The 60948-nt window shown below is 33.6% G+C and overlaps 1 protein-coding gene across 2 annotated transcripts; it reads left to right on the forward strand.

Annotated features, from left to right (window-relative positions):
• Nucleotides 1-28310: 28310 nt before the first annotated feature.
• On the forward strand, nucleotides 28311-56046 carry LOC143230925 (Na(+)/H(+) exchanger protein 2-like). 2 transcript variants are annotated; one of them, XM_076465249.1, is made up of 11 exons: nucleotides 28311-28765; nucleotides 29230-29486; nucleotides 32369-32586; nucleotides 36038-36240; nucleotides 38318-38407; nucleotides 45565-45638; nucleotides 45810-46025; nucleotides 46231-46387; nucleotides 47464-47656; nucleotides 51579-51728; nucleotides 53164-56046. In XM_076465249.1, exons 1-11 carry the CDS (start codon nucleotides 28448-28450, stop codon nucleotides 53709-53711), a joined length of 2424 nt encoding a protein of 807 aa, XP_076321364.1. In that variant the 5' UTR covers nucleotides 28311-28447; the 3' UTR covers nucleotides 53712-56046. The 2 variants fall into 2 exon arrangements, with proteins under 2 accessions (XP_076321364.1, XP_076321365.1); XM_076465250.1 differs by having other exon boundaries at nucleotides 53167-56046.
• Nucleotides 56047-60948: the final 4902 nt, after the last annotated feature.

Raw genomic sequence — 60948 nt, forward strand, 5'->3', positions numbered from 1 at the left:
ACTTGTGTTCAACTTTTTCGTAGAAACTCCAGAATATTTGAATAATATATTTAAAAAAACATTTCGTTAGCCTGAAATTACAATTATGTTTAAGTACATGTATTTCTGTTTGTGTGCGTTTGTGTTTTTGTTAGAGCAAAACCACATCACGCTATCTGCTGAGCTCACCCAGGGTAATCGAACCCCCGATTTTAGCGTTGTAAATCCGGAGACATACCGCTGTACAGGCGGGGAGCCTCATGTATTTCTCATTAGGTATGTAGAAAAGGTAAGGAGTGGTTTGGTTGAAAGATTAAATATTTTGTAATGTATTCGTTTCCCCATGATATTAATACTTCTGAATAAAGTTCTTTCTAGATGACCACATTTGTATAACTAATTGTTACGTCAAACTAAAATTATTCATAGCGACAATAGAACAGCAGTGCTCGAGCGAAACGTTATAACAACAGGCAAGACTTGTTTACAACTAATTTTACAATTCAGTTTCAGATCAGTACTTGACGGAAATCCTGGCCTGTATTTCAGCTATGACGTTATTACTTCAATATAAAATATATTCCAAGGTACAAATTGTGACATTTTACTCAACATGTTTTGTTGTTTATAAACGCAAAGCTACACAACTATCATGGATATCGAACCCGGAATTTTAGCGTTTTAAAACCTCATGTTCATTGCTTAGCTATCGAAGGAAGGAGATCATTTACTTAGCATAACACAAAAATATAAGTGCCATTTTGATAGAAATTTCTGACCGTTGAACAAGTACAGAACTTTTAACCTACTAGCAGACTCTTAATTGTATGTGAGGCCCGGCATTGCCACGTGGATAGGGCGCTCGACTCTTAATCCGACGGTCGCGGGTTCGAATTCCCGTCACACCAAACATGTTAGCCCTTTCAGTCATAGGGGCATTATAATGCGACGGTTAATCCCACTATTCGTTGGTAAAAGAGTAGACTAAGAGTTGGCGGTGGGTGGTGATGACTAGCTGCCTTCCCTCTAGTCTTACACTGCTAAATTAGGGACGGCTAGCACAGATAGCCCTCTAGTAGCTTTGTGCGAAATTCCAAACAAACAAACAAACACATAGCGATTTGTTGATAATACGATGTCTAAATGTTTGTGAGACTATATTGATAATACGATGTCTACAGGTTTGTGAGACTATATTGATAATACGATGTCTACAGGTTTGTGAGACTATATTGATAATACGATGTCTAAAGGTTTGTGAGACTATATTGATAATACGATGTCTAAAGGTTTGTGAGACTATATTGATAATACGATGTCTAAAGGTTTGTGAGACTATATTGATAATACGATGTCTAAAGGTTTGTGAGACTATATTGATAATACGATGTCTAAAGGTTTGTGAGACTATATTGATAATACGATGTCTAAAGGTTTGTGAGACTATATTGATAATACGATGTCTAAAGGTTTGTGAGACTATATTGATAATACGATGTCTACAGGTTTGTGAGACTATATTGATAATACGATGTCTAAAGGTTTGTGAGGTTATGTTGACAATATGATGTCTACAGGTTTGTGAGTTGATGTTTGCAATACGATGTCTGAAGGTTTGAGAGTTGACGTTTGCAATATGATGTCAAAACCGGTAGTGGGTTAGACTTCTTCAGGTGTAGCGACGTAGAACTATTTACTGAATCACACAACGTTTCCTTCATACAAGTTTCATTTGAAGAACAATATTCTGATTTCGAAAAGAGGTCAGAGATAGTTCGGTTATAAGTATGACTAGATTTTTATCTATTTAGCAAACTGTAATTAAATATCCTTTCAGTGTCTACTTATCATTGTACTGCAACTTTTACGTCAGAAAGATATACTGGAGTATTTAAGAAGGAAGTATACTTTCACTCGTATACCTTGATGTGAACAAGTAAATGCAAATGTTGTGAGGCGAAAACTGTTATAAAATTTATTGAGATGTTCATCTTCATTCATGTTTCTTACAACTTTCTTAGCTAAATGTCTTACGGGAGGCATTATTGGTTATTTCACCACTTTCCAAGCAAGTTTATTTACTATTTCACTCTTGTGACAGACCTTTGTGGAAATAGGCAGAAATATTCGAACTTAGCCGAGAACAAACACTCCATATTTTAGTCCAACTATATAAGCTTTTTAGTTTTGTATTGTAGCTAAGCAAAAACCAAAACCAAAACAAAACACATCATATCTTAGAACTAACGTTAACTTTTAGAAAAATGATTTTAAGTTAGTTTGCTTTAATACAAAGCCTGTAGTGACGTTCAAACAAATAGCAGTTGAAAACAGCGATAAACTGACTGGTTTATGTTACTTTGAATTTGTTGATGAAGTTAATCAAACGAAATTTAGTTCATGTTAGTCCAAGTTCTATGCTGACATTACCATTATAGAAGCAAGTTAGTTTATATTAATTCAGACCTGGTGGCATTTAAATAAAAATAACTAATATTAGTCTGAACAAAGAAACTAGTTCTAGTTAAATCACATTGTAACAAAACTGCTAGTGTTTCTTTTGTTATTAAGCATAAAACTACACAAAGGGCTATCTGTGCTCTGCACACCAGGATATCGAAACTCGGTTTTTAGTAGTAGAATTTTGCAGGCATACATCTGTACCATTTGGGGAAGAACTGCTAGTGAGCTAAGACAAGAAAATGTGTCAGGGTTATTCACAATGTAACAGACAGAAATATCCTTCCACTAAAAAATAACTCAGTTTGATATGTTTTTGTTTGTTTTTTTCCCACTGGGCTCACTCAGTCTTTGGAGATATTTCATAAGAGGTAATGCATTTGTTCTAACGTCATTTATTTTATACAAATTGTTGTTTCTATTTTATTTGTCCCACTTTTAATTTGTTTCCATTACAGATCGCTAACGCGCGATTTATAAATTCCAAAACATCCATTTAAGGAACTGTTTGTTACTCTAGTCTTGGTGGTTTTGTTTATTATTAAACCATGGACTCGCTAGATGAATCTTAGCGTCTTTCTAGTTCAGTATATATATGAGTTATGATTGTTTGTTTGTTCTGAAATTTTGGTAAAAGTATAGCTCGAGTTGACGGTGTGTGGTGAGGACTAGCTGCCTCCCGTTCCTTCAAGGTTTACACTACAAAATTAGGAGCGGCTAGCGTTCATATCCCTCGTGCAGCTTTACTGGAAAATTCAGAACAAACAATCAACAACCACACCCTAACATAATTTTTTTAAATTAATTAGCTTACATATATACACGTACACACAAAAAAAAACAACAAGAACTTCTGTTGTTTTATAAAATTCTCGTTTTTGCTTAAACACCGCTATGAGCTCGAATATCCCTGTCACACCAAACATGCTTGCCTTTTCAACCTTGAGGTTGTTGAAAAAGGTGGCTGGTGTGCAATGCAATTTATAAACATACAAAATGTTTATCTGATTATTTCGACAAACATAAATGTATTAACGAGTTTCGAAAATAAATAATACAGGCCTGCATATCTGAACTTAATAAAAGTTATTTCTAATTTTGATAAGATTATTCATAAGTCAGCTTCTCAGGTTTCGAAATATTTTTATTTTCTATCACGTAAGGTTTTTACAATTCGAGAAGAAAAAACTTACTTAGATCAAATTATTATTTCACTTATCACAAGGAAAAATATGTTTAATAACAAAAATACAATCCCTTCACCAATAGCACAGAGGTATGTCTGTGGATTTGAAATGCTAGAAATCGGGTTTCGATACCCGTGTTGGGTAGAGCTGTTCCATTCACACAAAAATGTGAAAAATGTGTAACCGAACTGCTAACCCAACAACATATAAAGGACTTTTAAGTCTTCACAAAGTAGCTAACTATGTTCTTTGCATATTGCCTTATTAAAAAGTTCGAGTTTTTCACACGTTTCCTTCATGTGAACAGAATGAGCAATAGAAACAGATACATATACGTCACTATTGTGAAGTATAACACCTTACAGACTTTTTTTAGAGGAAACAAAACAATACTACTCACTTGTTCACAGACTGTAGTTTCTAGCGTTGGTATTAATTTAACAGTGTTGTTGCAATAAACCAATAAACATTCCTGTGGAAAGTGTGGTATAAACTGTTTCTCACGATTTCTGTATTAATAAAATGATGCCTTTGTAAAAATCAGTTCTTAGCCAGAATTCTAAACCCAAAACTCTCTGAAGAATCCTTTGCAAGGACCTCTCACCAAATCATTAAATTCAACTTGTTTATGTAAAAAAGTGTGATTCGAGAGTTTGTTTGTTTGTTTTTGAATTTCGTACAAAGCTACTCGAGGGCTATTTGTGCTAGCCATCCCTAATTTAGCAGTGTAAGACTAGAGGGAAGGCGCCTAGTCATCACCACCCACCGCCAACTCTTGGGCTACTCTTTTACCAACGAATAATGGGATTGACCGTCACATTATAAAGCCCCCACGGCTGAATGGACGAGCATATTTGGCGCAACGGGGATGCGAACCCGCGACCCTCAGATTACGAGTCGCACGCCTTAACACGCTTGGCCATGCCGGGCCCGTGATTCGAGAGAGAGACGTTACAGGTTAAAAACAATCCCTATAAAAATTTCAATTGACATCAGATTCAGAATCAGATGAAACTATCAAGATTTTTACGGTTTGTAGGTAGTGGTACCTCACGTCCACGAGCAACAGATCTTATAATGAAAAGAAAGTTTGGTTAACAAATTTTCTTTTTACTTCAGTTCTTATATCTTTGCACGTTACATGGACAAAAATAACAGTCATATGTATGGTTTCTAGGTTTATGCCAGACCATTGGAATTCCGAAAGGTAAAACATTTTTTTTGTTTTGTTTGAATTTCGCGCAAAGCTGCTCGAGGGCTATCTGCGCTAGCCGCCCGTAATTTAGCAGTGTAAGACTAGAAGGAAGGCAACTAGTCATCACCACCCACCGCCAACTCTTGGGCTACTCTTTTACCAACGAATAGTGGGATTGATCGTCACATTATAACGCCCCCACGGCTGAAAGGGCGAGCATGTTTGGTACAGCCGGGATTCGAACTCGCGATCCTCGGATTACGAGTCGAATACCTTAACACACTTGGCCATGCCGGGTCAAGATGTTTCTTACTTTTAGACTTCTCAAATCTTTGACACAAACGGTGCAAACTTAATACAGAGCCCATGATTTGTCTTGGTCCCTAAATTTTATTCCAAAATATGCATGATTTTTTGACGAATTCTGCAATGTTTTGCCTTTATTTATTTATAACAAATGTATCACAAATATCACATAATATGTTAGGATTATTTACACAACCTCTTGTTACAATAACAACGAACAGATAATATATCGAAAGAAAAAATAATGGCCAAGTGCACGCACAAACAAATCCTATCCAGAAATGACGCGTCATCTCTATACTAGTGGTGTGTTTCTCGTGGGTTTCAGAACGATCGATAAGACACTCACATCGCGATTGTTTAAGAGAAATCTATAGCCAGTAACTGTCAACACTATGAGAATAAAGAAATGTGATTCGATTTTAAAGAAAATAATTCAAATATGTGAAAGTGCATGTAGTGTTTTGAGAAAAATCTGTAAGTGATGGAAAAAAATGATCTTTTCTCGGGTTTAGCGTGCAGGAATAAGTGTAGAACATGCACAAATTTCACGACAATAAACCTATTGAAGACCTGTGCTATTTGTTAAGGAATCAAATCATATAAAGACATACAGATTTCATATAAATGAGTATCTCTTGGTTAGTTAAGTATCATTTCCTGTAAGATAAACTTGTTCTAGTTACGTCACGATCTTCACTCTTAAAATATTCTTCAAGCTGCCAAACATTTATCGGCGTTCATGGTTGGCCCCCCAGTGGTTCAGAAGCATGTCTTCGGACTTGCAACGCTAAAAACCGGGTTTCGATACCCGTGGTGGGCAGAGCACAGATAGCCCATTGTGTAGCTTTGTGCTTAATTCAAAACAACAACAACAACAATAGCGTTCATGGTCGACTCAACCAAATGGAAGAATGAACGTACTTTGTCATTTATTGAAATGTTGGTTCATCGTACATGTTTTCTCTGCTCTTTACTTCTCTCAGATTAATCCCTTTGAGTTAAACTTACTTTTTAATGCTTTCAAAATTCAAACACAAATATCTGTAGTGTATCCCCCTGTGGGAAAGTGGTAAATTTACGGACTTACAACGCTAAAATCCGGAGAGAGATTTCTCACGGTGAATACAGCAGATAGCCCAATATGATTTTGTTCTAGAACCAACCAACGAGTCAAAGGTGAGGACGTCACACAGAAATTACAAATTTCATAAACGCGGTATACGACATTACATGGCACAAGCAAACAGTAGCTATAGTTTTAACCAAACAAAAATGGAAATAAAACACCGACTTCGATCTATTAAGAGGTTTGTGTTTGAATATTACGCAAAGCTGCATGAGAGCTATCTGCGCTAGCCGTCCCCAATTTAACATTATAAGGACAAAGAAAAGGCAATTAGTCATCACCAGTCAACGCCAGCTCTTGGGCTACTCTTTCACCAAAGAAGAGTGGGATTCACCGTTTCGTTAAAACGCCTTGACGAATGAAGGGCGAGCATTTTTGGTGTGACGGTGATTCGAAACCGTCATCCTCAGTTTACGAGTCGAGCTCCCTAGTGGCCCGACATGGCCAAGCGTGTTAAGGCGTGCGACTCCTAATCTGAGAGTCGCGGGTTCGCATCCCCGTCGCGCCAAACATGCTCGCCCTTTCAGCCGTGGGGGTGTTATAATGTGACGGTCAATCCCACTATTCGTTGGTAAAAGAGTAGCCAAAGAGTTGGCGGTGGGTCGTGATGACTAGCTGTCTTCCCTCTAGTCTTACACTACTAAATTAGGGACGGCTAGCACAGATAGCCCTTGAGTAGCTTTGTGCGAAATTCAAACAACAACAAACAACAAACGAGCACCCTAACCACCTAGTCATGCCGGCCTTTACTGAGAGGGAAGAATACAAAACTATATGCTATTCACCTCAAGTTTGAAGTAGTAATTTATTAACAGCATTTTTTAAATCTGAGTTCGCACCGTCAGTTGAAAGTTAATGACGTTTTAAGCTTTAGTAAAATGTACAAGTTCATTTAGTCTGACATCAATATCAGTATTGTATCTCTTTCATTTCATAGACAATTTTAAAATCCATAGTTCAAAGGTATGCTCTTCATCAGAAGTATTTACAATTCCATCAGATTTTAAAGACAAATGAAAACAAATGTCGTTGTGTTAGTTTCCAATGCTACAACGTTAAAAACCACCAAGTAAAACATGCCGCTTTAAGAAAAAGTCACGAAGCATGTCTTAAATGTTTTAACATCTTACTAAAAAAATTGACCAAAGAGCGTAAAATTATAGTAATTTTCTACCAGTTTTCTATGACATCATGGTGAACCGGACGTATCTTGCATTTACAATTCGTAAGCGAGGGCTTCAAGTTTTGTTTATATTTAAGCGCAAAGCTACAAAATTGGCTGTCTATGTTCTGCCCACCATGGGTATTTACAGGCGTGGTATGAAAATATATATTTATTACTTTCTGAATTTTTTTACGTTAGATGTTGAGCGTTTTAAATTTTTTCGTACATACATCTTTCTGACGATGTGTGTATTTTGATCAATGGAACTTTGACCAAGAAATTTGGCTATCTTGCTTTATTTCTGTGTACTTGTCACTACCCTATGGTGTTACATGTAAGTTCTCTTGGGATATATTGCTTAAAGTGTAATTTACTAGTAAAGGTGAACACTGAATTTTTTTTTTCACTAATAAGTCAGCTGAAACCTTGAAGATATCCTCTCTTATTTGCTATTGGATAATATTCAGTGACTTGGGTAATGCATGCGCACCGAGAGGGAAAGTTGTAGTATAGAACATTATGTATTGTGTTTTGCTATCATAGTATAGAACATTACGTATCGTGTTATGCTGTTATAGTCTGAAAGAGGTGAAGTTCAAAAACTTATTAGTCAAGTGAATTATGACATCCAGTCAAATTGGTGTTTTTATGGCACAAAGCAGTTAGGCTATCTGTACCAACATCCAATAAAAGTTCACACTTTACTGTCCAGTGATTTATGTTTTAAAATAACAAGTATTAATTTTTACTTTGTTTTTACATTATGTTCAGATTTTTCTTGAATTTGGTGTTAAATAATTCAGATTCAAACTCCATTGATACACTCCCTAATTACTCCTCCTGCCTTTTGCTGTTAAAACCCAAAAATTAAATTAGTTCACCTAAAAATATCGTAAGGTAGTGTGGAGAAATTGTATTTATTAGTTCTTACTTTGGAGTTTTATGTTTCCTATGCCAGTTTTTCTCAACCATCTTGACGACTCGTCGGGTTTGACAGAAAAACTAACGAAAACTGATATAATATCCGTATTTAAGTCGAAACAAGTTATCACTGTACTTATATATTAATGGTCCGTAAAAGTAATTTTAAAGAGGCAGTAGGCCAGTCCCTGCTATTGAAAAGGTTGAGAAATGCCATCCTAGATTAATGCATTTCAATATCCTTTTCTTTGCTCTTGCGCACTTTAAGTTTAGATATTTTTTCTTGTACAGGAAATGGCATTCTTTATAAATTGACGAATGGTTTATAACCCAGAATCTTCCAACACTAAAGACAGATGTTCATCTGGGAGAGTGATATTGTCTTGAAAAAGTCTGCTCTTGGATGCTGAATCTATCCATCTATGAAGCTATCCATTCAGCCCAATAACTCAGTTAGTGTCGGAGGGTTACCAGCAGGTTATGGCATTGGTTCAGTCCTGGAAAACTAATAGAAACTATGTACAGCCTGGCTACTAAAGTTTGTAATGTTATCATTGTGCAGCAGCGTCTAACAGTACTAGATTTTGTTTTATATATGTGAATAAAGATATAAGGCCGAGAGATGAAGTTTATGGTTGATACAAAGGCTGCCACAACATAGAATGGCCTTGCCATGTACCAGGCTAGGCGAAATCACCAGCATGGTACTAAAGTTATTCTGGTAAAGGATAATTAATTGTCTCTGATTATGATTATGATATAGGAGTCCTAGGAATGACAATACTGCAAAAAGTAGTAGCCATTTTGTCTATGCAAAATATATCTCGTGTTTCTATAGCAGAGGTAGCCAATGCCGGTTACACAGGGCTCAAGAACAGTGTGTTATTTGCATATAGGTTGAGAAGGAAGTTATAGTACTGTCAAATGCACAAGAGCTGCTTCTTGGTGTACAACAGAGAAAATCTTGTCCATTGTTACCATATAACACAGTAAAGCACTGTTTCTTGTCCAGAAATGAAGAAGTGTTGACTTGAAGGTTATCTGTCCAAGAAGAGACGTAATTCTGTTTTGCTTTTTTGTAATTATGAGCATTTAGCTTTTCAGCTTCTTGCTGAAATGGCCACAAGAAAAGCAAATTAACTGGAGTTAGAATTAGTTATACTGTTAGAGTTATTTCTGTTGTGCTAGGTCTGAGGGCGAAAGCACAACTAGTAGCTGAGGGTAAGTTGTTGATTTCAAACAGTGATGTAGTCATGGGATCAGTTGGCTGATTGTGTCAAACAGTGGTAACTTACCATAGAAATATAAATGTCATAAACATATAAGTGATGAATATCCAATAGAAAATCCTGCCGTGCAAACGCTCCCTCTATCTTCAGGTGTTATTGTTAGGCTTAAGCCCTCTATAGAAAGAAAGGGCAGTCAGAGGTCGAAAGCGGTGGTGCAAAATCTCAAGTTCAATCCCACCTAAATCTGAAAGAACTTGGCAAAGGCCAAAAGTATTCTCCAGTAGAGTGGCGCTGCTAGCATCACCACCTTATTGAAAGACCTGTTGTCGAGAAGCTAATGAAACAAAAATTAGTTACAAACTAGGTGTTCATTTCAATACTATATCTTTCCTGTCTTTATTTTAGTTCTAATTAGTATGTTCATCAATAAATTTCCTGTTACCTGTTTTATTTTTAAGTGTTTTGATGAAATGTATAATATGATATATGATATTAATTTTCAAGATTATTTAAAATGGAAAAATATCCTTTATTTAAATATGATCTCCTGGTAACACAGCAATAAAATAGTGGGTATATAACGCTACAAATCGGGTTTGAATACACATATAGTCCACCGAGTAACTTGTTTGTTTGTTTGTTTTGGAATTTCTCACAAAGCTACTCGAGGGCTATCTGTGCTAGCCGTCCCTAATTTAGCAGTGTAAGACTAGAAGTAAGGCAGCTAGTCATCACCACCCACCGCCAACTCTTCGGCTACTCTTTTACCAACGAATAGTGGGATTGACCATCACATTATAACGCCCCCACGGCTGGAAGGGCGAGCATGTTTGGCGCGACGCGGGCGCGAACCCGCGACCCTCGGATTACGAGTCGCACGCCTTACGCGCTAGGCCATGCCACGCCCACCGAGTAACTAAACCTAACTCTACGTTTTAAACAAATAAGTTTTTGTGTTAAATGTTATAACTGCTGCCATCTATGAACATATAAAAAGGTTACTGACGATATGTCTACAGTATTGGTTTTTTGATTTTAATAATAGTAGGGGTGAAATTCTGCCAGTACTAAGCACCAGAACGTTTACAGGTCGCTTTTTTGAAAAACAGTTCCACTTCACCCAGCTGGGTAGCTCTACTTTTTTAAGAATTTCACCCCTGGATAATAGTATTAACATATTTTTATTTTGACATTTTATAACGTTTGTTATACATGTTTTGAACTATCTTGCTCGATAACATAATAACATTAAACATTATGTCCAGAGGTGTGTATATTAATCGTTCAAATTTTCTTCTACATAATGCGTGAAAACTAATTTGTTTATGTTTCACTCATACAAACAAACATAGTTATGAATCTCCATGTTCTTATGATCAAGAATCACATTATAAGCTATTCATATAATGTGACTGAGAATATTTCTGCATTTGCTTGTCTGTGTCATTCATTTTGATGTGAAAATTCTCAAAAATGAATAATCTTTTTATGTTTCTCGTTTATTTCCACCAGGAAGCATACAAAAAACGCGGTAAAAATGAAGACACTTAATGTGATTCTATAGGTCCAGAATATTATATCGTGCGTTAGATTTACTTCATGTTGAATGATATTTTTTGTGCATTTTAGATTTAATATCGGCTCTTAATGATTATAAAGCAGCATCTCTAAGACTGACAATTAGCCAAAAACTAACACTTCATAAACGTCTCCAGTTTCATTCAGATTACAGTTTTATTTAAGAAGAAAAGTCGCAACGATATGAAGTTTTACACACCATTATGACATTATCTTTTGAGAGAGAATGTAGCATAACAATTTTAATTTCATTTTCAAATCCGTTTTTGAACCATATGGTTAAACCGTCATATAGGATATAAGATGAAGTCAAGTGCAGAGACGTGCCCGAGAAATTAAAAGAATAATCAACATGTTGTTTTCAGGTTTAATTCTGCTGTTAGAACTACCATCATTATTTTGAGTCTTTTCTATATTTTTCTCTTATCAGCTCGTCCATGAGCTACTTTTGCTGTAAACAAAACACGTATTGCAACGTTCTTCTTTCGTCGGAGGATTCTCTTAAATTGAAAGTCCATTTCACATAAACTATAAACCTATTTTATTTATTCCTTTAAAGCTTCCTTAAATTAAACACTTGCATACTGTCGCAACTTATTGTAGGCCTATGTTGAAAATGACGTTCAAACTTCTCTAACAATCTAGAACTAATGTAAAGTCAAATTAACTTACTTGCACGAAGTAAGCGTAGTAACTAGTATATTGGTTGATTAACTCTACTATCTTTGAATATAGGAGAAAATATGAGATTAGCTTAGAACTTTCTAGGGTTCCATGCCCAAGTTAAATTAATGCGCTCTTTAGTTAACTTACAAATTACAACGTTCAAAACATAGTTTAAACAGACAATTCTCAATACGTAAAGCTATTTATGTATTTCCTTTTTCGCCAGAAAATTGAAAGGTGAGTAAATAACGGAAACTAAACTTTTGAATAATTCACTAGTGTATGTGCTATTTGTATCTGATAGCGTCTGATAATTTATTTAGAAAATTACAATTATATTTTAGACTGCACTTCAGATGACAATTTTATCTAGAACGCTAGAGTAAAATAAATTTAATTTACTTGTGTAAGTAAAATTTACAAATCCTTTGATTTGACGATATTTTCAGATTTTTGTATTAATATGATATACAATCTTGAAGTGTTATTCATCTAAAGTAAGAGCGTAAACATATTACTCCGCCCGGCATGGCGAAGTGTGTTAAAGCGTGCGACTCCTACTCTGAGGGCCGCAGGTTCGCATCCCCATCGCGCCAAACATGCTCGCCCTTTCAGTCGTGGGGGCGTTATAACGTGCCGCTCAATCCCACTATTCGTTGGTAAAAGCGCAGCCCAAGAGATGACAGTGGGTGGTGATGACTAGCTGCCACTTCCCTCTAGTCTTACACTGCTAAATTAGCGACAACTAGCGTAGATAGCCCGCGAGTAATTTTGTGCGAAATTCAAAACAAACATATCACTCTAATTTTGCGAAAAGTCTTTACATTTTTACTTTATTAAAAAGTTCGTCAGAAGAAACTTGTGAAAAATGTTGAAAATTTAGCAAATTCATTTTCGTTTAATAAATTAATCGAATATTGGATATGTTTGTTAAATATATCATATATAAATATTTCATTTAGTTATATAATAGGATCTCGAATGGTAACTGAGAGTTTCATGTCTTTGCCAAATGATTAGCTTTAATATTCTACTTTGAAGTTCTCAACTCGTACCTGGCGTAGGAAATCCCCTTTGTCACCTGCTGTTATTCACCATGTTTGTATAGCAACCCACTTCTTTCTCTCTATAAAACCATGTCTTTCCTTACTGTTTTCCAAGAAAGAACATTCTCACGTGTTAAACACAGACTTTTCGCAGAAGTTAAAATCAAGTTTACTTTTTTCACGCAAAAATATTCTGTTTTAACACCTTTTATAAATATGTAAGTTGAAGAAAAACGTAATTAAAATAGCAACCACTATTATTTCAAATAAATATCTTTTGTGATTATCAGTTTTAGCTTCAATTAAAAGTGTCAGCTTCTGAAAAAAAATTTACGGACATGTTTATGAGAGTGTATGTATGTTATCTTTATATTGTCAGATTCTCCGTCTAACGATTTTGTTCTGTGATTTATGCGATGAATACAATATATGTTGCTTGGTTTTTCATCATCAGTCAACCCTAAACACTCCTGTGTGTTTTGCACGCAACAGAAAAAAATTTTCAAATATATTCTTAATAAGCTGTCATATTCCTGATAAATTGATTAGTGTTAATTTATATAGTTATAATCCTGCATTCATATTGAATTTTGGCAGAACATTAAACATTTCATTAAAGTTCAAACTAGTGGATGACATCCATATCTTAAATATTTGAAGAAAAATAATTCCTCGCTAAAATTTTATCAGCCTTGTTTAAGGTAATTTTCTCGTTTGATTTTCTTTGTAATATGTAACGTTTGTTATGTAACCTCTTCTCATCTGTTGCTCTTGCTGTGTCTACATCAGATTTATTAACAGGCCCGGCATAGCCAGGTGGTTAAGGCGCTTGAATAGTAATCTGAGGGTTGGGTGGTTCGAATCCCCGTCACACCAAACATATTCGTCCTTTAAGCCATTAGGGCGTTATAATATGACGGTCAATCCCGCTATTCGTTGGTAAAATAGTAGTCCAAGAGTTGGCGGTGGGTTCTAATGATTAGCTGCCTCCCCTCTAGTCTTGCACTGCTAAATTAGGGATGGTTCGCGCAGATAGCCTTCGTGTAACTTTGCGCGAAATTCGAAAACAAACAATATTTGTTATCAAGAATTTCGTGTCTTTCTAGTAACACAGGAACGTTTAACCAAAAGAATGCAGACATAACTGGTTTCGTGCGCTTTAAATTTCATTTAATTAGTTGTTTCATTATGTGCCCAAAGTAGTTAATATATTTAAAAAATGGAAACTTTAGATAAATCATCTCAGTTTTCCTAAAAAGAACTTTTATTTTGTACTGGAGCTCTTGTGAGTTAGTTTGTTTCAGTTATTTAGTTTAGAGACGGCAAAAAAGAAAGGCCATTCATTATTACTATAAATTTTGCTTAACTAAATTCAAAATTATAAAATAATAATGAAACTTATCAGTTGGAAATAGGCCTTTAAGTTCTCGAAAAAATCTATAAAATGAATGACAATCTCATGTGCACAGAAAGAAATTCCGTGTACTTATAAAAAGTGTTATATTTCGCCAAATTCCAGTGCACTTACTCCTTTAAGTTTTTACAGAAAACATTCTTTCTGTAATCAATAATATTCTTAAGTAATAAAGTACGTACTTCGATAATTCGTTATTGCTTACTTATAATATTCACTACTTGTCGCGAACCGCAAAAAATTTGGATTGGTTTTCGTGCCTTTCGCTTTAATTTTCCCTATTTTTATGCACGCCATTTAAATTACGCTTGTAAATGTAATGTTGCAATGAAGGCAAACTTAGACGAAGATATAGATACGTCTGAAGGCATATTCACAAACTGATAAGCGTATAATTTTGAACAAATTTTTGCGTGCATATTTTAGACCTAAATAAATTGAGAAAGTCCATAGAATTTGTATTAGTGTAATGTTAACTTTTCAAGGAAGTTACACGCGACTAAAGTGTTGTCTTTGTGAAATAGTTTGCAAATAAAAAACAGAAGTTCTAATTGCGCCAGCTGTCACGTGATAACAACATTGTATCACTGTGTACCATGCTCGTTCCATCGAAAAATATGCCTGAACAAACACAGGTAAAGTGATTCTGAACCGAAAGGTCAATATGCAATTCGTATTCTTCAAACAAAGGCTTTTATAACTATGAGATTTGTAGCTTTTGATAGAGAAATTTGTTAAACAAACGCAAGTGTGCTATTTATATTGATACACGTAGTGGATAAGTGGACTTCCTCCTATTTGACAAAAGAAACGTTATTCTCAGCGAGTTACATTGTAATGATATTTTTACAATTGAGCTCTGTCTTTTACAGCAGTTCGTTGCTTACATAAAACTTTATATTTCACAATGTCCTAAAAATTCACAATGGAAGCCCACGTCACAGTTCACAATAGTCTCATGTGTAGCGACACATTTTATTCCGATAAAACAAATCTGTCTTTAGAAATGTTGGAGACGGTTATTAGTTGTGTGGTAAACTAAGGGTTACTGGCGTTAGTCTACAAGCTATGCCACTTGATAAAACAATGAGAAATGCTGTGCGGAAGTCACTAGGGGTAACTTTATTTTCTGCAAGGTAACAACGTAAATAGGTCAAGCTTCACAGTAAGTTAATATTGTTTATTGTTCCGTCTTCACGGTGAGTTTGGAAAGAATATACGATATCAACGAAAGATTTAGTTTTACGTTTTAACAACACTGTGACTAATATCACCTTGTTCAGACGTGAGGTTAAACTTGAAGGTGTTCGGTACGGTAGTTGATGTTGACTTTAATAAGTATTCAACGTATATTTTGAAATATTGGGTTGAGGAATAATTCGTGAGCGTTTTTTCAAGTTAAAAATATATTCATAAATGAAACGCTTTCGCAAAATATTTCATGTCATTTGGTAGATAATTTTTTGCTCTAATAGATGGTGTATTTGATTTTCATATGTCTTTAATGTTTGCTTTCATTTTCAGCTCATTAAATGGAATGTCAAGTGGACAACATCGAGCATTTTCGACACCATCTGCTTTTCGCATTTAATTTCTTGCAATTTCGTTTAAAACAATGCATACTATATACCTAGGTATTACATGAAATAAAGTATCATAATAAATGTTTTGGGTGTAATGTGTTCATGCATTGAAGTATTGTATAGTCTTGCATGTAATGCTTGAATGAAATTATTTAAAAACGCTCACGAATTATTCCTCAACCTAATATAACTGAAATAAGTTAAATGAAGCGACTATACAGAAAGATAGTGTACAGAGAAGCCCTAAATATGCTAGAACCATTAACGTGCATAAATAGGCTTACATCATGCTAGACCAAATTTCTAGTAGCTGATGCAATGAGTTTTTTTCGTGGTAAATATATGTATAAGCACCAGACAGTAACATTGTTAAAGCTGAAGAAATATTACAAAATAAAATGCAACCACATTACGGAATATTAGAATATTCTTAAAACTAGTAAACACGACCCATAATTGTAGCATAATTTAGGTAACTACTAAACAATTGCTTCAACAAACTACGTTCACTGATAATTTCTAATTTACTATTCTTTCCAGTAACAACTGTACACGTACATTATTAAACCAGACTATGTTAGTTACATACTGAACATGATAGTGTTATTTTGGAATACTTCCTGTAATTAATAACTATTTAATGTATATATATATACTTCACTTGCCGAGCACAAAATTGAATATTTATATCATAAAAGAATTTTATTTTGTTAAGATACTGAAATATTTCTTGCAGATATTTCAAGTCCCAAAGTACGTGATCAACTGTTTTCTGAACTCGGTATATATGTACTTGTTTTGCAAATTGTAAGAATAAGATAAACATCTTTATTGTGAATATTTGTTCTAACGTTTCAAAGTTGAGTTTTTTAAGCAAGACCGGATACAAAGCGAGACAAATACTGTGAAAGTAGTGGATGAAGAGAAAGCCTTCTACAAAGAGCAACTGGATACGTAGCGTTGAAATAAAATAAAATTACTACGAGTAGAAAAGCAAGATTTGTAACATTTTTATTGTTTTCATAACAAGAGATCGAATGTTCCTTATCAGTGTATTAATTCTACAAATATTAGAGGAATTTTTTTCTTAAATAAAAAAGGTATGTGGGAAATAGGTGCTGAAACGTGAAAAAAGGAACCCAACAATATATGGATGGAAGTATAAATCTAATGATCACACAGTAGACTAAACCGTCTCGACTTTACATGGATAATAAAATCCCCATATTACTGGATTCCCCACTTTGTCTAACCGAAAGCTTGATTTTGAATATAATCTCACCTTTCATCTTTATACTTTAGTGAACTGTAGAATACTACTTATATAACTAGTTTACAATAAAATAACATTTATCATTTGAAATTCTGGTTCTATTTGTTTTTATCAGTGAGGAAACTTGTAATACAGGTACTAGGTTATAGAGTGTATTCTAAAGCTTTATAAATATTTCATAAAATAATAATAAAATAGGTAGTTAAAGATCGTGCAGACTGTTTTGCTCTATCCAATAATGATAAAATCATAGTTACTGCTAGAACTAGGTAGGCACTAGGCCTGTTGAAGGAAGATGAGGATGAGTTAAAATAAGTAATATCAGTTTTGGTCATTTGTCTATTTTCGACATTCGGACGCTCTGGATAGTTGAAAAGCAGCCTATACACCGGAGATAGAGCAGCTATGCTAGGTAGCTCTTCATTCTTGATGAAGAGAAACCCACTTGAAATAAAAATGTATCTCAGAACGACTGGTATAGGTATTTACACGTTTATTGATAAGGAGAGAACAACGTTTCGACCTTTCTAGGTCATCTTCAGGTTAAGAAATAGAAAGTTTGAAAGTGACCTTTGCCGGACACATGTCTTAGGGACGAGAATATAAATAGGTACTAGATTGTAGGTGCATTGCAGGTTGACGTTAGGTTATTAATTAGAATAGGTATAAAGATGTTCATTTAGATTGGTTTAATTTTGGGTTTAGTTGTTGTATAAGTAGGGCTTCTTTGATTTTGCGTTTGTTTATATTTGTTTCCCTACTTAATAACTGAGTGTTTTATATGGTTATGTTGTGTATATTGATTTGCAATGTTCAAAAACGTGTGAAGGTGTTTCTTTGTGTTCTTTGAATTTAGTTTCAATTTTTCTGCTTGTTTCTCCAATATAGAAGTCGTGACAGTTGGTACATTGTATTTTATAAAAAAAAATGTTGGTGTTGTGTTTGTCAGTGTAGTTTTTACATAGTATGGACTTTGGTTTTGTACCTGGTTTTTGAATGAATTTCGTGTTTACTGGAATGTTGTGTTTTATTATAATTTTTTTTCAAATGTTAGTTATTTTCTCGGTGATATCGGGAACAAATGACATGAAGCAGTGTAAAAATTTGTAGTTTGTTGTATCTTGGGATTTATTGTTGTTCGTTTTGTTGTTGGTCTAGGTGTATGCATATAATTTTTTTCCAAAAATCTGTTGGTGTTGATAAAGTGTTGTTTTATTTTGTTGATTCCTTCGTTAATTTTATCAGGTGAGCATAGTTTTGTGGCTGTGTTTATTTAGTTTCTTAATATGTTAAGTTTTTGTTTTTTTTCATGTGTTGAGTCCCATGGAATGTATAATCCACATGGGTGATTTTTTCATGGATTTCTGTTTTCAATTGTGTATTGATTCTAGTGATTTTTGGGGTTAAGAAATGCAATTTAGTTAGTTTTTTCTTGTTCACAGGTGAACTTAATGTTGGGGTGTAACGAGTTAACGTGATTGGAAAAAACTATGTGAGTGTTCTGTGAATGTGAATCCAGCAATTGTATAATCAACATACCTGTACCAGTATAGTGGTGGGTGTAAGGCTGAATTAATCGCTTGAGATTCAATCTGTGTCATAAAAATGTTGGCTAGAACTGGTGACACGGGATACCCCTATTTAAGCCATTTATTTGTAGGTAGTTTTGGTGGTAATGAACTCTATAAGGGTTGCTAATTGTTTACTGGGGATGTGTATCAATGGCTTGGGGTTTGGATAAAAGGATATATATGTAATATATGAGGATATATGAAAGTAATCTAATCTCATATCCATGTCTTCACATGAAGTCATTTCCCAATTCATTGTTGTCAGCTACCCACACATCATAAGGTTTGGGGAAGCTTTCTACTGTAAGAGTACCTTCCAATCTCCCTCATACTCTACCTTTATATCTATCGATGTTCACATCACTTTATCTTTTTTAATCATTGTTGTATGAATATCTTATTTTTCACAACCAGATCAGCTCAAACAATTGTAGCTGTAGAACTATTGTCAACCATCATACTACAAGGCTTCCCAATACCAAACCTTTACACTAGCCAACTGTCTTTTTTTCTCAAATGATAAACTTTTTCTTTCATTTACGTCATGCTGAGTATTCCCAGGTGACCTTTGCACTGTAAATGTAACTACTTTTTGTTTTATTAATATCTCGTTCTTGATTTGATTGTTTCTTTGATGTGGTTAGGATTTGTTACTTTGGCTTAAAACAGCTGACGATTCTAACAGTTTTGCTATAATTGTCATGCTTCCCATATTTTTAACAGTTTCTTTTTCCTAGTGGGGAAATTCCTGTTCTATACAGGCTTTAATCAATAATTTTTCGCAATTTTTTCTTTCAAGTTACATTTGAAGCAACTATTTTATTGTGGCATTTTCCTACTTTATTCATTAATATCAATCTGTTTAATTATTTCAGTATTACTAGATTATTGTTAGGACCGAGTTGATGTTTCATCCCTAGCAGGTTTCAATTTCAAAACCTTGGTAGGCAAAAGAGGGCGTTAGAAACTGTTGTTCCCTTTCTGCCTACACGAGGTTGTGGTTAGGGCACTTTAACTTATAATTTATGACTTTGCTGCTTGAAATAGTTTTACATTAGATGGCCTATTTTCTAAACTGATATATTTTTAAAACAAACTACTGATATCGGACTTGTGGTCGTTTGGAGCAGCAGAGATACATTCAGTGCCAAGTAAATTATACTTGAGAAAAAACGAAATTGCCCCGAGAAAACTTACTTTCACAGGTTAGGACTGGATAAATTAAATTTAATGTTTTTAAATGTGATCCTTTCAAATGAGGATCAAGATAAATAGGTTGTTACTCATTATTCTCTGTTCACTTAAAATCGTTTCAAACTGAGCTTGTTATGCGACGCATGGTACTGTTCCATTATATTCTGTTTATTTCTCAATCAACTAATTCTGTAACTGGATTTTGTGTTGACATGGCTGGAATAGTCCAGGAAGCTTCTACTGTAACATTAAGATAGCATAGCTTTAGGTGTAAATCAGATAAGTTTTTCCCATACTATAGTTTGTAATAGGTGATATTTATTCTCCTACTGATGTTGTTATTCAATACCCTTCATTTATATTTGGTCAATTTTGTCATTACAACCTTTTCTATACTTTTACAAACATGTTGCAATCCTTCAGTAAGTCATCAGGATCTTTGCAGATCTTCTTTTCAATTAGATCGTTTTTTTGTACTTAATTCTTTAAAACTTATATATCTTTCTCCTAGCTCCATCTCTTACATCTTGGTGTCTTTTTCAGGTTTCCACGAAATTCTTTTTGTCTTCTTTTGATATTTTATCTCATTCTTCTAATGGTTTTGCCTCTTTCGTCTTGGTTTTCTTTTAGTTTTCTTTCGTTCTTGTAATCTTATGTTTCTTTTGATAAAAATTACAATTTCGAATAACCAGAAAATGAGTTAAATTGTAATTTAGGTTTAAAAATTAAACAAATGTCGATATGTTTATGATACTTGCCAGCAAGATTGATACACACAGTTTTTATTCTTAATACAAATATATTTCAATATACAAACAATAATACAATTCACAATAGCAGTTATCACAGTTAATAATCAATGTGCAAAGGTTTTACAAATATACAAACAATACCTGAGTCTTCTATCTGGTCTGTAACTTCCTCAATATCTTAATGAGGGTTCACGATGAGTGTATTAATTTCGAGTTGATGCAAGTACAATTCATTTAACAGGAGCTAGCTAGATCTTTCTTCTTCATTATTTGCCAGCTACACGCTAAGTTTTTCACCGCCATGGTTATACAACGTTTTCGTAAAACTTTTAATATCTAATGTGAATCCGCTGAAGTTAAACAGTTCGTAATGTTCGAAATCTATAAACGTTCCTGATCGAATATCTGTAGTTTCCGATTAATAAGCGTTAATCACAGTTGCAACTTCTTGATGTTTATAGCACCTCAACTATAGCAAGCGAATAATACACTGCTGGCCATAATCTTAAGGCCAATGAACATAAAGAAAAATATGCATTTTGCGTTGTTAGACTCAACCACTTATTTGAGTAGAGCTTCGAAAGATGAATAAGAAAAGAGAATATAAAAATAAAAAAAAATTTTAGTATTTAATAGAAAAAAATTGAACACTATGAAAGTGGCCTAAATACTAGCTGGTCAAAAGTTTAAGACCATACTGAAACGAAGCGTTAATTGGTAAACACGTAACGAAATTTAGTCATTTGTGTTCAAGCATTAACGTTGTTAACATCTCCCACTGACATCTTCTGTGTTACGTTGGGTAAAAACATGGCAAAGGCTAAAAAGTTGACAGAGTTTGAACGTGGCAGAATTGTGAGCTGTAAAAGTAAGGTTTCTCTCAATGTGTCATCGCTGGTGAGAATGGGTGTAGTAAAACTGCTGTTGCAAATTTCTTAAGACCCTGATGGATACGGAACGAGAATTTCAAGTGGTCATCCCAAGAAAATTTCGCCGGTGTTGAGCAGGAGGATTCGATGGATTGTCTGGCAAGACACCAGCTGATCGTCAAACCAGGTTAAGGCTCTTACGGATGCATAATGCAGCTCAAGAACAATAAGACAGCATCTACGAGAGAAAGGCTTTAAAACCGTAAACGTCTTCAAAGGCCACGCCTCCTTCCACACCACGAAACAGCTCAGTTAAACTTTGCTAAGAAGCACCAAACATGGGACGTAAAAACGTGGACGAAGGTTTTGTTCTCTGATGAGGAAAAATTTAACCTGGATGGCCCAGATGGTTTCCAACGATACTGGCACGATAAGGATATCTCAACAGAGACATTTTCTACGCGACACAGTGGAGGAGGTTCCATCACGATCTGGAGTGATTTCTCCTTCCATGGAACAATGGAGCTTCAGGTTATACAGGGGTGTCAAACAGCAGCCGGCTACATTGGCATGTTGAAGAGAGCATCCTTATTGACTGAAGGCATTCGCTTGTGTGGAAATGACTGGATCTTTCAGCAGGACAACGCTGCAATCCACAATGCTCGCAGGACAAAGAACTTTTTCATGGCGAATAACGTGATTCTTTTGGACCATCCAGCGTGTTCGCCCGAACTGAACCCCATTGAAATGTTTGGGATGGATGGCAAGGGACGTCTATAGAAATGGACGTCAATTCCAAACAGTGCATGATCTTCGTGAAGCCATCATCACCACTTGGAATAACACTCCAGCAAATCTTCTGCAAACGCTTATATCGACCATGCCAAAGCGAATGTTTGCAGTTATTCGCAATGATGGCTGTGCAACTCACTACTGAGACTGCTTGTTGGGCATTTCCTACCCTGTTTAGGACTTCTTTTTGGTATGGTCTTAAACTTTTGACCAGCTAGTATTGAGGCTAATTTCATAGTGTTCACATTTTCCCTATTAAATGCTATTTTTTTTATTTTTCCCTTTTCTTATTTTCATATTTCGAAGCTCTACTCAAGTAAGTGGTTAAGTCTAACAACTCAAAATGCATATTTTTTCTTTTTGTTCATTGGCCTTAAGATTTTGACCAGCAGTGTATATACTGTCACGTACCGCATCACATTGGTTATATTTATAGGTGTGAGGAGAGTTTCTAGAAATTTCAGCTTGCACAAAAAGATAGACGATACACCATTGTTTACTTACACGCATATATATTGTTGATTCTTAACTCAAGAATTTCTTACAATTTCGCAATACAGAATTCACAGCATAATTAAGTTATGTACTTTTCGTCAAAGTCAACACAGACTGGTTTAATTACCTTAGAACTCAATTTGTAATACGAATTATTCTTCTCTACTCTGTTATACAAAATAATCTGCGATAATTTCACTTTAAAAATCGACACTATTACCTCTTTACGGCTAAATCATAAAGTCTAGATCTGTCTTTCGAACTGCATTTTCAACGTCTATTCATATTCTGGGCAGAGGTTTACAACGTTCCATAAACTCTTGGAAATTATGATATAATAATACTCAATTAAAACAATGAGAAAACCTAGAAGAATCTAGTAACATGACACAACAATATAAGTCACCAATTTTAAACTATTGAACTACACAACGTATGATTCGTAAACAGTTACGTAAAGAAACTTTCCATAAACTATCGCTTCTAAAAATAACTAAATTTAACACTCGCGCTATATAAACTATTTAGCTAAATCATAACTCTCGCTCATTAAACTTAAACTGAAACAACTGTGTATATCAACAGCCATGTTGATGAATTAAAAACGCCTAACGGTTACCTGGAGAAACAAAAGTTGTAAATATAGTAATCGTTAGTACTGCTGTTAGAAGAAAGTGAGATCTTTCTGATCTGACTTATTACTGTTTTATTCTTTATGACGAATTTCTTTCGTTTTGCAGGTTATCCTTCTCTCGTTCATCTGTTAATAAAACATTATTGTCGTTAACCACGGATAGTTTGTATAATAATCTATCGAAATCAACCTTAAAATATATTTAAATCTATGAAGGGGAGAGTTTTATTATTACACGTGCTACCCGCCGACAATTCTTAAACTACTCTTTACTAACAAATAGTGAGATTAATTGTGACATTATAGTGCCCCACATCTGAAAGTACGAGCATGATTGGTGAAGGGATTACTCATACAGCAAGAACCCTGCTACTTGAAACAGACTGAAATGGTATTCATGTTCAGTCTGTTATATATAAAGATATTTCAAAAATAAATACGTAAGTAAAAGAACAATAATTTAATCTGTTCCAAGAATTGATACCTTAACACAATTCCAAACTTTATTATGTGCATATTTCACGTGTTCTATTAAAGAATTCACGACAATTTCTGAGTATTTTGCATGTATTTATCCGTTCTGCAAAAATAATCTGATTTGATTTGAATTTCGCTTAAAGTTACTCTAGGGCTACCTGCATTAGTCGTCCTTAATTTAGCAGTGATGAACTAGAGGGAAGGCGGATAGTCAAGACGAAAGAAGAACTGGCTTCTCTTCAGGAATAGAGGTGATACTTTTACAAAGTTATCTACATAAAATGCTTTATCTTCAGGGATAGAAGTGGTTCTCGTACAAAGTTACTCGCATAAAGTGGCTTCTCTTCAGGGATAGAAGTGGTTCTCGTACAAAGTTACATAAAGTGGCTTCTCTTCAGGGATAGAAGTGGTTCTCGTACAAAGTTACTCGCATAAAGTGGCTTCTCTTCAGTGATAGAAGTGGTTCTCGTACAAAGTTACCTCATAAAATGTCTCAAACACATGAGAGGTGCAAAGTGAAACTCTTTATAACCTAAATCTATGTAAAAATTATAGACACTAATCTTCCTGTATAAGTCTTGGAGAAATGACACACACATCCGTAAAAAACGGGAAACTAGATCTTACAATCATTTTATAGCGTGCTGTTTGCCCACAGGCAAGTTTATACTATTACGCCCTACTTCTTGTTCTACCCAAAGTAATTCTGTGTTTTTACTTAATAAACATAAAGTCAAAAATATAATTTCTTAGCTAGTAACGAATATTCTTTGAACACATTCTTATAAGTCGAAAACACTTGAAATGCATCCTAAAGTATACCTTCCCCCATCTAAAGACTGAGTAAACGAAATACATAGCTTCACATCAGATCGTATACCGTATTAATTCAAATAGCGTATGGATTCATTTGTGAACTTGTTGGTTTGTTTGTCCGCAAGCTTTTTTCCAAATCGTTAAAATCACCAGGAACAAATTCGAAAGAAGGTCTCGGGGTGACCCAGAGGTGTATGTGTAAGCTTTTATCTGAATGGCATAGCCTCCAACTGAGGGCCCATGAAACGCATCTTTAAAGTCACCAGGCATGATCATGATCCATGAGTAGGGTTGTAGGATCGCCGATCTTGAACTTGGCTTTGAAATATCTATTTTTGGCCTCTTCAAGATCCTAGGGTCGCCATATTTGAAAGTGCATACCCATATTCACAAGGTAGCTCGACCAATCTTGTGACACGTTCTCAAGTACCACGAATTGGGTCCTAACAAGGTAGTTTTGGAGGACGATTCTCCTGGGATGCCGATAGAAGTAATTAGGCTCTATAAATTATGAGAAGCTTTTAAACCCTGCAGGAGATCACGGATATTTAATGTTAGTAATATTAAAACTCTGAGAACCCGATCTTAAAAATATAGCTCTGTTGACGTCACATTTTTCGTAAAGTAATAACTAAACGAGGAACTCGCATCTAGAAGAATAGAAACTTGCAAAAGTTATTTTTGTTATCTTTATCATTCCAGATAACTTGCTTAAAACCAGTTTGTCTACATAAGCTACGAATGAATAGCATAAACATTAACGAAACAGTAAATAGGTCAGCTAGCAACAGCCTCAATATTTAAGCGATGCAAATATATCTTCTAATTTAATTCTAGCTGTTGTTTTTATCTTATCATTCAGCCACTATTGACAATTAGATTAAATGAACTTTTTAAATATGAATTTTAACGTGTTATGATGGGGCAACTGTCTCGATATGTGACTAAATTAAGAAATTGTACTCGTTAGGTTGAGTTACACGCTCATATATGCCAGAGATGGTATTTACGAATCCTGAAATATTGCTTCACTGTAACGTCCAAAAATAAAATTACCCCCAAAAGTTTAGTTAAATGTTTGAAACTTTGTGATTTATTGCCTTTAAGTAGAGCAATAATTAGGGATGAGAAATCTAGCTTGAGGGATCAATTAAGGTTGATAATGACGTAAACAACACAAACAGCTGGTCTTACAACAGCAGTGGAAGTGAGATTAAATCAAAGTTTCCAAAACTGGGACCACGGTGATTAAATCAATGGTTCCAGAATTGGGATCATGGAACCTTGGAGAAAGTGTCGGAGGGAATTGTTAAGTTACTCAATATCTGTAGATTCATTGGGTGGTGGACCTCGCTCAAGGTGTGAAAAATGTTCTGAAGGAACCTTCTGCTGTCAGATTTTGAGAACCTATGGATTACGTTATTACTTTAATAATTAACTTGCCTCTGGTCCGACACGTTTTCCTTGTAGTATGGTTGCAACATAATGTGGGGATCGAAGAAAGTGTTCCCCATATGTTTGGTTGTTTACTAGTATATCTAAAACACAATAGTAAAACAAACACAAAACTGAACTTCTGGTGCACGCGATTCATCGTCGTGAACATGCATAACTTTCTGAACAACAGTTAGTTGACTCGGACATTATTCGAGACTTCTTTCAACTGTTACCGACGAGGAGGGATGTAAATGGAACAGTGGCGTTATTAAAATGGCAGAGGATTTGTTTGTTATTAAGCCCAAAGATACACAATGTCCACAGTAAGTATCGAACCCCGAATTTTAGCGTTACAGTGTAAAATACTTCTCCGTAATTCAGGAGTTTCATGTACAAAATTGTTTTAGAAATGTTGCAGAAGGGTTGAATAACTTTATATAAATGTGTTTGAAATGTTTTAGTTATTTTCTTATAAACAATTTGTTTAGCGTCATTATCCAACTCGTAGTCGAACAGAAACGAGTTCGACGAATCCTGATGGCTAGGGTAGCGACTCGCAATCTACGGGTCACGAGTTTGATGTTCGCTCTTTCAGTCGCGATGGCGTTTTATTATAACAGTAATTTAAGTGTTCAGTGGTCAAGAGTTGGCAGTGGAGAGTGTTAATTAGCTATCTACCATTTTATAATTTGGGACAGTTAACACAGTTGTTGACTAGCTGTGCGCGAAATTCAACAACCAAATATTGAAAAATAATAATAATAACGGGGCTAATCCAAGCTCCACCATATTGGAATGTTAACTTTCTGGTCCCGTTCACCTACTCCAAAAGAACAACTTGTAGATAAGCGAAACGAATATGTTTAACCTTATTAATTACTTACATCCCAGGGCACTTTAACCTGCAAGCGTAACACGTTTGTCAACACGATTTTCTGACAAATAGTAGTTCTAATGCTTCTCACTAGGTGGATTAAATTGCTAAAACAATAAAATTGCTTGATACCAGAAACATGTAAAAATTGATAGAATAAAAGAAGAATGTTTAGTTAAAGAAACAGACGATCTAATATTGTAAACTGTAATTTCTAAAATATTACAAATTACATCCATATATAGTAGTTAGACAACAAGTATTCGATTTATTTTTATATATAATTACAAAGAGCTACGCTTAGCTATAAAAGCAGCACTTTCGCTAACAGGTTTGTCCGCAAACAGAAACACTGTTCTCAAATACAAATGAAAGAGTAAAAATACTCCTAGTCAAAAGAGTAAACGGTCAAATTCCACTATTTGAGTATAGTTACCCAAGTTAACCAACTGTTTTTCTTTAACTTATCAATTCAAAACTGGGATGGCTAGTGTAAATAGCCCTTTATATACTTTGTACAAACTTCTGGGACAAATTAACATGAAATGTTACTGTAGTCATGATTTTACTGTAAAGGGACCTAAACCATGGACCCTCTAGTTCGTAATCTGTCCACTAGGCTATGCCTTGCTTGACAGACTTAACTATAATGATTTAATAGACACAATTCTTGACGCATTCTATCAGACAGTTTGACAAATAAAAGTACGGTTTACACAATGGAAATCAACAAGACCGTAAAGATTATTTACAAACCAAGTAAATTTCTCTCTTATAAAAAATCCAATGCAATCAGATACAATGTAGAAAATATTTTTACACTTTATAACAATTTAAAATATGTGGAGACTAAAACAATTTTCTTAACTAATCCAGATTTATTATGACAAAAACTTTTTTTTTTGCTTTATTTAGCTACGGACCAAAATTCTTTAACTTACTAAAAGTTATGAATCAGTGAGTATCTCTATCGAACAGTGAAGTATTTTCAGTCTATACATAAGTTTCGGTGATTCCTAACGTTATGGAACGACAGTAGTCTCACCATGTCTCACCATTTTTGAATAATTTTTAGTATTTATGCTTTACTGTCATTTTTCAAGCAACACATAACATTATCAACAAATATAACACAATAAATTTCATTTATAAACATTTATAATTTTATTCAAACTCGGAAATATAAATACGTTGTATTTAACTAATAGTTTAATATATATATGATGATGCTCACTCATTATAATTCTTTGCATTTATTACAGGTTTTCACGTAACCCCAAAGATCCACCTCATTTGTCCTGAGAGTTGTCTGCTTATTGTTGTAGGTGTCCTCATTGGCCTACTTCTGTTCTACACGGGTTTTCACAGCGTGGAACACCTCACTCCTGATGTCTTCTTCCTTTATATGCTTCCCCCTATCATTCTGGACGCTGGCTACTTCATGCCCAACCGGCTTTTTTTCGACAATATGATTTCCATTCTTATTTATGCCGTGGTAGGAACAGTATGGAATGCTTTGACTATCGGGTTATCTCTGTGGGCTATTGGTTTGACTGGTTTATACGGGGTCGAGCTCCCTCTATTGGACACTCTGTTGTTCAGTTCGATAGTCTCGGCTGTGGATCCTGTCGCGGTCCTAGCAGTTTTTGAAGAGATCCAAGTGAATGAAGTGCTGAACATTTTGGTGTTTGGAGAATCTTTATTGAATGACGCAGTCACAGTGGTAGGTAATCACTTTAAGAGATTGTGATAATTCGGGATATGGCTACACTATGAAGGTACTCAAACTTGCAAACACTATTTTCTATTTTTCCAGAAGATATGGTGTTTTTTTATTTAATAGATCAACGTCTGATAGTACGAGTTCAATATTAATAAATAATTAGGCTTCGAGCTCCTGAGTATCAGTTACGTTAAAAATGTTTTGCTACTAAGTTGTTTAAAAAGAGGTGATTGTTTACAGATATTATAAAATAATTTGACATTCTTGCGATACTATCTTTAAAAATCGAGGTAAAATTCACAAATAAAACAGGTTTTTGCCTTGTTTAAAAATGTATTGTGCGTGATGAAAACCCGTTTTATGTGTATACGTGATTTACGAAATAACTACATTTGTTTACAGCTTCAAACATTCATTGGAGTTTGTGAAAAAAAATATTTTGAAATAATAATATTTTTATTTAGGTTTTATATCACATGTTCGAGGGATACACTGAAATGGGACAAGAAAATCTCATTACTATCGATTACATCGCTGGAGTTGCTTCATTCTTCGTGGCAGCGCTAGGTGGAGCTCTCATCGGAATCATTTGGGGTGTACTGGCGGCATTCATCTCTCGGTTTTCTCATCACGTGAGAATCATTGAGCCTCTGTTTGTCTTTGTTTTGGCCTATCTGGCTTACTTGAATGCTGAGCTGTTTCACCTTTCTGGAATTGTTGCGTAAGTATGCCATCAGAATTGTGCATATTCTTATAAATTTCTTGGTTAGTTTATAATGCAAAGCATTCGAAAGTTCAGACCGCAGGATACATCTAATACAAGGTTAAATAACTAATACAAATTTATTGGACTAAATACCTGACAAGAATAATAAAGTTTACCAGTTCGTCAGTTTACACTCTTTACTTCCATATTCTTCTTTGCTTTCACTCATAAGTTTTTAGAACTCAATATGAAAACAATAATGAAAATACAAGTTGTAATACGTTTTAGATATCCCAAGGTTATATATCCGAATCACTTCTCTTTACAAGTCATTGCTAAATCATTTTAGTTTGTCTTTTATGTTTTTAATATATTGACAATCTTACTACAATTATTAATTTCATGTTGAGAAATCACTCCGAACGCAACTAGTATACGTTTAAAATAGCAAGTTTTCTGCCATCACACCAACAAGTTCAGTAAGCACCTTTATATTTCTAGGTTGTTTTCTTGTACAGCGCCTTTATGTGAGGGTGCTGTTTTCATAATCTACTTAGTGCACAAGAGTGTTTTGTCATATACGCACATTAAAAGCCAAATCATGTCACAAAATCTACTAATGATACTGATATTCGAATTAGATGATTTTCGAAATATATTTTGCTTTGTTTATAGGGTAAGCAAAACCAAATCGTTATAACCAAAGAAAAGCTGAAAAATATTAAACAATTGCTTTAAAATATAGAGTAATTATCAGCTAAACAAGCTTTGAAAAAAGTTTTATAAAAACTATAGCGTTGTTTTAAAAAAAGACTGCAATTATGAAATTATGAAATATACGATTTTTATTTCAAGCATTCTGTCTATTTGTTGATGAGTTTGAAGTTATACAAAATCAAACAGGCAAAAAGAAAGTTCACTTTGAACGGTAGTGGTTTTTGTGTTTTGTGTCTTTAAGATATATTTTTATTCTCCCGAGATCTGGTAAGGCAATTTATTTTGTACTATTGTGTATCATTGATATTTCATAGTGTTCCGTCATTTGGTGAAACAGTGGGTATGGACTTAAAACACTAAAATCGGGAGTTCGTTTCCTCACAGTAACACAACAGACAGCCCACTATGACTTTGTTCCAAAAATAAAACACTATAACGTTCTACTCCTGTAGCTCCAGACACTCAGACAAACCGATGCTTCATAAATCGAGTAATAATAGCTTCTATCGAAATATTAATACACATTATTTTTATACCAGTCAAGGTTATAGGAAAATATAATTCTGATATATATAAATCTTATATATTATATAAGAAACATCGTCTATAGTGGAAGACTTACAAGTCTTTTTTGTAAGACTTGTTTTTTATCTCCCTATTCACAAACTAGCTGGTTCAAATTTGGCACACATGCTGTACTAACGTGTTTTTTGTTGTTGTGTTTTTTCGGATAAGATTTTTCTATTTTTGAGGTTGACTAGAGAAGTAACTTTAGATATTGGAAAAACTTGATCGATACATTGAGACATCTGTTAATCAAGAGAGTACGTTTAAACCCCACAGCGGAAGGTGGCTATTTTATATAAGTTACTTAAAAACAAAACGCTGCTTGCTATATGAACATATGGTAACAGTAGTTGGTGTTAATTTATATAATGTCACAAAACGTGTTGTTGTTGTTTTTTAACAGTTGGAATTTTATGGATGAAAATATTGCAATGAAATTCAAGAATAAACTTAACATTAAGAGAACATTTAGTTCCAGCTAATCTGATCACTTTAAAGGAAAGAATATTTTTTGATAATTGGAGATAATAATAAATTCCCTCATATAATAATAATCTTTCATATCTTTCCTCTTATTAAAGTAGGTTATTATAAGAAAGATTTGTACACGCTTATTAATGCATTGTTGTGACTTCATGGACAACATTTTAGCATGTGCATATTATTCATGACGAATTTCCGACCATTCCACACGAGGTTGGCCCAAAACAAAATTGTGATCTGTGCGAACTTTTTATTATAAAATTGTTAAGAACTGCTAATTACAATATCGATTTTGGAGTCCCTTTGTGTGGCTTAGGTTTTGGTTTGGTTTGAATTACGCGCAAAGCTACACGAGGACTATCTGCGCTAGCCGTCCCTAATTTAGCAGCGTAATACTACAGGGAAGGCAGCTAGTCATTGCCAACTACCGCCAAGGTGATCCAGGTTTGACAGTGCAATGCTACTGCGGGTAAACTTCGCAGAAGTTTGTTACAATTGTATAGTACTTAATTATGTTCATCTTACAGACACGATCGACGATGCGTAAAGTCCCACAAGCAATATAGGACCTGGAACGTTGTTTTTATAAATCGTTGTTAGCTCTCATTAGTTATTTCCTGTCGCGTGAACACGACGTTTCAATTATTCTGTTAAAACTAAATTTGCTTTCATAAAAAAATGTGTATTAAATAGCGAAATAAACAGAAATTGTGCAGTTTCTTAAATATTGTTTACACAAATTACACAGATATTAAGTCTTCGAATTTATTTTGTTCCATGCTCTATTTATAATACATTTTTAACTATGTGAGGGCTTTCATTTCGTATAAAGCTTCATGTTAGAAAAATCAATTATAATGTTTGAGATAGGAGTATATTTGAGTATATTAAAATTTTTGTCTATTTATGTTGGAAGTATCAGTTCATTTAGTTTTTCATTCATGTAACAGTTTCCTTTTCTTAAAGCTACCCAGTACTCAACAGTAAGCCTGAAGGCTTATAACACTGAAAACCGAATTTGATACCCATGGTGAGAACATCACAAACTGCCCAATAACAACCAAACTAAACCTTTCCTTAGTCATTTATTGTGTTCAGAACTTTCACTAAACACTCATCTATTTTCTCAGTCTGGCTTTCTGTGGCATTACGATGAAGAACTACGTAGAAGAAAATATATCCTACAAGTCCCACGTGACTGTCAAATACACCATGAAGATGCTGGCAAGTTCCTCGGAAACAATTATCTTTTTGTTTCTGGGTGTTTCCACCGTAAACGACGATCATGAGTGGAACACGTGGTTTGTTGTAATGACCATTTTATTCTGCACACTGTATCGAGCGATTGGTAAGTTGACGTAAGTTTAACGTTAAATTATAAATTACCTTAAAGATTCATCAGCTTCTAGTTTGTATCAAATAACCAGGTGCGAGTCAAGGGAGTCATTAGTATATATTCAAGTTACAAAGTTTTTTATAACTTTTGCTGATAAATCTTTAAAATTCAAAATGTCATTGTTTATAAGGTTCATTAAGATAGCCTATTGGCGAAGGCAAACTGAATTTGTTAAGAATTCATATACGCAAAATAATACCTAAAAGAAATTCATCAAAAACTGTTTCTGTTCATTTAACAAACTTTGGTTCTTTACTGTTCTATCGTAGCTGTTTTGTATTGTTGTTTAAGTGGTTGTCTCATTAAAAGTTTTTACACAAAAGTTTTTTTCTGATAACTTTCTCCTCAGTGAAAGATTATAGAATCGCACTTGATTGTGGTTATTTTAACCAATTTTTGTTAGGGCTAAAAGGCCACAGATATTTAGCGTTGTAAGTCCACAGACATACCGCTAAATATCAAGTTTCGATACTCGTGGTAGCTTTACGCTTAATAATTAACAACAACAAGACTTCCTTGTAAGTATACGGAAGAAGCCCTTTAGCTGCCGCAGGTTCAGCACAACTGATGGATTTTGGAATTGAGCAAAAGGTCTCTTGACATTGATGATTTGTTACCGGCAAGACAGATTTTGAACAATATTTCTACACATGATGAAACATGTTTTAATATAGAAAATAACCATATTCTGGAAGTTAAACACTCAGGAAAACTAGATAAAGTATTACTGTTATTATTACTTATAAATCAGGACACAAGACGGGTTATACCATGACATATGAAGCAAACAAGTATTAACTAAGGACAAAAACTGTCTTAAAATAGACATTTTAAACATTCAAGAAAACGTTTGCCTTACACGGTGTTCTCAGTAAGGATTGTTCAAATATTCTGTTAGTATTCAAACCGATCGCATCACTTCTGTTTATCGTTCTATTTAGATTAGATAGATTGTTAGAGAAACATTTGACAAAATATGTGTCATACAAGACAGTTTTATTCTGCAAGGTGAGAACACACTTTATTGATTGCATTTTGCATCAAATAACTGTAGATAAAATATGTTATCGAATACAGAATATTAACATAACTAACATCTAGGAATGTGAATACCTAGAGTTTTTAAGAAACAAAGAGTGTAAGACTTATTTTTTCACTTTGCCAATATGACAAAACAACCAGATTATTTGATGAAACACAATATGTAGCTAATTTAGGATAGTAGCACATAAAGGCAAATCACATTATGTGTCTCCACAGTAAGTTATTCTTACAAATGAGCTCAGAAGAGAGAGAAGAACGTTGTAAACAAGGATGCCTGTAAGTTCTCTATCAAACAACCCCATTATAATCATGTAAGATTTTGGAACATTTTGACGTAAACGAAATTGTATGAATAAATTTATGATGTTTTCGAGTAAATCCAAGGCATACTTATGGGAGTAACTTGAGCCCACGAGGTGCTAATTTTTATCTTCTTCAAGTATAATTTTCTTTCACAATAAAAGTTCTCGCATTACTCATGTCTATAGTTTTAGTGACAATATTATTTTTGTGAATTTTGTAAGTTTTACACTATTAAAATTACATGATTTAGCTGTTTTAGCTTGAAATTATTCGCTCAGCACAAAAAAAAACACAAGTTATTTGAACTAAAGTAAAAGTATCATTAACCTAACATTTTATTTAAATTTTTCAAACGAAGTAGATAACTGTCGAAGTTGTAAAATCACAGCTCATATAGATATAATAGAATTTATCCAACATTACAGGAATTTACAAACTGTTTAATTGTTTTGTTCAAAAATGACGTTTCTCCTTATTCTGAACACGAACTTTATTATTAAAAAAATATGGTACTGTACTTGGTGACATTATAGAATTTCGAATTTTTCAGAATACTCCAAAAATTATCATAACTGAAACTGACATTTGTTCACGTGTTTTTTAATTAATTTAAATTTTATAATTCATTAAGAAAATAATAAACAATCGTAGTATATCGAGCGTGGATTAGAATGACGTTTTGTTAGCTGTTGTAAGTTGCGTGATATTCCACTATTATATTATTGTGGTGACTTTAATTACATGTATTATATGTTTAACGCGCTGAACCTATATTTCAGTATATATAGACAGATATTCGTAAAAAAAAAATTTTGTCAAGCTTTTAGGCCTTGACTTTCTATATCTTTCTGTTACCAATTCAACTGCTAAACGGTCTCCTAAGTAGTGAGATTCCATCAAAAACTGGTGACTTTTGATATCCATTTAATAAAAATTACAAAGATGGCGTCGAAAAATCGGTTTTCTTCGGTGAGTCGTCATTATTCGAGTTTTATTGGTCAACTGTTGTAAAAGTATTATGTTGGGCTACGTAAGAGTTGTCTGTTATAAATTTTTCTTGAAAACATTTTTAGTTTAGTGTTTATGCACAATGTTGTTTATTATAATGTAAACTCATGTTTAATTCTGAACTTTACTGGTTCCTTGGTGGATAAATAAGGATAATTGTACAAACTTACAACGTTAAAATCCGGTGTTTGAATCCTCGTGCTGAATAGAACGAAAATAATCAATCATGCAGATTTACGTTAAAACCAAACAGGTAAACTGTTCTGTTAAAATACGGTTAAATTATCAATGAGTAGACTGTACTAAATATGTTTGAATCATGCAGATTTACGCTAAAACCAAACAGGTAAACTGTTCTGTTAAAATACGGTTGAATTATCAATGAGTAGACTGTACTAAATATGTCTGAATCATGCAGATTTATTGTCTTTTGGTTTTTCTACGGTTGTCACCTGCTGAGACAGCGGTAAGCCTACGGATTTACAACGTTATAATCAGGGGTTCAATTCCCCTCTGTGGATACAGAAGATAGCTCAATGTGTTTTTGCTATAAGAAACCACATGCGCACACACACGCACACACACACACTACTTTTCAGTAGTTAGAGCTGTCAACCAGCAGTTGAGGGTTCGAATCCCCACCGTTGAACGTGTCCGTCTTATCAGTTGTGGGATTGTTATCATGTGACGGTCAATCTTACGATTCAATGGTAAAAGGAAAGCCCAAGACTTGGTGATTGATAGTGTTGACTAACTGCTTTCCCTCTACTTTATCGCTGCTACATTATGGAGGATTAGCGCAGATAACCGTTGCTAGATTTGTCCCAAATTCAAACAAATTTTTGTTTTTTTATTTGTTTTATGCAATAAAATGGGACTTGACAATTTGATTAAACACAAGATATTTGTAAGGTGTATTTTAAGAGAAACTAGCTACTAATCAGTAATATAACGCTCTTATAACATTTAATTTCGAATTACTAATCTAACAACGATAGCTGGAATTCTGTAGGTTGTGAATTTTATAATGTGGTATTGTATTTTTCAGGTGTCATAATACAAACCTGGTTTCTAAATCATTTTCGACTGCACAAAATTAACAAAGTTGAACAGTTCATAATGGCGTACGGGGGTCTTCGAGGTGCTGTTGCCTTCGCCTTGGTCCTCGTCATCTCTGAAAATGTCATTCCTACAAAAGCTATGATGGTCACAACGGTAATCGCAGAAGTTTATTTCACCGTCTTTATTCAGGCAAGTGTTCTGAAAAAGAATTAATCTAACAGTTGAGTATTAAGATGACACGAATATCAAAAAGTCGCACAATTGTCACAGCCTCTATAAAGTCGAGCTGGAATAGCGTGTAAAGAAGTACAATTTGAATTTTGTTAGCGTTTACTAGGTAATGAGATGCTATTTAAAATTGATAGTTTTTTTCGAAGGGTGTGTGACATTTCCTTCTGAAGTAAGATATGTGTACCCTCAGATCATAAAGATGTGTTCAAATTGAATATTTTGAATTTCTACGACGCGTAATCTTTTGTACTTAATGGCACTGGGAAACAAAAGAATAAAGATTAATTTGAAACACCAAGACTGTTCAGAACGAGACTTGCAACAAATCTTACTGCAGCCATAATAAGCAAAGCACAGCATCTTGTAATAGAGAGAAACCGTAAACGCAAGGCCTTCCATGTGACCAAGACAGCAATACACAGCACAATCAAGAAGGATATCTGTCTGGAAAGGCAATACAAGTCACGTTTACATATTTTACTTCCACGGCAAATCCATTCAACTATTGTATACTTCAAGTGGATAAAGAATACTACAGATATTCTTGCTACTGCATACAGTTTTTTTTTTTGTGATCGTACTATTAAAATTGAAAAACTATCGTCCTTGTCCACTAGATAGATTATGGAAAGCTAGCAGGGAAGATTTGTGTGCTTTAACCATGAGAGCGTTAAATCAGAGTCTTTAATAATTGAAACTACCATATATACTATTGTCAAATTGCATGGTCATCAGATGAAACATGACCGAAACTGTGACGACGTGGTGATGCTATAGAAGCTCTAGAATAATTTCAAGATAACATAATTAACCTTTGTATATTCTTTTTATAAAGCTCCTTTTTATGCCATCAATGTGGCACTGTTCCTAAAGTTATCACGTAAGGATTGAAAAGTTCTGTTCTGTATATCTAAATATGATGAAAACTTTTTCTGTTTAAATATTATATTAAAGTTAATCTTAAAGTCATTAATGGTTAGTTGAAGAATATCACAAAAATATCAATGTTATGCATCAGACCAGGCCCCCGTCACACCAAAACATGTTACGCATCATACCAGGTCCCCGTCACACCAAAACATGTTATGCATCAGACCAGGTCCCCGTCACACCAAAACATGTTATGCATCATATCATGTCCCCGTCACACCAAAACATGTTATGCATCAGACCAGGTCTTCGTCACACCAAAACATGTTATGCATCAGACCAGGCCCCCGTCACACCAAAACATGTTATGCATCATACCAGGTCCCCGTCACACCAAAACATGTTATGCATCAGACCAGGTCCCCGTCACACCAAAACATGTTATGCATCAGACCAGGTCCTCGCCACACCAAAACATGCTCGTCCTTTTAGCCGTTGGGGCGTTTTAGCAACGGCTAATCCCACTATTCGTTGGTAAACGAGTAGTCTAAGAGTTGGCGATGGGTGGTGATGTACTAGCTATCTTTCTTCTGGTATTACACTGTTAAATTAAGGACGGTTTGTGCACGTAACTCTTGTGTATCTTTGCGCAAAATCTAAAAACAAACAATCAGAGCAAAAATGTATAGTTACATTAAGGTCATTGAAAGGTTCTTTACTAAATTAAAAAGCAAAAGATAAAAATTATACTTAGATCCTTCTGTTAACAACAGAAATAGAAACAGAATATTGTTTTTATTAGTCAGCTATTTTAGTGTTTTTACTTTAAGAAGTATTTAAAAACTGTCAGTGCCAGTCTAGTACCTATTGATCTAAAATAATCACATATTATTTCCGGGTGTGATATGAAACAACTGAAGTGGTAAAACTTGATATTGTTGTTGATATACTTTGTATGTCAGATCCCATGTCAAGTATTGAAAGTGGCGTCATCTACTGATATATTGAAATAATAATATATTTTGCATTTGAAGTAGCGCAATCATCTGTAGAGAAGTTTTCTAACATGATATTGAATTTTTTTATTATGTAAAAAAATGGCTTAATCATTCTATATCCATTCACGTATAATATTTTATTAAGAAACTCTTCTTGTTTTTAACAGGGAATGACAATCGGACCTCTTGTAAGAATATTAAATGTGTCAACTAGTCACAAAACTAAACTTTCCATGAACGAAAGACTACATACAAGAGTAAGTATTCGTATTTAAATGTCTATATTTATTATATGATATATCACTGAGCGCAAGTAGGTGTGAGTTTCTATAATGTTATATTCTTTATACGAGCGGTTTGATTGACAAGCAACCTAAAATTGAAGTTTCTACGGAATTATCTAACATAATTAACGCCAATGGCTCGATCAACGCGTGACCTACAGTGGGTTAATAGTTAGTTTAAGAACTTGTAATGCTGAATTCAGGGGTTCGATTTCTGATGTTGAACAGAGTGCTGATATCCTATTAAAAAGCGAACTAGAAACTTAAATCTCATCCTAGCGGGAATTTTAAAGACATGTTTTCTAAACGTGCATTACGTGAATAGTACAAATTAAATTTTTGGCAGTTTTTAATTACAACAAAGAAGGTCAAATCTTAGTTTTTTTTCGTAGACTACAACTACGTTTTGTAAACTGATTTACAAACAGCTACGTTGACACAACTTTGTTTAATACTGTTTTTAAATAACTCCAGATGTTTAAAATACCATTAAGCAAGTAAAACTACGACAGAAAAGGTTTCTTTTGATGTTTTAATGGCATGGTGTGTAATATAATAGACCAATAATAAGACAGCCGTAGGTGTTTTAGAATATTAGTATATACGTATCCCACGTATATTTTATTCAAGTTTAAGGTGTAATGACACGTTGACATGAACTATTTATTGTTGAAGTGCCTACTCATGATTCTATTTAATAAATAAAAGTATCATTTCTTAAACCTGAGGCAAATCCTAATTAAGCATATGCTTATTTGTCCATGATTTAATCCAGAAAAAGTCTACAATTAAATCAACCACATAAGTCCAAAGTTTCCAGCACATGTATTGTCGATCAAAGAAATGACAAATTTTAACCACAAGTATCTTTTCATTTCCAACAAAACAAACCAAACCCAAGCCTTTACTGAGTTTTCTTTGTATGTAACAGTGACAGTCAACGCTTTCAACTTTCGGCAAGACATCAAATACTTCCTCTTGATTGCCTCAGAGCTACAGATGATCTGATTGCTTTAAAAAAGCAACTTCTGACAGAGATCTTATGATAATATCAGTTCTCTTATTCCTATAAGATGATATATATTATTTTTTAGCTGACTGTTTGTTTGTTGAATTTCGCACAAAGCTACTCGAGGGAGATCTGTGCTAGCCGTCCCTAATTTAGCAGTGTAAGACTAGAGGGAAGGCAGCTAGTCATCACCACCCACCGCCAACTCTTGGGCTACTCTTTTACCAACGAATAATGGGATTGACCGTCACATTACAACGCTTCCACGACTAAAAGAGCACGCATGTTTGGCGCGATGGGGATGCGAACCCGCGACCCTCAGATTACAACTCGCACGCCTTAACACGCTTGGCCATGCCGGCCAAGGTGTAAAGGCTTTACTTTAACTGAAAGTTTAGAACTTATACTTATGTCTCCATTTCAAGTCTGAAACGGGAAGAAAAGTATTTGACTATTATTTTCAAAATCAGCCTATACCTTTCCTTGACTGTTTTTCACATAAACCATTTGTAGTGAAAGTGGAGCCTGTGTCATACTTCAGTTCTCTGGCAGAAAAACATTAAATTGTTTGATAATCGAAGCATGTTCATTCTTAAACAGTTAAAAAGTGAAGATTACGTATTTTGTATTTTAACAAGAGTTGTATAATATTCAAACAATTACAAAAATATTTCAATCTTAGCATTGCAAAACATATGAACCATATAACAACTTATTAGTTTTTCACCAAAATGAAATATCTTAAAAACTTAAACGATGAGGTAAAACATTGGGAGCATAAAATATTCTTTGTGTACCATTTATTGTTATTTTTTACAATAAAAATACTCTAATTTGCCTTACAGCTCTTACAATGAAATATTGGTTTAATTTTATTCCAACGAACAGAAATTTCCTATAAGTTGTTCCTTTGCTTATTTTCAATCAACATACATAAAACTTTATATTATTACATTTAGAAAATATTTTATAGAATTGAAAAGGGTCCGGCATGGCTAGGTGGTTAAGGTACTCGACTTATACGCTGAGGGTCGCGGGTTCGAATCCCCGTTACATCAAACAAGCTCCCCCTTTCAGCTGTGAGGGCGTTATAATGTATTGGTTAATCCCATTATTCGTTGGTAAAAGAGCACACCTAGAGTTGGCGCTGAGTGGTGATGACTGGCTGCCTTCCCCCTAGTCTTACACTGTCTAAATTAGGGACGGCTAGCGCAGAGAGCCCTCATGTAGCTTTATGCGAAATTCAAAACAAACCGTTGAAAAGATATTTTATGGTGCTTTCAAACCCTGCCATATTTATTAACAAACTGTCGGTGTTACAACGTTTTGAGTACCAAAATAATTGCCATCTTTATTCATATTCATTATTGATATGCGTCTGTGAATTTGATCCTACGTAAATATTAGTTTTCCAGCATTTCCGCTGTAATCGTATTCTGTCAGAAAATTAGGTTTATTTTTCCATATATTGAGCTGTTAAAATATATAGGCTCCGAAAATTTCCACTAGGGCAGAGGGAGTTAGGCGCCACCTGCAGTCTATATTCTATAGCTTCGCGTTAAAACAATGTAGAAATACGGCATCATCAGTGCGGCCTTTTGTTTTCCACAGTCTAGCAAGCAATAGTTAAAACCTTCTTTTCTAACAGAAATTCCCAGATCCCGAGAAAATACTAGTTAACCTTTAATGGACAAGGAAAATTTTACTAATTTTCCGAATTGTCTTTTTTTACAACAGCAGTATTTAACTAAACTGCATGAAAATTCATCTTAATTGATGTGGTTTGTTGATTAATATTCATTAAAAGCTAACTGAAATCTATCTGTGTTCAAATTTAATTTCTTAAACTCTATAGATATTAAACAATTCTACTCACTGAACGAAAGTGACTCAATCAGATGCAATTACAAAAGGGTTTAATTCGATTTTTGAATTTAGCGCAAAGCTACACGAGGGCTATCTGCGCTAGCAACCCCTAAATTAGCAGTATAAGACTAGAGGAAAGCAGCTAGTCATCACCATTCACCGCCAACTCTTGGACCACTTTTTTGCCAACGAATAATGGGACTGACCGTCATATTATAACGCCCCACGGCTGAAAGGGCAAGCATGTTTGGTGTGATGGGGATTCGAACCCACGACATTCAGATTACGAGTCGAGAGCTCTAGCTAACCGGCCATACCGGACCGTAGGATTGGTAGGATAAAGTTGTTTTGGCTAGGCTATGAATTGGTTATAGTTTTTTAACTCGTTTTTTTCTCTCTGGTACTGACCTACCAGTGAGTAGCTTTTAAGACACCCGAATCACAGTTATACACGTCTTGTTTTAATGTTGTTATTACGATGGATGCGGTTCAAGCGTTCATAAACAAGATAACAGTTGCAACAAAGCTTTTGTGCAAATGCAAATTAGATAACAGTTTTAACAAAGCTTTTGTGCAAATGCTTAAAGCGTTTCTTGTGTTTTCATTATTTTTAATCATTTAAATTAGATGACGAATCTAGATAGTTTAATTGCTTTTTAGAAGGCAAAATATAGAGTCAAAAGATAAAAGACTTAGAATCCTATGATTTGAGCTATTAAATCAAGACGTTCAAAAAAAATCTTATAGATTGCATTCTTGATGACGAGTATGTAAAATCTACACTGACAAACACAACACCAACATTATTTACAAACACTGACAAACACAACACCAACATTATTTACAAACACTGACAAACACAACACCAACATTATTTATAAACACTGACAAACACAACACCAACATTATTTACAAACACTGACAAACACAACACCAACATTATTTATAAACACTGACAAACACAACACCAACATTATTTACAAACACTGACAAACACAACACCAACATTATTTATAAACACTGACAAACACAACACCAACATTATTTATAAACACTGACAAACACAACACCAACATTATTTATAAACACTGACAAACACAACACCAACATTATTTATAAACACTGACAAACACAACACCAACATTATTTATAAACACTGACAAACACAACACCAACATTATTTATAAACACTGACAAACACAACACCAACATTATTTATAAAACATAATGTGATAACTGCCACGATTTGTACATTAGAAAACAAGCAGAAAAATGGAAACTAGCTTCAAAGAACACAAAAAAAACACGATTCGTTTTTGAACATTGAAACTCAAATAAACACAACGTAACCATAGAAACACCCAGATATTAAGTAGAGTAACAAATATAAGCAAACGCAAAATCAAAGAAGCCCTACTTATACAGCAACTATAACTAATATTAAACCAATATAAAGAAACACCTTCACACCGGAACTAATTAATAACCTAACATCTAACTGCAACGCCCCCTACAATCCCGTACCTTGTCCCTAAGACGTGCCCGGCAAAGGTCAGTTGCAAACTCTCTCTTTGTTAACCTGAATATTTGAGAAAGCATTTGACACTGTGTGGCACAATGGTCTACGGTTCGGGATGCACGAAATGGGACTACCACGTGGAATTATTCGCTGGTTATCTAACTTTTTGGAAAATAGAAAATTTAGAGTAGATGTAGAGGGAACCTTTTCTGAATACTTTACTCCAGAAGTTGGAGTCCCTCATGGAGGGGTGGTTAGCCCTATAACCTTCATCGTGTATGTAAACAATATGCCACTAAAGGATCCTAATCACAGATTTTCTTCACAATTCACTGATGATGTGATAGTCTGGAAAAGTGCTCCAACACCAGCAATAGCACCCACAAACATCCAACCATAGTTAAATAGAATAAGTGAATACTGCCAAAAATATACAAACAAAATAAACACAGTAAAAACACATCCAGTCGTATTCACCAAACTGACAAAACACAAAAAGGTAAAGCCTGAAAAATATATGAATAGAACATTACTTCAGACTGCCACATCAGCAAAATTTTTCGGTCTAACCTATGACTCAAACTTAACACGGATTGACCATTTAAATGAAATTAAAAGTAAAACCTGGCGAAGAATCAACTATGCCAACGTGCAAAGTTACTAGAACCACATCATCTATCTCAAATGTTCAAACATACAAACGACAGTAATTAAACTCTTACATAGCCATAACGTATTTCTATAAAAATTGGATGAAAAATGAATTATTATACGAACTAGATACGTACCGCATACATGATGAAGATAGCCCTAAACATCACTCTCGGATCAACATATATTTTGAACACAAAAATAAATTTAAAAATAAAACAAAAACTAAATACAATAATATTAAAAAGGGAGGGAAAAACGCCACCATCAAACTAGACTTTAGGGCAAATTCATATCGATTAATTTACGAAAATGGTATATGGACATTACCCCGAAAAGGGTTAGAGTAAACTCAGACCACTCTGACCCTAAAGTAGTGGCCATACTAACCTACACTGCATGATCATGAAAGTGAAGGAAAGAGGAAGAGGTCAAACCGTACCTGACCCTCCAGAGTACATCAGATCGCCCAAATCCCTAGAGAGCGAGAGAACCTGAAGATGACCTAAGATGGCCGACACGTTAATACCCATCCCAGCCGTTCTGAGCTACAGAGATTGCATTTCTTATAAAAAACAGTTTGTATTTCAAATTCTTTTACTCAATGTGTACGCGGTTATAAAGACAAATTCCTAACATACATGGTGAGAAAACAAAGGCGAAGTTACTAAAACGGGCATCATAGCAGAAAAGATGGCGTCCTAACAACTTGATATTTTCCTTGAAATACGTTTGTTTCTTTATTTGAATTTTTAAATATACATACCATACTTTTAAATATTTTAGACAGATAACCTAGACTTGTGTCATTTATTTCGCCTTCACGTGATTCAGCCGTTACCACAAGAAAGTTAATACTCTAAACTATAATAACAACCAACAGTTTTTATACTTGGACTATATTTTCAAGTGAAATTATTTCTGTTTTAAAAATAAACATGTTGGATGTAACTGTAAAAATACATGATTTAAACAACCACTAAAGTTGAATTCTTTTATTTTCTTTTGTGGACAACTAGTTTTAGTGAATTACAAAAGGAATGTTTCATAAGACAGAGTTGTGCTGAAAAGAAAAACAAATCTTAAGATCATGTATATGTAAAAAATAAATATGTAGATAGGTTAAAACATTATTTTTAGTAACACTATTTCAAACTAATAATAACGCACAGTTTTTATACATTGACTTTAAAAAATTTGGATAGGAGTAATCAAAAAACAATTTTTAAAAAGGCATGCTTAAAGTAATAGTAAACATAATTGAAATAGTATTCGTGGCCGGATTTAAGCTATTTATTAATACATTCTACAGACGCTTATGAGAAAAACCTACAGATGTGTAATAATGCGCTACAACCACACACTGCTGGTACACAATTCTTTAAACTGAGGTGCGAGTTTATTCAGAATCAATGTGAAGATTGCTACAGTCAAACTCTGCTTTGCTTTATCATTAAAATAGAAAGCTATTATTTTGCAAATTTATTTTGTTTGATTTCATGAATCCTTATGAACGTGCGGAATATTTATTTTCTCCACCATGTCATAGTAAGAACACTTTTGTTTATCGCTTAATATTATGGACTTTTATAATATTATCTTATCCAATATTATCTTATCTTATCTGTATAGAGTGTTTATTTTAAAAATTACCTCTGAAAGTACTTGGTTGTGTTTTTCTATATTATTATTATTATTGAAGGATGAGCAGACTCTTTTTAGCGTATTTAATTTTGGAAATTGTTCTGAGATAGTGACTTAAGGAAGCTGGATGTGTTATTGATTAGGCTTCTGTTGAAACTGTGATGGCTTTATAAAACATTATATATCACTGGTACTTTTAGTTTTGAGCCTCGTGTGTAGTCTAAGTGTATTAACTAACTTTTTACAATCCACTCCAAACTTTACACATACGTTTGTCGTTTTACTTTTCTTTAATCCAATGTGCAGAGGCTTGGTCTGTTGGACCAACCCCATTTTGGGGAAGGAATATTGACCACAAACCTGTATTTATTGTGTGTATGTATTTGAAATGTTGCGATTCACTATTGCGGCTTTTTCTTTATTTCTATTTCTGGGGATCAGCTAATGGACTATCTAATGGCTGGGATAGAGGACATCTCTGGACATCCAATGGGGAATTATCATCTTCGGGACAAGTAAGGAATGAAGAATTTTAATGAGTATTTATATATTAGTCCATGTCAAACAATTTCTATCTTTAGTGATATGAAAGATACAAGTATTTGTTTTTGCTATCGAATAATTTATTTCACTGAAATTGCAGTCAATCCTATTTGTAACTATCGGCTGATACTTGTAATTAACAGGTTTAAGCATTACAACAACAAATATGTCCGTCCGTTTCTAACTCGAGATCACCATGTGCGAGAACCAAAGATATTTGAGACCTACTCCAAACTGAACATAGCAGATGCTATGAACTTAGTTCAAAAGAATGGAAACATGCTACCTACTATGGGAAAAGATATGAAAATGTCTCTTTCAACAGTCTTCCGTTCTTATACACAAACTAGCCTCCCGAAGTAAGTTCAGTTTTGTACTTTTCTTCTATCAGATATGCATGAGAGAAATTTCTGTAATATATACCTCACTTTTGATTTCTGAACATTTAGAACTACTTCACTGTTGTTTTATACCAAACTAGACAATGCTGTGAGACATTCAAACTATTGTGAACTATTATAAAAGCACGTACTTAAAACTTTGTATACTTTTGTGTTTTTGTAGGCCACTGTCTCATTCAGATTCGGCTATTCCACATTACGATACCAACATTACCAACCTAGACTGGGGCGAGTTGGAGTACTCGCCGAGTACAAAAGATTTGAATGATGCAGAACTCCATCACATCCTATCAGACGCCATGTTTAAACCTCCACTGAGGGTAAGAACTTGAATATTGTAAGCACCTCACCTAGAAGAATGTTATTTCCCTTAAAAGAGGCCGAAGGCTATTTGAAGTAGTCACTTCTTTTAACCACAAGCACCGTATGCAATAGTATGTTGTTAATAAGTCAGTAGATACTAAAGTGACATCAAACAAGGGACGCTTAAAGTTGCAGTTTGTAAAGTCGTGACGTCAGTAAAATGTGCACGTGCAATAAATCACGAGAAAATTAAGCACACTGTAGGTTACAACACAGCATAACATACGAACTTGAGAAGTAAAAAAAAAAAATTATTTGTTACTCGTAATTTTGTTTTTTTTTACTCTTGAAACAGAACATTTTCGAGAACTCTGAGGAAGTGCATCTAGTATACCTCAATACCACTGACTACCAATTTTTTACATATCACTAATTATAACATTTACTAAACATAGCTATTTAATCATCACATTTCTTCGAAAAATATTATTAGTAATGTGTTTTTAAAGAAGTATTATTAACAATTTTTTCTAAACAGTTTCAAAATACGTACCTCCTTCCCAAAATGACATTTAAAACAGTCCCTAATTATAAGATTATGACCCCCCAGTGGCTCAGCGGTATGTCTGAAACTTACAACACTAAAAACCGGGTTTCGATACCCGTGGTGGGCAGAGCACAGACAGCCCATTGTGTAGCTTTGTGCTTAATTCAAAACAACAACAACAATAAGATTGTGTTATACAAAATGAAATATAATTTTCAAAATCCGTAAAGAGAAAAAACCACAGTTTCAACTTTAAAAAAATCCAAAAAGAAGTTGAACTGTTCAGCTGCAAACTTACAGGAAACGTAAAAATAGATAACACAATAACAACATGAAACGAAAGACATGTATCCAATGACCTGTAAGAAAACATTGCCTTAGTTTCGCATTCTAGTAAAACTTAGCAGGACAAAAAAAGTACCTCATTCAAGTTAAAAAATCATAAATATATTGCTTAATGTGAAGTTATGTTCAGAATGAATTAAAAATCTCATTTAATATTTGTTGTTGGTGCAATAATAGCATACTACTTCCAAATATTTCCAGGCTAGAAGATGCTGTCGTGATCAAATAGACGAATCAACTCCACACAGACTTCATCATAAACTTCGTTTACCAATTCGTCACTTGGAGAGTGAGAAAAAAATAAGGAAAAAAATTCGTAAAACTAATCACCAACATGTTGGAAGAGGGAGCAACTGTCACCATAAGGCACAAGATAAAAAGTGGAAACTGAATGGTAACTGATCTTTTGCCTCTAACAATAAATTTTTGGAGTAATACTAAAAGTGCACTGAATATTTTCACATCTCTCTCTTTATAAAACGTTGGAAGAACATATAATGAAATGTCTTTTTTTTAAAGATTTTTGTTATGTGAGTTTATCAGATAAGATAAATAATAACATTTAACATTGAAGTTCAAATGTTTTAGGCCTCTTAATCACGAAAACGTAGCTAACTCGAACGCGTAAGTTTAAATCTGTGTTAGGGATGAGTTTCTTGATTGCATTTCAGTTTTTCTTGAAATGTTGAATATCATCTTTACTAAAAGCTGTTGTACAAATCTGAATGAGTCATGTATAGGGTTGATATACGTATTAACTCTACTAATAAAGCTGAAGTATATTTGCACCACATACGTTTCTTATAATATTCAGTTAATTTGTCAAAGTTATTTTAACAATTTGGTAAGAAGTTTTTCATTCTGAGGGAAGTACGTTGCCATATTAATTAAACCATGTAGCAGTCAACAATTTGTCATATGTAAAATGCTAATTAAACGCTATAGGTACTGGAGTTTCAGAAATTCATTCTTTTGATTTTACAGATGACTCACAAATCTTTATATTTGTTGGTGGAATGCATAACCAATTTATAACTAAATAATCTGTTTAAAATTTTCTAAAGAAAATCTATCATAAGAAGACTGGAAGATGAACCAGGGAGTGAGATATGCATGGCATCACAAGTTTTCTGCAAGATCTCTATCAGTAATGGATTTGGCCTCTGAGATGGCAAATAAACAGCTGAAAGGCTGCAAAACTGTTTTCATTTGTTTGAATCTGTCCTGAAATGTGACTATGCAAATATTAATAACACTAAAAAAGAAAAAAAAGACAACTCAGAATCTGTCCTGAAGTGTGGCTATGCAAAGATTAATAACCCTAAATAAATAAATGACAACTCTGAATTTACTCTTTGGATCTTTAACTGTTTCATCTATGGTCTTTGATAAATGTTTTCTTGCTTTGCATGCGATTGTAACCAAACGTAGATTCTATACATCTACTGCAAGCACAAGACTTACGACAATATCGGTAGTTTCATCGCACCTAGAACCACAAAATAAATGCTTGAATAAAGTTTAGTGAGCATTCAAGTGTCTATTTTCAGACTGTAAAACCTTGCTGGGCCCGGGATGGCCAGATGGGTTAAGGCGTTCGACTCGTAATCCGAGGGTCGCGGGTTCGAATCCTCGTCGCATCAAACATGCTCGTTATTTCAGCCGTGGGGGCGTTATAATGTTACGATTAATCCCACTATTCGTTGGTAAAAAGAGTAGCCCAAGAGTTGGCGGTGGGTGGTGATGACTAGTTGCCTTTCCTCTAGTCTTACACTGCAAAATTAGGGACGGCTAGCGCAGAATGCCCTCGTTTATTTTTGCGCAAAAATTAAAAAGATACAAAAACAAAATACAAAACCTTGTTGACACGATTAGTGTGTACTAGTATATCGCACCAAATTAAATGTTTCTTATTTCTTTTCAGAGTTATAGCTTCATTATAGCATTTTCATGTTTTCTCATAGTAGCTTTACAATGCTTGTTATAATCTTGATATTATGCATTTAATAGTGTACAACATTAACAGCATAAATTTTGTATGCCCACCTTCCCCGTCGTGCTAAACATGCTCGCCCTTTCAGCCGTGGGGTCGTTATAATTTACAGTCAATCCCACTATTCGTTAGTAAAAGAGGAGCCCAAGAGTTGGCGGTGGATGGTGATGACTAGCTGCCTTTCCTCTAGTCTTAGGGACGGCTAGCACAGAAAGCCCTCGAGTAGCTTTGTGCAAAATAAAAAAACCAACAGAAAACAAAGTATTCCCACCTTGGTTTGAATAATCCTTTCACTAAAACGTCAGCATGTTGCTTTAGAATATCGTACCGTTTTGTAAATTTACAAACCACATATATAATACCTGGACGTAACTAAAACAGGAAATAGAAACTATGACTATACAGCATCTGAAACAACAAGATTCAGACTGTGGAAACTACAAAAAACGAAAAGGCCCTCAGGATTCATTGTAAAATTTGAACTAAAACGCTGGAATATTTAGTTTTCATGTTGTTATCACAGCCTTGGTCTCTGCAGTTGGGCAATAATAGACCGAGACCTGCATTATTTCTTGTTGTTTTTTTTCAGGCACGTTTCAGTGGCATCATTTATTACAGGGCCCGACATGGTTAGGTGGTTAGGGCGCTCAAATCGTCATCTGAGTGTCGCGGGTTCGAGTCCTCGTCACACCAAACACGCCGTTTCATCCATGTGGACGTTATAATGTGAAGGTCAATCCCACTGTTCCAGTGGCTCTTAACCTGGGGGTCGTTTGAAGTTTTTCGGGGTCACGAAAGGTTTGAGAATTATTAAGGAAATCACGGAGCAGTTTGTAGTTTTGTGGTAAGTGCCTGTAACTGCCCACCAATGAGAAACACGCTGAAGTGCGGCAGTTGAACCGCGTCGAGATGCTTGTTGCGCAACCACCTGTCTAATTTTGAGTAAAAATTTTCATATATTACAACATTTTGAATTGCCTAAATTTTTTAACTATATAATATTAATACATCAAACTTAAATTTTAAATGTCAAACTTTCCATCGTATTTTCTCTACTAAGATGTTCATAACATTTTTTTTTTTTAAGATGACATGGAAGGATTACAAGTTAATTATCTGAAAATGAATCAAACCATATCATAAAGTGACTATAAATCCTTAATCAACAATTTTCGTTCAGAAAAGGTGTACTCTTCTATCAAAACAATACCCCAGCTTATAAATTGAATATTCCCTAAAATGTCCACATTCCCCCTTATTTACCAGATTTTTTTAGTTCCAAGTAACTTTTTCTCTTCCCTAATCTTAAAATATTTCTGAAAAGTTGAAGGTTTCAGAGTGATTGTTAATTTTTATATACTATCCAGTCATGGATTGAAGACCAAGGAGAAGAGTTCTGCCAGAAGAGCATAGTTGAACTAGTGTTTTCTTTTATATTTGGTTGAACAACAAACCTTCATTACCAGCTAATAATAGCCGCTTGTCCATAATATCCAAATTGAGACAATGATCCTTTATATCCTTGGAAGACATGCACCTGGTGTGCTTCTGTATAACTGGTTAAAATCAAGCCTGTTGGACCCATAGAGCTTCTTGAATGATCCCAGAAATGCAAATTTATGTATGCCAGCAAATGAAAATGGTAACCAGTTTTCCAAGGGCGTTTCACTGGTATTTTGCAATGCCCAACAGGTTCTGCAAGTTATCATCCACTGCTTTTTTTCATTTTTCAGACTTACATTAATTTCCTCCTATACACAAAAGTTTCTTGTCATCATAATATTTTCTTGGCAAGCAGAAAATCTGTCATCTGTTAGCAGCACAGTGGACTTTCAAAATGTTTACTACATAAGCAAATAAAGTTCTGAGTACACTAGACATGTTCTGTTAAATCACTCCATTTTTCTAAGCTTTCTGAAATAACTTTCAGCAATGAATTGTCTATTAGCTTCATTTACTGGAAACTCAACATTTTTTATTTGCTTTGGATAAACACTGACTACTGCAGACAGAACTGTATAGTACAAATGGGTCAAAATTATAAGGAATAATAATGAGACAATAGTTTGCAAGCTCCCTATAAAATGTATAGTTAAAGTTGATCTTTATTAATTACTGAAGACATTTTATGTTACTATAGTCTGGGGATAGAAATCTCTCTACTTGATTTTCCTATCAAGTTACTGATTAGCAGATTCATAAGCTGTAAATGTAATGCAGGTGTACTGTGTTAAGATTAAACAAGTCTTATAATAGATTGCTGTCATTAATTAGAATACCAGTATATGTTCATTAGATTTATTGAGTCCTTATTTTCTCATAGACTTAAGACCCTGCAAGATTCGATTCAATCTTCCTGACAACCCATCAGAAAAATCAGGAATGGGCAGTCAAATAAAAACCTATTCTCCACAAAGCTCATTTCAAACCTTGACTCCAGAAGATGAAGTTATTATGTTCACAGTAAAGTCAGGTATCACACTTAAATCCCATGCTCTTTGATATTTTATATACTAAAGGCTGTTTTCTTATGTGAAAAATACACAGTTTTAGTTTATTTTTTTATGCTATTTGTATTTAGAATACTTAACCCTTTTGCTGCTAGATTTGTATATGAAACATTATTCCACTGACAAATTTATTTTTATATATATATGAGAAAAAAACAACAACAAATAGATGTATTTAACATTTCATTATTTATCTGAAAGTTAAAATGAGTAAACTCTTGGAAGTTTGAAAGAAAACACTTTGTCTTGAGGATGGTAAAAATTCTAAACTCACATGTGATTAATGTCACAGTTATCAAAGTAACAACAAAGGTTATATAGTGTGTCACATCATATTAGCCAGATGAGAGGGTGGGAGGACATGACAATGAAATTACTAGTAAGACACATTTGAATGACATTGTTAGTCCACAAAATAAAAGTTACTAGTGGTATAATGGCATTAGATGAATAATATAATATAGGACAACCCTACTCTAAACCAACACCCCAGGGTACCAAGATTCCTTCGCTAAGCTGTTAAACAATCACCAATCATGTGACCTCATTATTCCTTACTGTATATATATATATATTTCTAAGTTTACATAAACTACTACCTGATGATACCATAATTATGTCAAAACATTAATCATTTACAATACAGGTTTCTTCTTTATCCATTCAAGCCTTCTCCAAACTTTCATTTTCTAAAAACTGGGCTCCTCATCTTCAAATTTAAATATTTTAAAACAAAAAATATCAATGGGATTCTGAAACCTAAAACAGACTATTCAAATTTATTTGTGGGTTCTACAATACTTTCATATCAACTAGTATCTAAACTTATTATTTTATTTTTATTACCAGTTTAATATAACTAATATCAGGTCATCCATGATTAAACAATTTATCTTATTTTGCTCTTCAATAGTAAAATATATTAAAGAAATTCTGTCTTTTAACAGTGGTTTTCATGAGATAAAATTGAGCTTAACCTTTATATATATATATACACTAAATGATACAAGTGTACCAAGCAAAAGTAAAGAACCATTAATTGAAGCAGACTTATTTAAAACCCTTTTACTTTATGCAAGTAATATGATGATTAAATTAATCATAAAGAAAACATAATAATTAGAAATTGTATACTTATATAGTTGGTACATTATTTTTTTATTTACTTAATTAAAATACAAAGGAAAATACCATCTGTCCAAAGCACCATAGGATATGTTCTTATGACAGAATATATCAACAGCAATATATTTTTTATAGCTGAAAATCTCAATAAAAAATAAAGTAACTCACTCTGAGATAAAAGTTATAAATATTGAAAAATACAGTTTTCTTAATGGTAAACATTTACCTTTGGTACCCACCATTAATATGTTTTATTTTTATATTTTATGTCAGAAGATGGTGAAAAATCTCAAACAGCTACTCCACCAATATCAAGGACTGTCACTGAAACCACACTTCCATGGAAACGAGAAGACTGTGTGGATGAAAGTTGTGTCCGAAGACAACAAGAATTCCCTCCTTGGATAGACAATAAAGATTATCATTTGTACTCATCACCAACAAACACCTTTCTCAAGAAACTTCGACCACATGAAGAAAAGACCAAAGATGTATTCAGCATTTTTGAGTTAAATGCCAGGCCCAGTGAGGAAGCAAGTAATGGTGATGATGATGTTAAGGCTAGTGCCATTGCTAAACTTAATCCTGAACATTCCAGAAGTGAACAGAAGCACGACAGCGTAGCAATTAGAGTAAGCCAGGATCCTGATGAAAAGGTTTGCACTACAAATTATGAAATGGATAGTCCCATATCATCTCAAAATACAGAAATAACAAGTACAAAAGATGATAGTACAGACCAAAGCAAGGAGGCCAAAACAAGTTTAATTATTTGTGTTGAAAGTGAGAACACAATAAGTAATGCAGAAACCAAACTTTAGCAATTGTAAGTGCACACTTTTCTTTCGTTATGCACAAATAATTATATCACAGGAAATAAAGAGAGGATTTTACATTTATTTCTATATGATTTTCAGCTAATGTGGTTATCCTAAATCCATATAAACAGAAATATAAGATAATTTTGTTTCATCAACTAGTGTTATAGTTTATTGGCTAATAACAATGTTTAATCTCTCATAACTAAAGAAACACAGGTTGATTTGTTCTTTTAAAATGCATGACAATTGTCAAAAATAAACTATAATTTTGCTTTTATTTCATACATTAACGACTTACACATTTCTCCTTAAAAAGGATTTAATTACCTTTACTCCCACATTATATCATAATTTAAATTACTGACAGCTTAGCATACGTTTTTTTATTTTTCTTCTGGCAACATATTAACACCATCCACACAAATACTGAACTCAATTTTGTGTACAAAAATTAATTAATCTAAAATTAATTTTAGATGCGTTTTTTCAAAACAAACTCATTACTGAATATGAGGATTTACTATTTTTTGAAATATGCAATAAAAAAAAATATTTTGCAATTCCTAAGGGACCACTACTTAAATTGTAGTATATCATTCTACAATTTAAGTAGTGGTCCCTTAGGAATTGCAAAATATCTTTTTTCATCTCATATTTCTAAAAATGGTAAATCCTCATATAATATACAATTTGAACAACACTATATTATACAACAATCTATCATCATGAATAGCTTCAGCTTTAATTATTACTAAAGAAAGAATCATTTTTGTTCTTTAATGATTTTATTTTGTTTCTAAAATAAAGGTCAAGAATGATAATATGGAATTTTAACAAGAATCTATAAAAACCAAAATAAACTTAGATTTCAATGAATTATTACTTACGGACATAGAAAAAACACAGGACTTTATTTCTTACTCAAAAATATAAAGTTGTATTTTCTAAAAGTTTAGTGTTCTTACACAAATTTATTTTAAGCATTATTAGAAGTGGGCTGAAAAAATGTTCAATTTTTCCATACATAGATCAATAAAGGAAGCCTATCCATTGACCTGTATATTTTTTTCTCAGTAAAGTAAGCATTAAAAAACAACATAAAAAGTTCTACTCATTAAAGAAAAGAATTAATAACAAAAGTCATTAATACTTGATTTTGTGTTTCAAAAGTCCTTTTTAAAGGATTAACAAAAAAATTTGATTTTAAAAAATCAGTTTAATGTTAGTGGTGTACTTGTATCTTTAGGTAGTGCGACTAAATATTTTGTACAGTTTGTAAAACCATCCTTTGAAACAATAATAACAATCTGTGCCATTATCTGTACTAAAATTAGAACACTTTAAAATATACACTTTTAGTCACTCTCAGTCCTTGCCATCAGAAAAGTGTTTCCTATTCAGTGTTATTCAACAATATTAGTTACGCACAATTTCTCTTCTAACAGAACTACACAGATATTACAACTCAAATAGTTTCCTTACAGCCACAAACGTTATACAGTTAATCGCTGCAGTAAAAGTATGAGTTGTACATGAAACAGTATTGTGATAAGTTAAATGAACTTTTTCTCCTCAGTGAAACAGTATGATTGTATCTAAATACATCAAAGTTTGGTTAGTATTATATTGTAAATTCCTGGTTAAAGTATATTAATATATGTTAATTTCAATTTCATAATTTAAATGTAACATAGATGACAATTATTATTTATGTATCTGCTCATTGAATCAATAATTTTACATGGTTTGCACTCTATACAAACTTTTTAATGGTAATTCTAACTACTTATAAAAATGATTTTGAATCAAAACTGAATTTTTCAAGAAAGAACATAATTTTAAGTTTTTATGACGAAAAATTCGTCAGACTATTTTTGAATTTTGTCAGTCATGAGATATTAGTCTAATTCTGCAAACCAATTTAAATTAGAATTTGTAACAATAATGTAATTGCATATTTTTCTGAGAGCCTTAACTTGACTCAGTGAAATTACTCATTTATAAATTAAGAAATTTTCAATCTTCATTTTATTTTCCGAGTACACAATAAAAAGGGCTCTCACAACAAATTATTGTGTTAACAGAATGTGGATTCTTGTATTTTTGTATGTGCGATATACTGTTGTTATATTTATAGTTACATATGTTTTATTTGAATAAGAAAGATTTAGCAGCATGTAAAAATTTTGTATATATTGATAGAGAGAAACTTTTCTATGTAATTTTGGCTGCACTTTTATAACTGTACAGATATGTTTGTTGTCACAGTCCAGATCATGTAGAAATAGTGGGGTTTTGTACTGGATCAAATAAAGGTTTTATATTTCCTATGGAAGCTTTGGCATATGTGATCTTGCTTGAAAGTAGTACTTAATAAAAATGTTATATCAGTCTACTGTTCCTTTCCATAACATTTGAATATTGCTTATTGTTTTATTTGACTTGTTTTTAATCGGTTAATTTACTTGTCTTTAATATCAATAACAACTTCACAAAATTGTTAATGTGTATGCAGTAAGTGAAGTTTTGCATTTTCATCATGTTAGACCAATATAAATTCAAACAAGTATTATTACAGTTTGTTCTAAAGATTTTAATTTTACCCAAGCTAAAGTTGTGTTCTAAAACAATCAATGCCTAAACTCTTTCTCTTTCCAATGTTTACTCAGAATAAGTTCTTAGATGTTTATCATTCCAAGTTTTTACTTGTGAACATAATCTAATACTATAAAATTCAGCGTGTATCTGTCTCTCAGTCATGCAAGCAATGTCATTGCAACCTCAGGTCTCACTCAGTCTTACGACCTTTTTTCTTTTTTATTTACATCAGTGACATAGATCAAGGTATAGTCAATAAATTATTTAAACCTGCAGATAAGATTCATGCTATCTGTGAAGAGGATGCTGCTGAGTTACAAAAATATTCATATCATTTAGTGAGTTAAGCAAATAAATGGCAGATTGGTTTTAATAATAATGGAAGGTAATACATATGGGTTTCAATAATTTGAATTATAAGTACAATTTGGATGGGAATAACCTTAACAGTGTTGTGAAGGAAAAGGATCTTGCTGTAATAACCAATAAATCTCTAAAGTCATCCAAGCACTCTCATACTGCTAGTGGTAGGGCAAACGGGAGTTTAAGTCACATCTACAGAAATATTGAATACAAGTCTAAAGAGATTATAATTTCATTGTACAGGTCACTGGTTAGGCCACATTTGGAATATTGTGTTCACTCCTGAGAACCTTATCTTAGGAAAAACATTGAATTATTGGAAATGGTTATTAAAATGGTGCCTGGGATGGAGTCATACAAGGAAAAACATAAATCTCTCAAATTGTTTTTTCTTGATTATAAAAGGAACTGTAAGCATTGAAGCATCACTTTTTTTTTTTCATATTTAACTGTAATAACAGTAGGACTAGGAGACATAAATATAAATTTTAGCAGGATATGAGTCACCTTCCTCTAAGACAGTTTCATTTTTCTAATAGGGTGGTTTGTCTTCAGATGTTGTATAGGCTGTAAATTTAAGTGAGTTTAAAAAAAGCTTAATAAGCATATGAATGATAAGGGCTGGCTTTAAGATTTTTTAATTTATTTTAACCTAGTTCAGTGGATGAAACAGCTAAGATAGACTAATAGGTCCCAGTTTGTTCCAAAATATTATGTCATGTCATTATGTAATTTAAGTAGTTTGGTTTCCTATCAATTAGAAGCAAGTAGTTTAAAGTCAATAAAAAATGAAAAGTACATTCAGACTAAAATGTATGAAAAATTGTACGTTTTTTAATAATTTGAAAACATATATTTGTTAAATCATTGAGTTATGCGTGAACTTGTTTTCCAATTTCAAAAAGTGTCTTTCCCTGGATGATGAATTTGAAAGTAAGACATAATTTAGATTAAACACCCATTTGCCTAATCAGTTAATCACTGATGAAATATAGATAAGACCAAAACATCATATGATAGACTCAAAACTGCAGGACTGACTTGGGTTCCACTGAATCTGGCCTTTCTATTGAAATGAAGAACTGGCAGTTCCTGCCAATACTGTCTTTCATCACAACAGTGAACAAATCTCAAGGAAGTCCTTCCATAGGGTTGGCATATTCCTGTCAGAGGCCATGTGTAATCATGAATAATGGTTATGTACCTTTCAGCAGAACTCAAAATCAAGAACACTTCAAAGTACTAATTTATAATCACTAAAATCAGGGAACACTCATTGGAACCAACGTATTCACAAGAAATGTTGTACTTAAGGAGGTTCTTCAACAAAAATTACTTTTTATTCAATATTTATCAGTTATTGACAATCCATCTCTACATTTCCTTCTCCAGTTATTTTTGACAAGTCATGCTAGTTTGAACTTAAATTTTTTTATGTAAAAAGGCAGTTCACTACAAAGAAATTCAATACATTTTCTATATACCTAAATCTAATATAGATAAATCTTCCACAATTCTTGACAGAACATCTTCTCTGTACCCATGTAAGAGCATCCTTTACGCTGGACTTGAGTACCAGTTCTAATCTACTGTCCGTGCAATGAGACCCAATAACATGTAGCTTCTTTTCTTTCCAGTCTGGCTAGAACTCCATTGTTTAGGCCAAACTTGATGGCAGCAACATCAGAATTGCAACTAATTAGTGAATTTAACCAATCTGGATATATACCATCATCTTCTATAACACAGGGTAGTATTATGCATTCTTATTCAAAACACATGAATTGATACCCATGAAACAAAGTTTCTGTCTTAAAATAATGTACATAAACCATCTCTTGCATCTGCAACATATTTACTAAAACACGTTCCTTGATTGTCATTAGTATAGTTTTCTGTTAAATCAAAAGAAATGTAAGCTCTACCAGTGAAAAAGCTGCTGAAAGTCAATGAATGGTGTGTTACACAGACTAATGAACAGAACAATGCCGTAATAAATAATTACAACATACTAACCTTTTCTCTTCCATTCATTTTATTTTTTGTAAGGAGAGTCTTGTCTTATTTCTCTGCTGCTTATTTTGCATCACAGCTGTGCAAATGGGCCTAGCATTTTTAAATTTCTTTACAGCCCCAATTGCCTAAGTTTGTTGGGCCTGAGATACACGTTATTCAGTTTGATCTTGCTTTTGTTATACTGTGTAGTATATGGCACAGATATTATCATTACAGTCTAGCATTGCCTGCTCATCTTCCATTCAGCTTGGAATAATTTTATACAATTCAACTCTGTTGACATAATGTTATCTATTGTTGAAGTTTTGTTGTTGGGTCCATATGGAGATATACAAATTTGTGGTATCACATTTTGTGTTTTTCAGATTTTACTGATAATTTTTTTTACACTTACAAATAAGAGAAGTAACTTGTCATGTCCTAAGATAACTTTTCACTAATCATGAATTTACATAACTTCTGTCCAGAGGATGGGTATTCCAACTGGTAATTCATAACCTTTTAACTAAGACTTCAATACACACTTGCTTGATGATTAAATTAATTTCTACTTTGATGCATTAAATATTAAACTGATACTTAAATTAATCTAGGCACTGAAGACACTGACTTAGGAATATAGTGAATAGATGTCTGACAATGTGACAAAAATATATCTCAGTAAAAAGAATGTAGGCAGTTTATTTAGAATGATATTAAAATTTGTTGAATTGGCCATTCGATACAAGGAAGAAATTATACAGCGTTAAACATTTGTGTTGAAATTATGCTAGATAAGACTTCCTGGTGTCAGACTTCAAATTTTTTGTCTTCCTAATTGTTTTGGCATAAATTATCAAGTGTGTATGGTATGAACAAGTCCAGCAATTAAAACAAAAAAAGAAATTAAGTACCGCACAGTACATTAGACAAAAAAAAATGTAGTGTTGACAAAAGAAACTGTTATTGTCTATGCTGATTAGTTATAGCACTTTGGAGTATGTATATGTATTTAACAAATATAGTCCTTGTGAAAACTTCATTTCAATTTACAATTACAGACATCATTTCACACACTTTTATTTCAGTTACAAACAATATACCGCTACCAAAATAACACACAGTGTCTAATTACAAACCAGGATTTTTCATTTGAGAATCCCATCAGGAGTTACAAGTCACATCTATATATGTTAGATATATATGACTGTTCATTTTCATTTAAATTTAATATGAGACTTATGAATGGGATAGTTATAAAGAATGAGTGTTAAATTATTTTAAAATGATAATTAAAGCAAGTTTGCTTGCACAAACATTTACAAAACCTCTGTTATGTGATTCAGTTGTTGCAAATTAGTGCCATGTTATTCAAACTTTCTGCATTTCTCTCATCACCTTTAAGTGAGTATTGTTGCACCATAACGTATCATAGTTTGAAGAAAGTCGTAGGCTTCACTTGAGCAATATGTATACATATATCAGTGAAAGTAAAAGTAAAATTAGATTGAGTGATTGTAAATTTAACCATAAAAGCATCAAGTGACAATTTCTAAAGTGAGATAATATAATATGATGGATAAGGATTACAATACCTCAATGAGTAAATAACATATGCCCCATGCATCAGAGTAAGTTGTATTTCAAATATACATAATTTTTCACATAATGAAATAAGTAACACAAACACAGTATATATTTTTCTTTATTTGGATAGTGGAAAGTCTGGATTTTTTAAAGCCATGACAACACAGATATTTAAAAGGTGATAGAGTGAAGCCAGTCAGATGATATGTCCAATATGCATAAAAATTTCAGAATATATTAGGTTTCAGGTAGATATGTTTGGCTGTTTAATCTAAGTTTTGAGCCCTGTGAAATAATGTATCATTAGCTTTATATGTATATATATAAGCAAGAGAATAAAAATGCCATACTTAGATACCTATGCTTCTTTCCAGAATGATTTTTGGGTTTTATAAATGGAAAGTTATGCTGATAATGCTTTTCAAATATTACTAATCAAGAAGGATCATGAGTGAGACCTCTACTTGCAGAGGTGTCACTAGGTCTTTAAAAGATTCAGAACTCAGGCCCATAAGCACAGGAATTTTCAGTTTTTAAATATGATATTGATCATGGTTTTTAATCTGATTTTTAACTGGATATTCAGGACACTGTAAAGTAGAACCAGTGCATGAGCCCCATCTTCCATAGCCCAGCAATGCCTCTGACTTCTTGTAGCATAACATTTACTTTGGAGCCAGTACATCTTGTTGCA

This window comes from Tachypleus tridentatus, chromosome 10, assembly GCF_004210375.1.
Source record: "Tachypleus tridentatus isolate NWPU-2018 chromosome 10, ASM421037v1, whole genome shotgun sequence".
In the NCBI taxonomy this organism is placed as follows: Eukaryota; Metazoa; Arthropoda; class Merostomata; order Xiphosura; family Limulidae; genus Tachypleus; species Tachypleus tridentatus.

Bases quoted from the DNA above. Each gene is read 5' to 3' on its own strand.
- LOC143230925 (XM_076465249.1), top strand. From the start codon at position 28,448: ATGCTTCCCCCTATCATTCTGGACGCTGGCTACTTCATGCCCAACCGG. The intron at 32,587-36,037 runs GTAAGTTGACGT...TGTATTTTTCAG, and splicing joins CACACTGTATCGAGCGATTG to GTGTCATAATACAAACCTGG. The intron at 46,026-46,230 runs GTAAGTTCAGTT...GTGTTTTTGTAG, and splicing joins ACACAAACTAGCCTCCCGAA to GCCACTGTCTCATTCAGATT.